The sequence below is a fragment of the Aquarana catesbeiana genome, linkage group LG10 (assembly GCF_042186555.1).
Source record: "Aquarana catesbeiana isolate 2022-GZ linkage group LG10, ASM4218655v1, whole genome shotgun sequence".
Taxonomy (NCBI): domain Eukaryota; kingdom Metazoa; phylum Chordata; class Amphibia; order Anura; family Ranidae; genus Aquarana; species Aquarana catesbeiana.
The window spans coordinates 32,341,233-32,406,989 of record NC_133333.1 but is presented as its reverse complement, the minus strand read 5'-3'; the positions used below and the strand labels follow the sequence as shown (position 1 = coordinate 32,406,989).

General features: G+C 43.5%; 1 protein-coding gene across 1 annotated transcript; it reads left to right on the top strand.

The window, feature by feature from the left end:
* Positions 1-8,673: 8,673 nt before the first annotated feature.
* On the top strand, positions 8,674-34,876 carry LOC141110548 (uncharacterized). The gene is made up of 5 exons (XM_073601946.1): positions 8,674-8,836; positions 13,723-13,842; positions 18,454-18,606; positions 31,074-31,229; positions 34,662-34,876. The coding sequence occupies exons 1-5, from the start codon at positions 8,788-8,790 to the stop codon at positions 34,796-34,798; spliced, it is 615 nt and encodes a 204-aa protein (XP_073458047.1). The 5' UTR covers positions 8,674-8,787; the 3' UTR covers positions 34,799-34,876.
* The last annotated feature ends 30,881 nt before the right edge of the window (positions 34,877-65,757 follow it).

The window sequence follows — 65,757 nt, the reverse complement described above, 5'->3', positions numbered from 1 at the left end:
AGGTTGCATGGAGTGCAAAGGTGAGAGAAAACAAGGTCAAAGATATTGCCTTCAGAGTGAGTAGGAGCATGTATCCAATGCTTCAGGTCAAAGGAGGAGGTTAGGCTGAGAAGTTTGGAAAGGGCAGGAGTGTTAGTATTAATAGCGATGTTGAAGTCCCCGAGAATGATTGTGGGGATTTCAGAGGAAAGAAAGTAGGGTAGCCAGGCAGAGAAGTCTTCAAGAAAGGTTGATACTGGTACAAGGGGCCTGTAGATCATGGCTATCCTTAGAGAAATTGGAGTGAAAAGACGAATACAGTGTGCTTCGAAAGAGGAGAGTGACAGAGAGGGAGGTGGCTGAAGTACCTAAAAGGTGCTATGTGGGGCTAGAAGGATTCCTCCTCCCTTACGTCCACTGGATCTGGGGGAGTGAGTCCAGAGAAGACCACCATGCGATAGGGCAGCAGAAGACGCAGTGTCAGATTCGTGGAGCCAGGTTTCGGTAATGGCGAGTAGGTTAAATGAGTTGGCGATAAGGAGGTCATGGAGAGAGGTGAGATTGTTGCAGTCAGAGCGGGAGTTCCAAAGGGCACAAGAGAAAGGGAGTCTGGTCTTGGGAAGAATAGAAATGGGAACTAAATTGTGTTGATTGTGGCAGCTGCCAGAGGGTGCAGGGTGATGGGTGCATGGGGTACAGTTAAATGATGGAGGCCCAGGGTTTGGGGATATATCTCCAGAGGTTAGGAGAATCAAGAGGGTGAGGGAGGTAATATGGGAGTGGGATTTATATGAAGGGACATGGCCCAGGGTCTTGGAGATTTTTAGTGTGTGTGGATTTAGAATTAGCAGGAGTTGGTGGGTGCAGTAATAAGGAGAGGACAGACGTGAGGGTGATATATATATGCTGTGGGGGGGGGAAGAGGGGTGAAGGAGAGATAGTTTTAGGATAGAGGACAGAGCTGTCAAAAGGAGTGGTTGAGAATGCATGTTACAAGGAGAAAGAGCTAAAGGGATAAACTAGGTCACCTGATGTCTGTGTGGTGTTTTTCAAAGTGTTTATCTTGTGTGCCTTCGCTTTGTGCATTCGCTGAAGTGCAGAGTCAGAAGTGCTTCCACTAATAGAAATCGCCACTTTGAGAAAGAGCCCAGTTGCAAATGTGTGCCCCCTGCAAATGGTTCCCCCAAGAGAAGCTTATATTTATACTGATAGGGGTGGGGTGTGGGTGGATTTCAATTATCACTCAGGAGGTAATAAAGCTTGGCTGGTTAACAGGGCAAAATTCCTAATTCAGAAACAGACTAGCAAGAGGGCACTAAAGTTAAATGGGCCATAATTTTGGGTAAGACAAGGGAGATAATAAAGCATTGTGGACAGGTCTACAGACGATATTGACCGATACATCAGAGAGAAAATATGCAGTACAAATCTGGGCCAAGTGGTACTACATATACAACAGACTAGTGGTGCGCCTGTTGGGCCTTTGAGGGGAACCTCCTTTAAGGCAAACTACTAGTGTAATCATGTCCATTACATATTAATGGGCCACTATTGTAAAAACAGTGTGCCAAGACTAAGGCTGGATTTGTGCACAGCTGACTATGGCCTGGGGAAGTTTGGCTGCCAATGTCAGCACATAGCCATTAATAAATCATGTTCCTGGATAATCAGCATCTGCCTTGACAAGGGAGGGGGGGGGGACACACAGGAGTTTAGTAGAATGACCGTTAAGTTGATGGCAGTAATAAGAGAACAGGAAATATAATGTTTACAATCACAGTATAAAGATATTGCATCAGGTAATCTAAGTTAGTACTATTAGGGGGTGATAATGTTTGCAGAGTAGTTGGTCCAAGGGGTCCAAAGTTTTAGCATTTTAGAAACTGAGAGGTGTGCTTTTGCATACATAAATTCCAACTGAAAGTGTTGATCAAGCGTGTCGTGTAGTTGCTGACTAGAAGGAAGAACATTGCTTTTCTATTTGCGTGCTATCAAAAGCCATGCTGCAATGAAGATATGTGTAACAATGGAGTGATATGGAGTGGGCCACGCCATAAGGTCTAGCCCTAGTAAGGCTTGTTGCGGAGAGAGCGTGTTGTTGAGTCCTGTGATTCTTCCAATAAGGGCTTGCACCGTACTCCAAAAAGGGAGAAGTAAAGGGAAGGACCACCAGATGTGAGTAATGGATCCTAAGGCACCACACCCTCTCCAAACGGTGGCTGAGTGTTTGGAATAGATACGGACTAGTTTTGTTGGTGTTAGGTACCAATGGTGTTAGGCACCTGAAGAATTTAAGTGGGGCTTTAGCAGCGTAGTGCAAAGTTTTGAGATCAGAAGAGAAGTTGAGGATTTGCTCCCACTTAGCCATTGAGGGTAGTTTGGTGTAGCTTTGTTCGAAATTGAGCGCTTTGTAGATGTATGAGATCCCTTTATAGGGGTATGAGGTTTTTTCAAAAGATCTGAAAATGTCAGCTGTGAGGGTGTTGTCTGACCATGTGACTGTTCTTAGAGCGTGGCGTATTCAGAGGTATTTGTAGAACTCACGATTGGGGATCTGGAACTGCGAGTGAAGGTTTTGGAATGTGCGCAAGGCACCCTTATCATATAAGTCACCAATAGTTGATATTCCAGCAGTCAACCATGTAGAAGTAGATAAATCAGCACATATGAGTTCTAGAGAGGAGATAGGAAGGAACTTCAGAGTCTGCGATGTGAGCCCTCTGGTATGTTGGCTACAAGATTTCCAGACTTTAATTGTGGCATTTACTGAGTCGAGAGAGATGGTGTGGGTTGTATTGAAGCCAGATTGCAGCAAGAAGTGGTCTGGTGGGGTATTCTAGGGAAACCTCTTCGATGTGGACCCATAATGGGCGTTCCGATAGCGACCACCAGTGTTTAGTTTGACTAAGGAGAGTGGCTTTGTAGTACTTCTTAACATCTGGTACACCCAATCTAGCTTTGGATGTTGCTGTGCTGATGATTTTTTTTTTTTTTATTGGGATATTTATTATAGCAAAAAGTTCAAAAAAAAAAGTTTTCTTCAAAATTGTCTTTTCTTTTGTTTATAGCGAAAAAAATTAAAATTGCAGCAGTGACCAAATACCACCAAAAGAAAGCTCTATTTGTGGGGGAAAAAAAGGACGTAAATTTTGTTTGGGTACAACGTTGCATGACCACGCAATTGTCAGTTAAAGCGACACAGTGCCATATCGCAAAAAATGGCCTGGTCAGGAAGGAGGTAAATCCTTCTGGGGCTGAAGTGGTTAATGGAACCAAACCAACAGTCAAAGTTTTACAGAGCACACCATGCTCCTAGCTGTTTTGTTGCAAACATTTTTCTATTTCAAATATTAAAAGTATTTTGGACTCCTTTATGAATTTGGTCTGGTGCTCCTTCTGTTGGTTACGAAAAGTCCAATGTTACGAGTGACGTTACTGGGTACCCAGACTAGACTTGTTTTCTAGAGAGCTGCTTAATCAGAGCCATTGATATCTCCAAATGACTGTTTTTACCTTAACCGCTCTGCAAGAATAAGCATTAGGTCCCAGCACCTTCTGGATGTATCCCATTAGAAGCTTCATACTTTTGAGGTTTTTATTACTGTCTATCTGTCCGGTTGGCCATTGGTACAAGCACTAAAAGTCAGTCAAAATCCAACATCTGTAGTTGTCACTAGAACAGAAAGTGAGAACAAATCTTGCAATGTGGACACTCGCTGCAGTGACAATTGTCTTATGCCACGTACACATGATCGGAATTTCCGACAGGAAATGTTCGATGTGAGCTCGTTGTCGGAAAGTCCTACCGTGTGTAAGCTCTATTGAACATTTGCTGTCAGAATTTCCGCACACAAATGTTTGAGAGCAGGTTCTCAAATTTTCGGAGAACAAAACTTGTTGTTGGAAAGTCCGATCGTGTGTACACAAGTCCGTCGCACAAATGTTCACATATGCTCTGAATCATGCAGAAGGCTATTGAACTGGCTATTGAACTTCCTTTTTCTCGGAACGTCATACGTGTTGTACGTCACCGCGTTCTTGACGCTCGGAATTTCCGACAACATTTGTGTGACCGTGTGTATGCAAGACAGGTTTGAGCCAACATCCTTCGGAATAAAATCCACGATTTTGTTGAAGGAAAATTCGATCGTGTGTACAGGGCATAAGAGTAGATTCATTTCACTTTGGAGACGCTTCATTTTCTGTTTTGTCAACGGGATAGGAAATGAGGGGAAAGCTCTCAAATGGGACACACAATACCAACTCTATGCAAAACGTAAAAAAAAAAATTGGGGTTTTAGATATACTTAATTGAAATGTCCATGAGTCAAGCTGGATACACTGATAAAAAAAAATCAGATTCCTTCAATCTTATTGTACTACATGGCCAGAAGATTCTCACAATGAGGTTATTATATACTGGGTTATTAATAAATGGTTTATTAAAAGATATTTTACTACAATAAAAAAGATATTTTACTACAATAAAAAAGATATTTTACTACAATAATTAAGAAACCGCAGAAAACATTAGCAGTGTAACAATTTTAATGAGCAAGGCTAGACCCAAGTTCATTACAGATAAAGAGCACTGGTTACTACAAAATATCAGATACCGCATTGGGTACATTAGCTACTTTTTTCTTTCAAATGATGCCACAGAGTACTGCAAACAAAAGGCATCTCCAAGAACAGATGATTAGTAACAAGTGAATATTCCGCCTTGATCTCCCCAGACTTAAAAAAAAAGAGAGACTGTAATAACATAAAATTAAAAATAAACATAAAAAAAAAAAAAAAACAAAAACAACAATACCACCCCTGTAGGCTCGCAAAAAAAAAAAAAAACATTTTAGTTGAAAATAATAGAGCAATCATCAAAAAATACACTTGGCATAAGCCTTTTTTAATGGAAGCCTTTCAACAAATAATGGATGCGTGAGTTTGAGCAAGCAAGAACATATACCCATGTACAGCTAGCATACAGTCATCCATTGCTATGGGCAGCTGTATGCTGCATCTGTCTCTCTCAGGTGTGGAAATTTACAATTTAAGTCAGATGCCTGAAAGTTTTGGTGTGCATAATGTAATTTCCTTATGGACATAAAATGATTCTAAAGGCTGATGGTTTTTTACCTTCGTGTATTCTATGCATTAAGGTAAAAAAGCCTTCAGTGTGCAGCAACACTTACCTGAATCTGATCTCGATCCAGTGATGTGCACAAGAGCAGCGTCTCTCTCGGGTCTATCCCTCCTCATAAGCTGAGACACAGTAGTGGGAGCCGCTGCGCCTCCCGCTGCTGTCAATCACAGCCAGTGAGGAGGGAGGAGGGGTGTCGGTGGGGCAGAGCCATGCTTTGTGGATCCATAAGAGTTTACTCAGAAGTGAGCATTTACAAGTGCCACCAGAGCAAGCAGCTTGCTCTGGGTACAATCAACGGGGGGGGGGATGAGCCAGGAGTGCTGGCGGGAGAACCAAGAAGATGAGGATTGGGGCTGCTCTGTGCAAAAACCATTGCATATGACATTTTTGTTATTAAAAAAAAAGAAATAAAAGCTGAACCTTTTAGTATCACTTTAAAGTCCAGTCTGGGTGGCAACCATGGTTCCTTTCATAGATACAGTGAAATGAGTAAGCATAACACCTATTGACAGAAAGTGTGCTACTCATAGGATTACGAGGGGAAAAAAATGGGAGGAAAAAACAAAAAGATTCTAACTCATGCAACCTTGAAGGTATTGATAGGCCACATGCACATTCCATTAGCTAACGCATGTTGCCAGAATTCAAACCAAATCAGCTTTCTAGATAAAGTTCTTAATAAACTGAAAGCCTTCACACATGGATTGATAGTGTTAGGTGGAGGCTTCAACTTGCCACTAGACTTAAATTGGACTTTTCAAATAGAAAGTTCTCTTTGTCTTATAAAACCTTAAACACATCAAGAAACAAGTCCAATCCTTACATCTCATTAATAATTGAAACCTCCACTCTAATGACAGGGCTATAACTTCTATTCTTTTCACCACAATAAGTACAAAAGTTCTGAATACTTTTTTCTTCTCCTAAGGTCTATTAAGTCTTATAAATGCTTCAATTCACCCAAAAACATTTTCTGTTCATATTATTGCATCAATGCTTTTAACCCCGAGAAGACAACATGCCAAATATTAGAACTGGAGACTCGTTATTGCTCTCCTCAGAGGGAAAAATACACTGAACTGACACAACTTCACCGAAACTTACTTGACATTCTGGAAATCCAAACTAGGCAGACAGTCTTCTAAGGTATTTTACAAAGTAACAAAAGCAGCAAATATCTAGCAAGGGACTCAAAATAAAACATTGCTAAAATCAAATATACTGGAGATCAAAAATCCCCAAGGTTACCTCATTACAGCCCCAAAAATTACACAATTATTTGTGGATTGCTGAAATAGTGATCAATAAATTGCTACAACATACCCTTTTTTTTATTAGACCTTCGTGAAGCAGGCATTACACCTGACAGAGAGGTGAGGGAGACCTCTATAAAGACCCTTTTCATTGTTAATTTCATGAAGAATATTGGGGGCATTACTGTCAGAAACCATGAAATCAGACTGAGACAGAAGTACAGTTAAGTCACACTTGCTTAATAATAAAAGTAAAATGAACAAACGTAGTCAAAACATAGCCAAAGTTCCGTAACCGGAATGGATAGTCAGTCAAGCCAGAAGTCAGGGTTCAAAGTAGTGGAACAGCAGCAGGATTTGGAGCCAGAAGGGATGTCAGCAAAGCCAGTCTTTAAACAGGACCGCAGGAGATTTTCTTGTGATGTGACCAAGGCGAAGGCAGAGCTCCTCTGGACTGGACTTAAGTAAGCAGGACTGACTTGCAGGATCATCAACAGCTGAGTAACTGTGGAGAGAGATGGAAGCTGGCAATTAGCCAACAGCTGAGCGGCCAGCTCAGAAAAGGAAGGGCTGAGCCCAGCCTTGACAATTACTCTGCCTATGGACATGGAAAAGACCTTTGACAGGGTTGTCTGGAATTTGCTAAACTGCAAGATTTGCCTTCTAGGTCTTCTACAATACATACTCTAAACCTTCTACCAGAATGAAAACAAATTACTTCCTGTTTTAGGAATTTGCTATTATTTTTTGGACATGATGAGGTTTCCCTCGGCCCCTCCTTGTTTTCATTTTAAATATTGAACCTTTCATTAGAACTATCAACTCTACCAGTATTAGAGTTGTTAGAGTGGGCTTTAATGACTACCATGTAGTCTTCCCAGATGACTTGATTTTCTATATAAAACAACCTTTAACCACTGCCCCTAATCTTCTAAGGTTATTTGAAGAATATGGCTGCCTTTCCAATTTCAAAATCAATTTTCTAAGCCAGAGGTCCTGAACATAACAAACCAACTGGCAACACCAGATACCCTTATATTCTTCCCCTTTCCCTTCAAGTGGACATCCTCCAATTTACAATATATAGGTGCAAATATCAAAACCAAACTTTACAATTTGGTGGCAGCTAACTTTATACCATTACTTCAATGTACTGTATTGCCCAAGATCTCAAAAAATTGGACATTACACATTTCGTATGCTTTGGTAGGATGGCAACAATTAAAATTAATGTCTTTCTCTGTTATTCTTTATCTAATGCAAATGCTCCTATCAGCCTACCTTCCTCATCTCCAAAAAGAGCCCAATCTATTATCAGTTGGGTGGCATGGAAGACAGTGAAGACCAAGCCACCTCTTACTTGTCTTACCAAACTATACCACTTGATCTTTGCCTATGTGATACTCCTCTTTTCCTTTTCATGCATCCTTTTGCATGCATGTCTCATGAAGTGTTGATGTATGTTAAATAAAAATGTAATTTATTAAAATAAAAAATAAATAAATAGGAATGGAATGTCAGACTAAAACCGGATGAAAGAGTCCTAGATCATTTTAATTGTTGGTAACAACATAAGAACAGCAACAACATAAGTTATTGAGTAGCAATGGTCTCCACTGGTTCTAATACAGATTTGTGAAGTCACTGTCCACCCAGGTTTTATCCTGGGTTGAGCTCTGATGTTGCCCCTAAAATATGTTGACTGTATTTTGTATGACTTTTTTTTTTTTACCAAAAACTAAAATTAACTTGAACTTTGATCCAATTTTGGTCTGGTGATCCTTTCTGTATTTATATATTTTGATTTACCGTTTGGTCCCCATCTAGGGAAGTCTTTCTGTGTGGTATCTACCTTGCCAGAAGGTTGGAGTTTGTCTGACATTTTTCACCATCTGACTACACTTGCAAGTCTAAAAGTTCCCAGCTCATCTTTGAGTACATTTTTCTAGATTTACAGTAGCTACCCATGGCATCCATACTTTAGTATATTAAGCGTTCCTGTCTGAAAATAGGGCGTAAATCTTTTTATGTATCATTGATTGGGTGATCTTGTTTTTGCTCTTGCTGAGGCAAGAATATGGGTTTCTTTCCATGCCTTGGCTATTTTGTTTTTGGCTGCCATGATTCCTTTTAATTGGAATCTATTTACAAATTATTTCATAAGATTTTGCACAGGTGTTTAAATATTTTGGATAATTGGTTGAGTAAACAAGGCTATAAAATGTAATTTAAAGACTACTAAAAGGAGGAGGAACTGTTTGCTCCTTGGCATAGTATGACACTCAAAAAAGTATAAAGATCTATCCTTTCAGCTTAACCAATCACTCAAAGCTAGTCTCAGACAAGTGACTACAAGACAGGACTAGCAACTCAACTATCAGCCTTCAAACCTGAATCGGGGCTTCCGTAACCATGAATAAAATCTTCATCCTTTTGATCTTGAGCTGTTTGGTAATTACAGGTAAGAAATACTTAAAATTGTATTTTATTATGTATTTTGTGCCAACATACTACCCTGTTTCCCAGAAAATAAGACCTAGCGTGATTGTCGGTGATGGCTGCAATATAAGCCCTACCCCCAAATAAGCCCCAGTTAAAGTCCTTGTAGGTCTTATTTTCAGGGTAGGGCTTATTTTTGGGTAAACAGGGTAGGGCTTATTCGGGGGGTAGGGCTTATATTGCAGCCATCACCGACAATCACGATAGGTCCTATTTTCAGGGAAACAGGGTAAGCAGAGTATCCTTTCACATAAGAGCTTGTCTTTTGTAGGAAAACTTAAGTTTAGGCCCTCCACTTACTCATATGCTCTCTAAAGGCAGACAGTTATAGTACATGTAGACCCTAACAATTTACTTCTCTTATTTGCTCCTACATTGCCTGTTAAAGTGGAACCAAACTCTCTCAATCAACATTAACTATTTTAATCCGTATGCTTCTAGCATTCATAAATATATAGAAAGGTCATTTATACTTACTTGTTTTAAACTTTTTCATTTTTCATTTCTTCAGTTGCTTCCTGGTTTCTGGCCGAGGCCAAAATATTGTCATACATCCCAAGAGCCTCTTTTTCCTTCATCTGGAAGAGGGGCTTTCTCAGCTGAGCACACCCTCCTGTCTGCATGCCTGACCTAAGAGCATATGGATTCCAAGAAGTAAATGCTAAATGAATCATCTGCCCTTACTCAAGATGGCAGCTGCTAGAAATAATTGGGGGATGTTTTTCAAAGTGATTTCTCAACAAACTAAAGCATGGAGACATGGATGAATGGGCAAGCTTGCTTTGAATATTAAATAGCGTTTTCAGTTTGTGGTGCTCAGACAGTTAGGTTCCACTTTAAATATACTAAAGTCTCAGTTTTTTTCCACATTATACTAACCTATTCTGTGCAGTGGTTTTGTACAGAACAGCCCCGATCCTCCTCTTCTCGGGTCCCTCACTGGCACTTCTGGCCCCTCCCCCCTACTGAGTGCCCCCATTGCAAGCAGCTTGCTATGGGGGCACCTGGGCCGAGCCGCTGCTCTGCCTGTCCATTCAGAAGAAACAAAGCCACGGTTCAGCCCTGCCCCCTCTCTCTCTCTCTCCTCATTGGCTCATTGACTTTGATTCACAACAGCGGGAGCCAATGGCACTGTGCCAATGAAGAGGAAGAGTCCCGGGCAGCCGAGTCTCTTGTGCAACATCGCTGGATATAAATGGGGCTCAGGTAGGTATTAGGGGGGCTGTTGCACACAGAAAGTTAGAATGCATTACGCTAAAAAAAATCTGCCTTTACAACCACTTTAAAGTATAACTTAGCTTTTGGATAGAGTTGGAGAGGGAGTAGAAAACTTGTCTGTTTTTATTGCTTTCTGTGCCCCCCGTTAGGGAGATTCCCCCTCTCTATTTGTCCTGTTTACCATTATCATTGAAAGTGAATGTAAAAGAAAATCACAAATTTTGGGTTGTTCCCCAGAAAAGTGATAGAGGCAAACTCTTCCAATGGGGACACTAGTTCTGGTGACCTGGGAGGGCCCCAGAAAATTCCCTTAATTTGCAGGGATTTCCTCTCACTTCCTCCCTCCTCTCCCTAGTGGGAAAAAAAAAATCTGATGGGTTATAACCCTCCCTTACTCTATCCAAAATGAAAAAACAAAAAAAACAAAAATTGTTTCATACTTACCGTAATTACAGGGACCCTACATTAACAACCAACGTAACTGGGGACAGTACACTGATCCCCTGTGTAATAGGGGACCATCACTCACTGTAACTGGGGACACTTCACTAGACCAAGCTAACTGGTGGTACTACATTAACCACCAATATTTTGGGGACCCTACATTGACCACCAATATTATAGGGGCCCTACATTGACCACCAATGTACCTGGGGGCAGTACACTGACCCCCAGTATAATAGGGGAACATCACTAGCTGTAACTGGGGATACTCCACTAGACCAATGCAAATGGTGGTACTAAACTAACCACCAATGTAACTGGGGGACAATACTGACCCCAAAAGTGATAGGTGCACTACACTAACTGTAAGCAACAGCAATATTACAGGGACCCTACATTAACCACCAATGTAACTTGGGACAGTACACTGACCCCCAGTGTAATAGGGTACCGTCACTCACTGTAGCTAGGGATCTTTCACTAGAGCAATGTAACTAGTGGTAGAAAACTCACTGCCAATGTAACTGGGGGGACGATATTGAACCGTAAAGTAGTAGGGACACTACACTAACTGTAAGCAGGGGTACTACAGTGACCATCAATGCATCTGGGGGTACTAACCTGACAATCAATGTACCGGGGCACTACATTGACCACCGATATTATGGGGACCCTGCATTGACCACTGATGTTATGGGGACCCTACATTGACCACTAATATTATGGGGACCCTACATTGACCACCAATGTAACTGGGGACAGTACACTGACTCCCAATGTAATAGGGGACCGTCACTCACTGTAACTGGGGACACTTCACTAGACCAATGTAACTGTAAACTGACCACCAATGTTACTGGGGGGACTATATTGATAGGGGCACTACACTAACTGTAAGGAGAGGTACTACACTGACCATCAATACAATTCGAGGTACTAAACTGACTACCAATTTAACTGGGGCACTATATTGATCACCAATATTACAGGGACACTACATTGACCACCATTGTAACTAGGACACTTCACTGACCCCCAGTGTAATTCGGAAACTGCACTGACTGCAACAGGGTACCCTTCACTGTACTAATGTAACTGGTGGCACTAAACTGACCTCTAATGTAACTGGAGGGGCTACCCTGACTCCCCCCAAAGTAATGGGGCAGTACCCTAACCATAGGTGTGTGCAGCCTATTGCATTAGGGTGTGCATTAAAAAGCTCCAACACACATGCGTGTGTGTGTGTGTGTGTGTGTATATGTAACACAGTTTACTAAGCTTCAGTTATATATCAACACAATGAGTGATCGGTACTGCTCAATCACTGTGTTCATTCAGAAAAGTTTAGGGTGTGCCTAGGCACATCCAGCACACCCTGTGCACACGCCTATGACCCTAACTGTAATTGAGGGCACTACACTGACCATCAATGTAATTGGGGGTACTAAACTAAACCCAGAGGCGGCTCTAGACTTTGTGAGGCCTTAGGCAAAACTTAGACATGAGGCCCCACTGTATTAAGAGGGTACAGTATAGGGGAGTGGACAGTACAGGGGGTAGGTAAGTGGGCATAATAAAGATATATTTTCCTCAAGAAGAAAGAAAGAAAGAAAGAAAGAAAGAAAGAAAGAAAGAAAGAAAGAAAGAAAGAAAGAAAGAAAGAAAGAAAGAGAGGGGGTGGGGAAAGAAAGAAAGAAAGAAAGAAAGAAAGAAAGAAAGAAAGAAAGAAAGAAAGAAAGAAAGAAAGAAAGAAAGAAAGAAAGAAAGAAAGAAAGAAAGAGGGGGGATGGGGAAAGAAAGAAAGAGGGGGGAAGGGGAAAGAAAGAAAGAAAGAAAGAAAGAAAGAAAGAAAGAAAGAAAGAAAGAAAGAAAGAAAGAAAGAAAGAAAGAAAGAAAGAAAGAAAGGGGGATGGGGAAAGAAAGAAAGAAAGAAAGAAAGAAAGAAAGAAAGAAAGAAAGAAAGAAAGAAAGAAAGAAAGAAAGAAAGAAAGAAAGAAAGAAAGAAAGAAAGAAAGAAAGAAAGAAAGGGGATTAGGAAAGAAAGAAAGAAAGAAAGAAAGAAAGAAAGAAAGAAAGAAAGAAAGGGGGATGGGGAAAGAAAGAAAGAAAGAAAGAAAGAAAGAAAGAAAAGAAAGAAAGAAAGAAAGAAAGAAAGAAAGAAAGGAAGGAAGAAAGAAAGAAAGAAAGAAAGAAAGAAAGAAAGAAAGAAAGAAAGAAAGAAAGAAAGAAAGAAAGAAAGAAAGAAAGAGGGGATGGGGAAAGAAAGAAAGAAAGAAAGAAAGAAAGAAAGAAAGAAAGAAAGAAAGAAAGAAAGAAAGAAAGAAAGAAAGAAAGAAAGAAAGAAAGAAAGAAAGAGGGGGATGGGGAAAAATGAAGGAAAGAGAAAGAAAGAGACAAAAAGAATGGAAAGAAAGAAAGAGAAGGGGGTGGAGACGGAAGGGAAGGAAGAGCATCCCCTACATCAGTGTACTCACTGGGAGGCAGGAGGGACTGGATGGATGGATGGATGGATGGATCAGACTCCCCTTGTCCTTTTGCTTTTCCTGGGCTTCAGCTTGAATCTTCCCGCCCACACATCCCCTTCTGTGAGGCAGAACAGAGAACACTGGCGAGGAGAGTGGGCGGGGCAGACACTGGAGGAGAGGGCGGGAGGAGGAGGGGCAGAAGCTCTCTCTCCTCTTCTGTTTGGCTGTGCGGCAGAAGGGGGAGGGGGGAGATCTGTCAGAGCTCTACTGAGCGGCTCTCCCTCCCTGCCTGTGATCCGGAGATGTATGTGAGCTCCGATCACAGGTCTCACTTGCCGCCTGTTATCTCTCCCTGTAGCAGAGCGAGGGGACTCGGGACGAAGATCTCTGCTGCTGAATGAGGCGGCTCTCTAATTAGGTAAACAATCCAGCTGTGCGAGGCCCCTATGACTGCGAGGCCTGAGGCCACCGCCTATTTTGCCTAATTAGAGAGCCGCCTCTGACTAAACCAATGTAACTGGGGCACTACACTGACCAATAACATTACAGCAACACTTATCAGCAATGCAACTGGGGGAATTTGATTGAACATCAATAAATTGGAGTCACTACATTGACCATTTGTTATACATGTAAATAATGGCATTTCTGTTCCTGCTAATTATTTCATATGATTACATTTGGGTTGTTAATCCCTATGTCTTACCTTTTCCTATTTCAGGCCAGCTGACCACCACATGCAATCGGTGCTGGAATATTGGCTCAACCGAATGCTGTGACAAAGACAAGCTTCAATGTGATGGATCAGGTTGTATGACCTCGTCGGAGCACTGCCATATCAGTAAGTGGGATTGTGTCTTCTCAGCCGTGGCTCTAGAACCAGTAGAAGTCATGGACACATCTTCCCTTGTTTAAAGGGTGAAATGTATTTAAAGGAAAACTATGATGGCAGTTGGTCAATTTAGAATTTCTAGAACGTTTTCAAATATATAAATGTACATTCTATTCCATTCTATTACATTTTTTTTAAATTAATTTTATAACATTTATTTTAGCAAAAAAGGGTGCTTTCATGGTGTTTCCATGACAACCAACCATACTAGCCAAGGGGCGAACAAGAAGAAATGAAATAGCCTCCTCCATCCATGCTGTTTACATACCTTGGACTGTCTACTTTCCAAAAAGGGGTGATCTGGGGGGTATTTGTACTGTTCTGGCATTTTAGGGGCTCATGAAATGAGGCCATCAGTACATCAGAATCGATTGCTTTTCAAATACACCGTACATCCCATAGTTTTTAGACTTTATAACTTTCCTACAGACTAAATAATAAACACTAAATTGGGTTATTTTCACCAAAGAAATGGAGCAGAATACATTTTGGCATAAATTTATGAAGAAAAATTATTTATTTTCAAAAGTTTATAACAGAATTTTTGGGTCTTTTTAAATGTATTTGTTAAAAAAAAAAAAAAAAAAAAAAGCTTCAGCCCCGGAAGATTTGGCTGCTGAATGACCGGGCCATTTTTTTGTGATTCGGCACTGCGTCAATTTAACTGATAGGTGTGCGGTCCTGCGGCGCTGTACCCAAACAGAATTGACATCCTTTTTTTACCACAAATAGAGCTTTCTTTTGGTGGTATTTGATCACCTCTGCGTTTTTTATTTTTTGCGCTATTAACAAAAAAGTGCGACAATTTTGAAAAAAAAAACACAATATTTTGTACTTTTTGCTATAATAAAGATCCCCATTTTTTTTTAAAAAGCTATTTTTTTCCTCAGTTTAGGCCAATATGTATTCTTCTACATATTTTTGGTAAAAAAAATTGCAATAAGCGTATATTGATTGGTTTGCGCAAAACTTTTAGCGTCTACAAAATAGGGGGTAGATTTATAGCATTTTTATTATTATTTTTTTACTAGTAATGGCGATGATCTGCGAATTTTATCGGGACTGCGACATTATCAGACACTTTTGACACATTTTTGGAACCATTGTCATTTATACAGCGATCAGTACTATAAAAATGCACTGATTACTGTATAAATGACACTGGCAGGGAAGGGGTTAACACTAGGGGGCGATCAAGGGGTTAACTGTGTTCCCTAGTGTGTGTTCTAACTGAAGGGGGGAGGGGACTGTATAGGGGAGATAACAGATCACTGTTCATACTTTGTATGAACACACGATCTGTCTCTTCTCCCCTCAGATCCCTGGTTCTTGGTGTGTCACGAGTGATCGCGGGAGCCCGGCAATCATCGCGCCCGCCGGGCACTTGCATCGGCTCTGGGGGGCGAGCAGCGGGTGGCCACAGGGTGACGGCCATTCTGCCAAAGTAAAAGTGCAGCGGCTAGTCAGCAAGTGGTTAAATACCACCAAAACAGAGTAATTGTCATTCAAAGCGTGACAACGCTGAAAGCTGAAAATTGACCTGGGCAGAAAGAGGGTGAAAGTGTCTTATATTGAAGTGGTTAAGTACAGAAAAATGTTTGTTGATCCTGCCAGAATGTTAGTGTCTTTGTAACGCCCTGTGCACCGAACTGATATCTCAAACAATGGTTTCAACTATTCTAGCAAAAGCTCTGCTTTAAACTACGAAACACCACCTCTATCATAGGCGTGTGCAGCCCAAAGCTCAAACACACATGCTTGTGTGTGTATAGATAATATATATATATATGTGTATATATATATATATATATATATATATATATATATATATATACTGTATACACACATTTACGCACTTTTTTATGGCAGAGTTGGCACCAAGAAAGAGAAGTATGGTAGCACTTCACTAACCACTTCAGCCCCAGAAGGATTTGCCCCCTTAATGACCAGGCCATTTTTTGTGATACGGCACTGTATTACTTTAACTGACAATTGCACGGTCATGCAACGCTGTACCTGAATAAAATTTATGTCCTTTTTTTTCCCACAAATTGAGCTTTCTTTTGGTGGTATTTGATCACCTCTGCGGTTTTTATTTTTTGAGCTATAAACAAAAAAAGACCACCAGTCCTCAGGAGGGACGTACTGGAAATGGAGCGAGTACAAAGAAGGGCAACAAAGCTAATAAAGGGTCTGGAGGATCTTAGTTATGAGGAAAGGTTGTGAGCACTGAACTTATTCTCTCTGGAGAAGAGACGCTTGAGAGGGGATATGATTTCAATTTACAAATACTGTACTGGTGACCCCACAATAGGGATAAAACTTTTTCGCAGAAGAGAGTTTAATAAGACTCGTGGCCACTCATTACAATTAGAAGAAAAGAGGTTTAACCTTAAACTACGTAGAGGGTTCTTTACTGTAAGAGCGGCAAGGATGTGGAATTCCCTTCCACAGGCGGTGGTCTCAGTGGGGAGCATTGATAGCTTCAAGAAACTATTAGATAATCACCTGAATGACTGCAATATACAGAGATATGTAATGTAATACTGACACATAATCACACACATAGGTTGGACTTGATGGACTTGTGTCTTTTTTCAACCTCACCTACTATGTAACTATATGTAACTATGTAACTATATGACAATTTTGAAAAAAAAAATATATATATATTTTTTTACTTTCTGCTATAAAACGCATCCAAAAAACACAACCAAAAACAAATTTCTTCGTCAATTTAGGCCAGGGCTGGACTGGGACAAAAATTTGGCCCTGGACTTCCTCATGACTGGCCCACTTTAATTTTGAGTGTCCCCCACAGCGCCCCCCCTTACATCAGAGTGTCCCCAACAGCACCCCCCTTACATCAGAGTGTCCCCAACAGCGTCCCCCTTACATAAGAGTGTCCCCAACAGCGCCCCCCTTACATCAGAGTGTCCCCAACAGCGCCCCCCTTACATCAGAGTGTCCCCAATAGAGTCCCCCTTACATCAGAGTGTCCCCAACAGAATCCCCCTTACATCAGAGAGTCCCAATCAGCAGCCCACTTCACATCAGAGTCCCCACCAGCAGCCCACTTCACATCAGAGTCCCCATCAGAGAGTCCCCACCAGCAGCTCCCTTCACATCAGTGTGTCCCCATCAGAAGCCCTTCACATCAGAGAGCCCCCATCAGCAGCCCCCTTCACATGAGTGTGTCCTCCCTCTCCTCCCCCTCCCACATGTACTCACAGTTTTGAAGGAAGCTTCTCGTTCCTCTCTCCAGTCATGTGATAACAAGTAATAGGGGAGAGAGGAAGGAAAGTCTGCCGTTGGTCTATCTCCCCCTGCAGACTGGAGGGAGCATAAAGCCTAATGCTCTTTCCAGCATAAGACGGAAGCTGCTCCTCCTGACAGGAGTGAAATTGCGATCACTCACTGTCAGAGAGGAGCGGCTCCTGACTGGCCCACTGAGCCATCGGCCCACCGGGAATCTCCCGGTAGTCCCGATGGCCAGTACATGCCTGATTTAGGCCAATATGTATTCTTCTACATATTTTTGGTAAAAAAAATCCCAGTAAGCGTATATTGATTGGTTTGCACAAATGTTATAGCGTTTACAAATTACGGAATATATTTATGAACTTTTAATTTATTTTTAATTTTTTACTAGTAATAGCGGTGATCAGCGATTTTTTAGCGAGACTGTGACATTGTGGCAGACAAATCTGACCCTGAATGACACTTTTTGGGGACCAGTGACACCAATACAGCGATCAGTGCTAAAAAAAAATGCACTGATCACTGTATAAATGACATTGACATAAAGGGTGATCAAAGGGTTAAATATGTTCCCTGTTTGTGCTTTCTTACTGTGTGGGGGAAGTGCTGACAGGAACAACACAGAGATCGCTGTTTCTAATCACTAGGAACAGCAGATCTCCATGTTGTCCCCTGTCAGAACGGGGATCTGCCTTGTTACATAGGCAGATCCCCGTTCTTCCTCTCTGTGAAGCGATCGCGGGTGGCGCGCATGGGCTCCTCCTCCGTGCAGTGGGGCGCACGCGCCCACACTATCTATTGCATGAAACGATGTACAGGTACAGTACGTTGATTCGCACAATAGCGCCGCCCTGCCGTAGTATATATGTGGTGGGCGGTTTTTAAGTGGTTAATGGCAGAACTGGTCAGAGGGCGATATTTCCCATCTCCCCGCCGACACACAGAGCGATAATGCTAATGTGCACAGGGTGATTAGGGTGTACCCAGGCACACCTGGCACACCCCCCCTGCGCACGCCTATAACCTCTATGTAATGGAGATGCGTGGAGGGTAAGGTGTGTGTAGTCTAAATCAGGAGTAATCTGCTTAAGGTGACAATGAGGCTCCTCCATAGACACAGTACGCCGAAGGACAACAACTGTGTTACTGGCAGGACCAGAACCATCAGGTAAAAATTAAAAAATAAAAAAACAGAAAAAAAATATATATAAAGGCTGGTAAGCTGATATATACATTTTTTGTTTTCAGGTTTAAGTACATTTTAATGTTTATTTTCTTTCTTTTTTTTCCTTCCATCAGGCGGTGTGGACTATCATACAATAAAGAAAGGCTGTAAATATCCACAAATATGTGATCAATGCTTTTCTGTAACAACCAATGACAACTTTCTAGTCCGTGTGAGCAATAAATGTGGGGAAGGAGATGAAAGCAATGCAGAACTGAACTATGACAGTAAGTTAATGTATCCTGTTCTATGAAAATAATAAAAATTATATAATAGAAAAATGACTTTGACATACTTATCCAAACCAAACATGCCAATAAAGTCAGAGGGATAGTCAGAATTCCTGATTGGAAATTTTTGAAAGGTGTGCCAGACCTAACAACTGCTGTCAAGTGGTTATTTCAATACTGGTTCTAATATACTGTAGATCGGTGCAGTCCATCCAGGTTTTATCCTTGAGCCCTGATGAAGGGGGTTTGTGGCTACAAAACATGTTCTGTGTTTTTTATAACTTCTTTTTACCGACCATAAAAATTATTTTGGACTCTTTCGTCTGGTTTTAGTCTGGTGCTTTTTTTATGTAATTTTATGGTTTGAGCTAGTTTTGGATTCCTATCAGGGAAGCCTTGTTGTGCGGGAACTACCTCTCCAGAGCTATTGATCTTGTTTGAAATCTTCCTTCATCTGACTACACAGTCTAATGCCGCGTACACATGACTGGTCTTTCTGTGGGACCGAAGTCTGACGGTCTTTCCAATCATATCCGATCCGATCCGCCAGATGGATGGAAAATAGGACCACCAACCATTTGGATTTTGTGGACAGGATCGGATTAGATAATGGCGGATGTCAGTGGACATGTCGCCACTGACACCCTCCGCTCCATAGGAGTGGAAGAAGTGTCCGATCAGATCCACCTGAAAATCTGACAGGTTAACCTGATCGGGCAACCCGTTTGAAAGGGGCCTAACAGTTTCCCAGGGTCTCTTTGAATATGTTGTTTTCTTATCCTCTGTTGAACCCTGATGAAGGGGGCGTGTTGCCCCGAAATGACTTGGGTGTTACATTACTTTTTTTTTTTTACAAAGTGTTAAAATAATTTTGATCCTACTAATCCCTAATTGCGGCGCACATGTAAGATATTGTGGCAAACCTTGGAGTGAAAGCAATAATTCTAGGGACACTAGTTGGTTAACTCTAAACCATCCTTTTTCAACTGGGCATCCTGGTGTTATGGAAATGATTAAGAGCTCCAATCGAGCCCAAGGTTATATGCTGCTGTTTCTAATTGGAAAGTGTGGCTATGCATGCATATAAAAGTAAACACTCTGAGACACGCTCAGCACCATTACTTTTTACACTTCTAATTTATTCAAGGTGGTGCTAATGTTTTATACACAAAAATACGTCATTGCTATGTTAGTCTAATAGGTACATCTCATTGGTTAAGATAGAAAAGAAGATGGAGAATCTTCATAACGAGGTTTGGCTGTCCTTGGTTTTATCTTCAGTTCTGCGTTCTTCTGATGTGTGGGATGTAGGGGGTACCCGCCATTTTGAGAAAAATATAGGAACAGAGCAAACCTGTATACTTATATAATGAGTAAGGAGAAAAATATGTATGCACATAAGAAAATAGACATTTTCGGATTATTATTATTATTATTATTATCTACATCACATTCCTTCACAGTCCCCCCTAAAATGACTATTTTCTCTTTTCTGTCCCTAATACTAAAGGTCTTACTTTGGCCTGGCCCTTCTCCTCAGCAACTCTTTTAGGCTGTATATAGAATTGGGCAGCAACTGTTCACTTCCCTCCTCAATACAGCTGGAGAGGTGCAGTCAGACGCTATCTATCCCTATAACCCTATAGGATTGTGAGGTTATGGACAGGGAGTGACTGTAGAGGAGTGAAGGGTTTGTCATCTTCCATCATAAGGAGGTCCTCTTCTTCTTGGTGGAGAAATGTAGGTGTGCTATTGTCTACAGCCTTGCTCATTAACTTTTTACGAAAGGTAGAATACAGCATACAATCAGGGCTAAAAGAACCAGGATTATTAATACCGTTACCCGTATCTGGGCGAGAACCTTCTGCCACCCACTCATCCAGCTAAAGTATTGATCCCATGGGTCTGTGATACCTGAGTTCTTCAACTCCAATGACAGATCTTCTAATTTCTTTATAGCTAAAGTAACCTTACCATTTGGGCCAGTACTATCAGGAATGTATGTACAACAGGTTCCCGTTTTTTTCTATGATTTTACAAACACCTCCTTTCCCAGCTAGCACCATGTCTAAGGCCATCCGGTCCTGGAATGTCATGTAGGAAGTGGGGGCTAACTGGTCAGCAATTCCCTGGAGGGCATCTTTAGTGTAATTTACAAATCTCTGTTGGTTATAATATGTGTGTTTCAGGTCACCTAGAGGCTGGGTGACAGATGCACCCCGTTGGGATCAGGAGTGCACTACATGGTAGTGGACCCTACGGCTGACTGCTGCGGATTGAACCCTGGGAGGTTCAGGAAGCAGGTCTACTGGATCACTGACACAGATCCCACTGGGAGCTAGAGCATATATTCCCCAGGGCGCGGAGTCTAAGAGCCAGCAGGTGTTCACCAGAGCCTTTAATGGTAAGGATGGACTGCGCTGCAGTCTGGCTCCAGGTCGCGGCCCCCAGGGTCTCACAGCTCACGGTAGACTACAGGAGAAGAGGAAGGAGGCAGCAGGCTGGAACAACAAGGAAAGTAAGGGACAAGCCAAGGTCGGGGCCACAAGCAGACAAGGACAACAGAGTACACGCCAAGGTTCAGGGTCACAGGCAAACAGGGATGGTTGGGAACACGCCAAAGTCGGTAACAGGAATCAGATGTAGGAAACACAGCGAGTACACATAGAAGCTAATACACAATGGTTGATCAGCACTGCTGGCTTGTAGTGCACAGGTTAATATAGGGTTCCCTGATAGGGCCTGGGGTGGGGCCATGCTTAGAGGAGAGGTTACAAAAGCAGTCAGGTGAGGGTCAGCTGGTCTCTAGAGATGAACACATGGAGACAGCTATGCTGATCGACAAACTCTATTGCATAACCATGACATGTATTTAATCCAATCTACATTCTTGTTGACAGTTGTTATGGGGATCAAAGACTCAAAACCAGCTTTTACCTGGTCCCTGGCTTTAAACTCATCAGGGACCCCCCTTGTAACCCCTATGGCATCTTTGTACACATGAGGGTCAAAGCTTCCGGAGAGAGCTGCTCGCTTCCTCCTCTGACTGTGTGCTGGGTCAGTGTATGTATCAGGGGTATCTTCGGTTAGGATATGGGGGGGGGGCATAATGACCTTTGCAAGGGCACATTCACTGGTCCGGATTCCCTCTAGATCAAACAGAAAAAGGATATGCAGCACCCGAAAACACGCTCTCCTGCAGTGATAAGCATGCATTCAGGTGTTCTTCCTGGCCAACTTGACTGAGGTGGCTGTGGTCAACAAAACTTGGAATGGACCATCATATCTTGGCTCAAAGGTCTCCAGACAGTAGTTGGTGTGTTCCTGTATCTAATTCAGGATCTGGAATGGAAGAAAACACCTGGACATGCATTCAGGTTAATTCTCGTGATAATGTGGTTACATAATTAGTCAACACATCAGACTGCAACTGTTGTGGAAAGTAACAACCAAGTCTGGGAGCTGAACCAAACAAAATTTCATAAGGGGATAGGGCATGTTTCCCCTGGGGGTGTGTCTGACACTGAACAGGGCAATGGGCAAACTGTCTGGCCAACTCATGTTAGTCTCTTGGGCCATCTTTAACATCCTTTTTTTTTTTTTAGTGTCCCATTCATCCTTTCTACCTTCCCGCTACTTTGAGGGTGGTATGGGGTGTGTAGTGCCAACTGAATCCCCAGTGCTGCCCAAATCTCTTTAGTAAGGGTTGTTGTTAAGGCTGGGCCCTGATCTCTCAATATCACCTCTGGGACCCCAAATCTACATACTATCTCACTTAGTAGTTTCTTAGCTGTGGTCCTGGCAGTCATGACCACTTCCACTAGGGCGTTTTCGAATCTGCCACTTCTTGGCACTTGAGAATGATCAATTTGCATCCTCTGGAATGGGGTATAGGGCTTTTGCCAGGTGCTTCTTCTGTGTTTTTTTCTGTGCGTCCTGGCTTACATTTGGTGCAGATAATGCATTATCTGCAGAAGTTGTCCGTCAGTGGAGTAACTCTTGGTGCAACACTTGTTGATAAGAGAGTTCATAAAAGTCTTTGTCAAGTGGGCAGCTCCATGTGCCCATTGCACCACGGCTGGGTACATACTCCTGGGTAGACAAGGCTTCTTGTTGCACTGGAATAGTCCATTTCTGAGAGGAGTTTCCAGCTTTCCTTCTTATCCGGACTTGTTGTTTCCTGTAGTTCTTTTAGATAAACTCTGTCCACTGGGAGAGTCTGTAAGGTAAGCACAGGGTGGTCTTCTTCTACCACCCTGCTGTCCACTTCCCGTGGACCACCAGCTCTGTTTGGCAGCTGAATTGGCTAGATGATTGCCTCAAGCTTCCTTTGAGTTCAGTTTGTCGTGTGCTTTTACTCATAATAGTCACTTGGGTTGTGAGAAGCAAGGCATCAATCAAGTTTTCACAGGTGTTCCTGCAGCCGTCAGGAATCCTCTGTCCTAGATAACACCATAATTATGGGCAATGCTGAAAGCATATCTTGAGTCCATATGACTGTTGGCTCTTTTTCCCTCTGCCCATTTACATGCTGTAGTAAGTGCTTACAGCTCTGCCTCCTGTGCAGACATCACCGGTGGTAAGGCTTCAGCTTGTAGAACAGTGTTTTCAGTGGTGACCGCGTGTCCTGTGTGGTCATGGGGTGACAATTCAAGACTCTACTCCTCCTTTCCCCCCTCGAGAAGTGGAAGAAGGGTGGTAGGGTTCAGTGTTTGACAACTTAATAGAGTAATGCTGTCCAGTAGGAGGGAACACAGAAGTCTCAAGTGTCTGGTAGTGGACAAATGTTTCGGCTGGATCTTGGTTGAATATGGCAACAACGTCATGGGGAGCAAGCAGAACGAGGCTGTGCCCGAGGACCAAGTTCAAAGTTTTGTCAAGCAAGGCTTGTGTAGCAAAGCCAGCTCGCAGACACAATAGGCCTCCTCTTGCTACCGCATCCAGCCGACAGGAATAATATCCTATGGGGTGTAGGCTGATGCCGTGTGATTGGGTGAATACACCTACAGCATGTCCCAGACATTTGGATACAAAGAGCTTGAGCGTTTTGTCGTAGTCTGGGAGCCCTAGCGCCCGAGATGGCACACTTGAGGGCCTCAAACTTAGATATTTCTTCAGGAGACATCTGGAAGGGTCTGATTGCAGAGCATCAGTAGGAAGGCTTCTGGAATCCATGCTCTGCACTAGGAAATTAGTCCAAGGAAGGCATGAAGGGATTTCTGACCTTGTGGCAGTGAGATATCAGAGATTACTTGCACCCTGTCTTCAGTGGGGTGTCTTCTCCCATGGGACAAACAGTGTCCAAGCAAAATGACAGGTGTTGAGCACCACTGCAATTTGGGCTTTGAGGCTCTGCACCCCTGGTTGGCAAGATAGCACAACAGGCTTTCTGAGGTGACTTCAACTGGGGGTAAGTCAGTTGCACAAAGGAGAAGGTCATCAACATGTTGGAAGAGAATCACTTCCGGGTGTTCCTCTTGTCACGTGTCAAGGATGATAGCCATAGCTTTTGCAAACTGGCTTGGAAAGTTCTGTGCCCCTTGTGGCACAACTGTTTAGGTATGTTGCCATTTCTTTCCATGGATGAATGCAAAAAGGTACCATCAGGAGGGGTGAGGGTGGACACTGAAGAAAGCGTTTGTAAGGTCCACCACTGTGAGGTACTTTGCAGTCAAAGGCATCCACAGAAGGTACCTGGTTCTCTTTTAGGATTCTCTTCTTGGGGTTATTGTGGTTTCCGGGGCAATGATGCGCCCTCTTTTAGCTTGACTGAAACTGGTGGCACCTTTAAGTGACCGTTGTCTTCTGGTCCTGTGGACCTTAGGCACGCAGGGATTCTGTCAAGTACTTCCTGCAGTATTGAGCTTGAAGTTTTTGCTTCATGAAGTGTCGTCAGGAGAGGCAGAGAACACAAAGCAGATGAGTCTTCTAAAGATAGGGGAGTATGTAACTTCATCCCCCCTTTAGGCGTGTCCTGATTGAGGCCTGTAGTCCAGACAACACATCAGCTCCTAGCAGATTCAAGGGACATGTAGAGGACACCACAAATCTGGCAAGCAAATCAGGAAATCACTTGGAGTGGCTCAACAAATGGACTGGAGCGGGGCACCCCATCCACTCCCACGCAGGAAACGTGTGTGTCTCTTTTCATAGTGGGAGAAACTCAGATCATCAAAGGCCTGTACGAGTCTAGCATGATACTTCTTCAGACTCCCCTTTATCTTGGGTAATATCTTGGATTGTGGTGGTCTGATCCGTCAACTTCTTCTTTGCCCAGTCGTGGAGTTGCGCACAGAACTCCACGCCTGAGGTGTAGGAAGTGGCACTTGTCAGGCAGGCATCATTGAAGGCCGTCTGCATGACCAGCCAAAAGACATGTCCTGCTTTGATTTGGCATAGGCTGATCAAGTCTCTCCAGGCAGCTGAGTAAGTTTCTTGTATCTGCACTATCCTGTGGTAGAAGGGAATTGGCTGCTTCTCTGGGTCAGGCAGACTTGTCACTAAGGCCGCTGCTTGTGATGGAGTAAAAGCGACATACATCACTGGTGCCCCTTCTGGTAACCGAGACTGTTGTTGGGGCGGGGGCTGGCAAGGGGCACTGTTCTTTACGGTTGCCAGCATGTGTTTGAGATCCTCTCGGAACTGAGAGTCTGGAGCCGGATTGGGGGTTAAATCAGTGGGTGGCCTTGCTGCCTACTGTTGGGCTTCCCACTCAGATGCTTCTTCATCATTAACATATCCGGCCTGGGAATGTGATGCTCCCGTATTGGGGAAGACAGATGTGTGGTATGAACCATCCTGATTTAAAACAGGGAGGGCTGGGTACAGGCTGTTTAAGCTTACTGGGTGTACCAAGATGGCCGTCGGCAGGAAGTGCACTGGGCTGGGTAGAAAGTGAAGGCATGGGTGCACTAATATGGCCGCCGGGCTGAGTTGTCACAGTGGGTTGTGCTTGGGTGGTGAGAAAGGAGTGGTTGTTAGACGGAGGGCAGTGCTGTCCCTCCCCTCCTTTTGTTTCAAATTCCAACATAGCGTGGTAATTTCACATACTGTATCATCAACTCTGTGATACACATACATAATACAATCGCCATCTTTCTTAACTTCCTTTATCCAATTTTCTTTATCACACAGGATTTTTCTCCCTGTTTCTTTAGCAACATAACTTTCGCCACTTCGTTCAACTTTGTTAACTATTTCAACATCTTCTTCTCTCCTCTTCACAATATCACATTCTTCACAATTTCACATTCTTCACAATATCACATTCTTTTCTCTCTCTGTTTCTCAGCTAACGGCTTGAGAGGAGAATACGTACAACTAAGAGGTTAATATTCTTCCCACTGCTCCTTATCAACAAATTCCTTGGGTGGGGGCACATAAGGCTGCGCTCCTAGCTGCTACTGTCTGCTATAACCTTGTAATGTATGGTTAATCTCAGAACAAGAACAAACACGTCAGGGGTAGTGGGGAGCAACAGCCCACGACCCAACAGATCCCCCGGGCAGCCCCCCCCTGACCTTAACCAGTCCCCAACCCCTCTCGTGTATAGCAAACAGTAAACCACAAATACACTCACGACAGGACATTACACCTGCCACTCTTCGAACTGCAAAATTTCAGCAGGCTAAGATAACCTCAGAGGCAGACAACTCCTCTTAAACCCAGTTAATAGTCGTCATTACAGTTACTCCCAGAGGCCGACAGCTCGTCTGGGGGTGAGACATCTGTAACACTTTCAGACTGCGGGGGGCTCCAGCAGCTGAGATAACCCTCAAAGGTCCGACCAACCTTGAGTAACCCGTCCTATAACCGTCTGCTACAACCTCATCCCAGAGGCCGACAGCTCATTTGGGGATGAGAACACACATACACTCATGTAGCACTTTTAGACTGCTGAGTTTCGTAGCCCAAAGAATGGCAGACAGTGAACAAATACAGACAGCAGAAACCCATCGGCAGGTTCGTTAAAACAGCCTCAGGCGAGGAAATACCTGCCTCTAAAACAGTCTCAGCATACCGACAGAATCCAGCGGTCAACCGAAAGATAAGAATGTCGTACAGTGGTAAGAATCAACTTACCGTACTGTTAGGGCTGCGCAAACCCCCCTCTTATCTTTCAATTAACGCCCAAATCCTTATCGGGGTATGGCTTCGACTGTAGCCTGAGAGGTCCCGGGTTTCGGCACCAGCTGTTATGGAAATGATTAAGAGCTCAAATCGAGCCCAAGGTTATCTGCTGCTGTTTCTAATTAGAAAGTGTGGCTATGCATGCATATAAAAGTAAACACTCTGAGACACGCTCAGCACCGTTACTTTTTACACTTCTAATTTATTCAATGTTTTATACACAAAAATACGTCATTGCTATATTAGTCTAATAGGTACATCTCATTGGTTAAGATACAAAAGAAGATGAAGAATCTTCATAACGAGGTTTGGCTGTCCTTGGTTTTATCTTCAGTTCCGCGTTCTTCTGATGTGTGGGATGTAGGGGGTACCCGCCATTTTGAGAAAAATATAGGAACAGAGCAAACCTGTATACTTATAAAATGAGTAAGGAGAAAAATATGTATGCACATAAGAAAATAGACATTTTCAGATTATTATTATTATTATTATCTACATCACATTCCTTCACACTGGGGTGCCTTGAGGTTTCTTCAAGGGTGCCTTGGCTAAATGCCTTAAAACTGCCCAAAAATTGTATACAAGCTGACATGTGGATGAAGCCTGCCTTTTAGTTACACAAAGCCACAGGTTTTCATTGTGCACCATTACAACCTTCTAGCTGTCGGCGTCCTAATGACCAATGGCATCATCCGTTGATATGGAAGATGTCAGTCTTCTGCACAGCATCCTTGTATCCCCCTCTCCTGCCCCTCTCTATTAGCTGAGTGATGGAGAAAAACCAAGGGAGAAGAGAAACATTGGAATACTAGTCAGTACCAGTTTGCGAAGGTGTATTTGCTTTGCATTCATAAATCACCTGTAATGTTGGGTGTCCTACTTGGTGTGGCTGTTGCTGCATTATGTAGAACTATTAGGATGGTTTTTACATTTTAGAATAGAGTGCCTCGAGACTGCCCATAAAGGGTGCCTTGAGATTGTCCATAATTTGTAAAGGGTTCCTTGACTAAAAAAAGGTTAATAAAACTGCTCTAAACTGATAACCTATAAAGAATTTTTAAGCCTCGCCTTTCAAATTTTGGGTACCAGAGTTTTTTTTGCGATGTGCACAATTGCCCAGCCAGGACAGAGGCTTTTGGAGGCCTGCAAGGTGGCCTCTTCCCCACTGACTATGCGCCCTGGCATTTAAGGGAACATTACTCTTTGGGAGGTGTTCTTGTTTTTGATTCAAGTTCATGTCTCCACAAAATGCACAGACTCTGGGAATCTAGGCCCGGGATCCATGTTTAGGGCCTAGATACCCGATTACCAACAATGACTGCTTCAGACCGTGAGACTCAAAACAGATATTAATATCATCAGCTCAAAGTAAACTGATTCTGCGGTATCCTGATATAATCTGTTTAAGGTGTTATGTGTCAAGTGTATTTCTCCCATTGTTAACCGAGTCACCTATTGTGTCTGTCAGTCTGCTAGTATTGTATGCACTCCATCTAGGCTGATTTAAGTGACTAGTTAATTAGCTCAAGTTAATGATATCACGGTCAGCTATTAGTTGCTAGAGGTGGATTAGCATATAGTATATGTTGGTTGTTCCATAGTTATGCTAATTATATTCCTGTATTCAGTTTCCTTTGCATACAATGATGTGATCAGGCTCACCTGACCTGGTGCACTATAAATTCTGTATGAGTTTTCAATAAACAGTTCCAGTTCTCATACAAGCTTTGGTCTGCTAGTCTTGTATGCTCAGCTATAATAACTGGTTCCAGACTGGAGAATGCTATATCTTGACGGAAGCACGCAAGCTGGGTGCTGAATGTTTCCATCACAGTATCTACTTACTTGAAACAACCCAACTTTTATATACAGTATTAACAAAAAATAGCTTAGAATACTGTGTTTGCACTAAAATTCATTTTAGTGGATTTTTTTCCTGAAAATGTGGTTGACAACTGGGCAGATATCATGCATCTACCATTATTTTATTCCCCAGGATCTTGCCTTTCAGATTTTTTTTTTGGGGGGGGGGGGGGTATAGTAATTCCTATATGTCACATGATGTGCAGGGCCGCTAGGCCAACAATTCCTTATGGTGGTGACATAATCTACTGGCTCTCTTTGCTCTAGGTGTTGTTGGAGGGGAAGACAGTCTCCTCCCCCTCTCTTCAAGCAAAAAAGCACCTTATACCTGGGGGGGGGGGGGGGGGGCAGTGGGGGTATCTGCATTTAAAAGATAGAGCTTAATCTTTGTCACTAACACTTAAGGTATAACCAGGGCTTTTTTTTCTCAGAGAATAGGTGCAGTCACCGAGTCACCTCTTGTGTCCACCTCCGAGCGCCATTCCTTGGTTCCACCACCTACCACCATTCCTTGGTTCCACTCCCTAGGCACCTCCGAGCACCATTACTTGGTTCCACTCCCTACTCACCTCCGAGCACCATTCCTTGGTTCTACTCCCTGCCCACCTCCGAGCACCATTCCTTGGTTCCACTCCCTACCCACCTCCGAGCACCATTCCTTGGTTCCACTCCCTACCTACCTCCGAGCACCATTCCTTGGTTCCACCCCCTACCCACCTCTGAGCACCATTCCTTGGTTACAGTCCCTACCCACCTCTGAGCACCATTCCTTGGTTTCACCCCCTACCCACCTCCGAGCACCATTCTCCGAGCACCATTCCTTGGTTCCACCCCTTACCCACCTCCGAGCACCATTCCTTGGTTCCACTCCCTACCCACCTCCGAGCACCATTCTTTGGTTCCACCCCTTACCCACCTCCGAGCCCCATTCCTTGGTTCCACTCCCTACCCACCTCTGGGCACCATTCTTTGGTTCCACTCTCTACCCACCTCTGAGAACTATTCCTTGGTTCCACTCTCTACCCACCTCTGAGCATCGTTCTTTGGTTCCACCCCCTACCCACATCCCAGTAATGGATACAGAACCAAGTATCAATTTGTGGGGCTAAGTAATTTGTATGTAATTTGTTAATGATAGGACATAAAATAGATCCCCTGTAGCCAGCAACAATGGAGCACCCCCAGCAACAATAGACTCTGAACAGCTAGCAACAATAGACCTCTCCCTCAACAGTAGATGTCTTCCAGAAACGATTGTCTCCTAGTAGCATAAGAGCCCCCCCCCAGCAACAATAGATCCCCCACCAGTGACAACTGACCTCCCCAGTAATAATAGACTCTCCCTTGTACAAATAGATCCCCTCCAGCAACAATAGATCCCCCAGCAGCCAGCATCAATAGACCTTCCAGTAAACCCCAGCACCCCTTGCCATTACATACATTCAGAGCTAGAGGTGCCGGAACTGCGTTCCCCCGCGTTCCTGCTGAAAAAAAGCCCTGGGTATAACTAAAGGGAAACTTTTTTTTTAGTTTTGGATAGAGTAGAGATGAATTAGAATGCTTCTCGGTTTTTATTGTTGTCTGTGCCCCCTATTGGTGAGATTCACCCTCTCTATTTGTCTTGTTTACCATTATCATTGAAAGTGAAAGAAAATCCAAAATTTTGGGTTGTCCCCAGAAAAGGAAAAGAGGGGAAATCTTCGGATGGTGACACTAGTTCTGGTGACCTGGGGGGGCCCAGGGAATTCCCTTAATTCATAGGGATTTCCTCTCACTTCATGCTTGGCTATGGGACAGGAAGAGATGGGAAATCTCTGCAATGGAACACAGGTGGCAAAAAAAAAGTCTGGCATGGGTTATAACCCTCCCATGCTCTATCCAAAATGAAAAAAAAAAAAAAAGTTTTGCCTATAGTTCTACTTTAACTCTTAATGGAACTCTGCCATAAGAAAATATTGAAGGCATTGCTGAACTTTCCTTTTAAGAATGCTTGGTCCCTGGCTGGAGATTTCCTCCGCTGTGTTCTGAGATTACAACCCAGAAAAAGTACAAGAAGATTCTGACTCTTTTCTGGAACCCATTTATAACACTTTTCTCACGACAGGGTCACTTTATATGTAACACACTTAAATTAGTCATCAACCAAATACTTACGGGTCTTTAAGGCATATAAAACATCCATTGAATGTCAGAAACATTAGTGCAAGCTGAATGAAATGTCACCATATGTTTTCTAATAGATGAATTCTTGTATCATCAGCTCCATCTAGTGGTCAATATGCGGTATAGTTTTCTGAAATAATTCAATAAGAATTCATACCACATTCTTGCCACTAGTTGGATCTGATGATATAGGGATTATTCTATTAAAAAAACATAAAGTGAAATTTTGTTCTGCTTGCAAATGTTTTTTTTAAATAGGCTCGTTAATTATGAATAGTTAATTATTTTCCATTTTTTTTCTCCTCTAGCCAACATTTGTGACCTTCAGTTAAAACCAAACAAATATCAGTGTCCAAGCTGCTTCATAGATGGCAGCACCGATGTCTGCCTGAGCACAGGATTTGTGGACTGCCTTGGATTTGAAACAGAATGTGTGGATTATGGTGGACGTTTTATTTTTTCTGGTAAGTACCTATTCCTACTATCAATGTTTGCTAAAAGTCATATTAAACCCTCAGTTTTATGCATCCTATGCAGCTTCTTTATCTTTTAATCCTGATATACACTGTATTGTCAAAAGTATTGGGACACCTACCTTTACACACACATGAACTTTAATGACATCCCAGTCTTATGCCCCGTACACACGGTCGGACTTTGTTCGGACATTCCGACAACGAAATCCTAGGATTTTTTCCTACGGATGTTGGCTCAAACTTGTCTTGCATACACACGGTCACACAAAGTTGTCGGAAAATCCGATCGTTCTGAACGTGGTGACGTAAAACACGTACGTCGGGACTATAAACGGGGCAGTGGCCAATAGCTTTCATCTCTTTATTTATTCTGAGCATGCGTGGCACTTTGTCCATCGGATTTGTGTACACACGATCGGAATTTCCGACAACGGATTTTGTTGTCGGAAAATTTTATATCCTGCTCTCCAACTTTGTGTGTCGGAAAATCCGATGGAAAATGTGTGATGGAGCCTACACACGGTCAGAATTTCCGACAACAAGGTCCTATCACACATTTTCCATCGGAAAATCCGACCGTGTGTACAGGGCATTAGTCTGTAGGGTTCAATATTGAGTTGGCCCACCCTTTGCGGCCATAACAGCTTAAACTCTTCTGGGAAGACCTTCCACAAGGTTTAGGAGTGTGTCTATGGGAATGTTTGACCATTCTTCCAGAAGCACATTTGTGGGGTCAGACACTGATGTTGGACGAGAAGGCCTGGCTCGCAGTCTCTGAGCTAATTCATCCCAAAGGTGTTCTATCGGGTTGGGGTCAGGAGTCTGTATAGGCCAGTCAAGTTCCTCCCCCCCAAACTCGCTCATCCATGTCTTTATGGACCTTGCTTTGTACACTGGTGTGCAGTCATGTTGGAACAGGAAAGGGATGAGGGGCAGGGGTGAGTCCTTATGGGTTGTGGTGGTCCATTAGTCCTGGATGATACCCCTTGTTGCACACCGAATAGGGCAGCCTGTTGAAGAGTAGAAGGACTCTGTGTGTAAAGAAAAGGAGAGAGGAGCAGCGCCGATCTGAGTGTAGCAGTAAAACAATCAGCTTTTAATGACAGGTAATGCACTTACTAGAAGGCAGGTAAGTGTAGGCACAGCAGTGTTTGACAGTCAAGTGGGGAGCAGAGGTCGGTGATATCAGCTGGGAAGCGCGGTGTCATCATGCCCAATGGCGCCGTTGATTTCCAGGGTCTCGGGCTGGATGGTGGAGGTGCAGGAGGAAGCTGTCACTGGTCTTCTGATGTTTATCTGGCACGGAATTTGCGCAACAATTTTTCAAACGTGTTTTTTTTCTGAAAACGGTTTCATGATTTAAAAAATAACAAAACAGTAAAGTTAGCCCAATTTTTTTATATAATGTGAAAGATGATGTTACGCCGAGTAAATAGATACCCAACATGTCACACTTTAAAATTGCGCACACTCATGGAATGACGCCAAACTTCAGTACTTAAAAATCTCCATAGGTGTCGCTTTAAATTTTTTTACAGGTTACATGTATAGAGTTACAGAGGAGGTCTAGTGCTAGAATTGTTGCTCACGCTTTAACGCACGTGGTGATATCTCACATACGTAGTTTTAATGGCGTTTATGTATGTGGGCGGGACTAACGTGTGCGTTTGCTTCCGGGGACAGGGGCATTTTAAATTTTTTAATTAATTTTTTTTTTATTTTACTTTTTTTTTTGGTCCTCTTTATGGAGAGATGCGGAATCAATAAGACCCCCCATCTCTCCTCCAGGCTGGAAAATATGAGATCGGGAAAAAAATCCACGATCTCATGCTTACCAGCTGCAATCGCGGCTTTGTTTACATCCGCGGCCGGTCGTGACGTCATAACGTCGCTCCCGTGCCTCCAACGGTCATAGAGATGACTGGTGACCGTCTGGTCACCGGAAATCTCCATGGTCGTCATCCGTCGGCAGTCGATTCTTTCTTCGGGTCCCAGATGGCACGAGAGAGCCCGGAGAAGCACGGCATGGCGACAGGAGGGGGGGATGTCCCCTCCCGTCGCCTGTAAGATCAATCAAGTGGCGGAACTGCCACTATGATCGTTCTTATGGTGCACAGAATCGCTGGCTGAAAACGAGGGTATCTGAATGATGCCTGTAGCTGCACCCATCATTCAGATATTCCCACTGAAAGTCCAGAATGTCATATGATGTCCTTGGGCGGGAAGTGGTTAAAGTCAAAATTACTTTTTTTTTTTTGGTAAATGAGAGATCTGGGATCTCTCAATAAAGAGGACCTGTCTGCTTATTTCTATTACAATGGATGTTTAAATTCTTGTAATAGGAATAAAAGTGATCAAAAAAAATTAAGGGACAGTGTAAAAATAAAAAATAAAGCTAAATAAATAAGAAAAAAAAAATGTAAAGCACTCCATCGCTCCGAGCTCTCGCGCAGAAGCGAACACTTGCGTAAGTCACGCCAGCATATGTAAACAGTGTTTAAACCACACATGTGAGGTATCGCCAGGATTGGTAGAGCGAGAGCAATAATAATTCTAGCCCTAGACCTCCTCTGGAACTCTAAACAGGTAACCAGAAAAAAAATTTAAAACGTTGCCTATGGACATTTTTAAGTACCGTAGTTTGTCGCCAATCCACAAGTGTGCGCAATTTTAAAGCGTGACATGTTAGGTATCTGTTTACTCAGCGTAACATCATCTTTCACATTTTACAAAAAAAAGTGGGCTAACTTTACTTTTATTTTTTAAATTAATTAAAATTGATTTTTTTCCCAAAAAAAATGCGTTTAAAAGACTGCTGTGCAAATTCAGTGTGACATAAAATATTGCAACGACCACCATTTTATTTTCTAGGGTCTCTGCTTTAAAAATAAATAAATAAATATATATATATATAGATAGATAGATATTATTTTCTAGCAAAAAAAATATACAGATTCTTACTTCTTACTAATTCTTAATTGCTGCTCACTATCAAACTAATTTTTTTCACTTTTTTTTTTCTTTTGCTTTGCTACATATTTCCCAGGACATTGCCCAAACCCCCCCCCCCACCCAAAAAAAAAATCTTTTTTATGTTATTTGTCCCATTTTATTTGTTCCAAAAATCTTCCATAAATCTTCCTCCAAAAATCTTCTACACCTTTTTCTAGTTTTCTTGCTGAATTTAATCACATACAGTAATCTCAATGGTTGACAAAAGAGACCAACATAAAAAAAATAAGGAATATATTATCACTAATTGTAAATAATAAAAATTGTAATAATACATTTTTTTCTGGCAAATTATAAACAAAAAGATTGCTGTTTGAGTAGTGTTATGCCGAGACAAGTAGTTTTATTTATACTTTAGGTATTATGGAAAATAAAGCTTTATTTCAATATCTGAAATTTGACTTGCAGATGGAATAGCAAGGGATGTGTCAGTTAAAGGATGTGTTACCAAGGTTTTTTGTGCCTATGGGTTTACAGCAATACCTGGAGGCAAGGAATTGGATAGGAAACGTTTTCTTTGTACACCTGCACTACCAAAAGTATAGAATGTGGTACATCACCATACATACGCTTTGCATAAGAACGCTGTCAATTAAATCCATCACTGAAAAGGAAATGGTCAATGTGCTTAATAAATATTAACAAAATCTTGGACTCTTTGTGTCATTTTTTTTCACATGTTTTTGCTCAGTATTGTACACTATATTACCAAAAGTATTGTGACGCCTGCCTTTACACGCACATGAACTTTAATGGTATCCCAGTCTTAGTCTGTAGGGTTCAATATTGAGTTGGCCCACCCTTTGCAGCTATAACAGCTTCAACTCTTCTGGGAAGGCTGTCCACAAGGTTCAGCATAGCTCACAACTGTCCCTGATTTTGAGGGACTGTCCCTGATTTGGAGCAATGTCCCTCTGTCCCTCATTCCTCCTCATTTGTCCCTCATTTTGGTCTGATCTATATAAATGTATATAAAATTCACTTTTTATCTATCAAAAAGTGTTTTCCAGCACTAAACCTTTCATCTGTTTCCTAAATTGCTGCATTTGTAAATTCCAAAAGCCAATATAAAGGAATAGTAGTGGTAATTGGGTGGCACAGTGGTGTAGTGGGTAGCACTCTTGACTAGCAGTAAAAAGGGTCGCTGGTTTGAATGCCAACCACGACACTACCTGCCTGGAGTTTGCATGTTCTCCCTGTGCCTGCGCGGGTTTCCTCCCACACTCCAAAGACATGCTGGGAGGTTAATTGGCTTCTGTCCAAAATTGACCCCAGTATATGAATGTGAGTTGGAGACCTTGGATTGTGGGCTCCTTGAGGGTAGGGACCGATGTCAGTGTGCGATGTATGTGTGGAGCGCTATATGGGTACCTTAAATAAATAATAATACAATAAATGAGCATCTTAATGAGATACAATGTTCATGGATAGGGACAATTGTAGACATGCACCCACACTCACACTAGATGGACTGGTGTCTTTATTCAAGCTTGCTAACTATGTAAAAAAGCACTTATGGGTTTAACCAATCTTGTTTTATTTGTAAAATTCTCCTTTAAGGGGGTGTGGCCAGGGGTGTGTCCTATGCCTGGATACTTTGGCTGACAGGTGTCCCTCATTCCCATCTCAAAAAGTTGGGAGGTATGGTTTAGCAGTGTGTCTATGGGAATGTTTGACCATTCTTCCAGAAGCTCATTTGTGAGGTCAGACGCTAATGATGGACGAGAAGGCCTGGCTCACAGTCTGCACTCTAATTCATCCCAAAGGAGCCGGCCACAATAGTGGCTTATGTATGACAGTCACCGGGGTTATGGAGGACTGGCAATCATGCAGTAGAGTGGTGTGCATCTGAAGGAGGCTGTGCGGGTTGGAAATAGTTTGAGGTTATGGCAACATTTGGTCCGCAGGCCATGGGTTAAGCATGCCTGCCATAAGAATCATATGGACATAAAGGGCTTGATTTACTAAAGGAAAATAGATTGTGCACTTTGCAAAGTGCAGTTGCTCCAGAGCTTAGTAAATGGGGTAAAGCTTCCCTATGCAAAGAATACCCGATCACATGCAAGGAAAAAAAACCTGCATTTTTTGTTTGCACGTGATTGGATAATGGAAGCCAACAGAGCTTCTGCTCATTTACTAAGCTCTGGAGCAACTCTTTGCAAAGTGCACATTCTCTTTGTCTTTAGTAAATCAACCCCACAGTATCCAAGAGTGATGAAAAACCATAGCATTGATTCTCGATACATCGTGGCTTTGATTGTTCCCCAGGATAGTCGCAGTTAATTCAAAAATGTATCAGTGGAAATACTGGGGACGGAGTGAATCCATTTTCTGAGGCCAACTACTGGCTGAGACTAAACCACAGGTGTCCTATTAAAGTTGCAAACATTTGAACTGGCTCGCTGTTCAGGATTAGGATGCTGTAAAAGGCTATTTAGAGTACGGGTCTCAAACTGGCGGCCCTCCAGCTGTTGCGAAACTACAAGTGCCATCATGTCTCTGCCTTTGGGTTGCCACTTTTTCATCAAGCCAAACCCGAACACTTTAGTGGCGCGCACAGGAATTTATTTTTTGCAGTTTACACTATAGGATCGTAAAAATACCTGGGACACCTTTGGGTGCCCCAATAAGAGTAGTATTGCTGCGCATGTAGCGTCCTGTGATGAACAATGGGTGTGGCCAGATTGTGTCACTAATGGAAGAAGCTTAAGGAGCGTAGTTAAATCAAACAAGGTCGGTCTGTCCCCCAGTACAGTCGTCTCCCCCAGGTCAGTCTGTACCCCAGTACATTCCCCCAGGTCAGTCTGTCCCCCAGTATAATCCCTCCTTGATCAGTCTGTCCCCCAGTACATCCCCCCCGGTCCATCTGTACCCCAGTACATTCCCCCAGGTCAGTCTGTCCTCCAGTATAATCCCTCCTTGATCAGTCTGTCCCCCAGTACATCCCCCCCGGTCCATCTGTACCCCAGTACATTCCCCCAGGTCAGTCTGTCCTCCCAGTATAATCCCTCCTTTGTCAGTCTGTCCCCAGTACATCTCCCCCAGTCCATCTGTCCCCCAGTATAACCCCCCAGGTCAGTCTGTCCCCCAGTATAACCCCCCAGGTCTGTCTGTCCCTCAGTATCACCCCCAGGTCAGTCTGTCCCCCAGTATAACCCCCCAGGTCTGTCTGTCCCTCAGTATAACCCCCAGGTCAGTCTGTCCCCCAGTATAATCCCCCCCGGGCCAGTCTGTACCCCAGTATAATCCCTCAGGCCAGTAAAAAAACGGGAAGCCGATAGGAGGGGAGAGGGAGATAGGAGGACTGGTGCTGCAGGGCTGCCACTGATATGTTCGGGTTTCAGGGGGACTGAAACTCGAACACAAGGTCTTAAACCCGGACTGTCCGGGTGAATCCCGGACAGGTGGCAACCCCACTCTGCCTGTGGGAGTCATGCTTGTAACTGTCAGCCTTGCAATGCCTCATGGGACTTGTACTTTCGCAACAGCTGGAGGGCCACCAGTTTGAGACCCCTGATTTAGAGGATTCAACCAATTCATCTGAGCTAAATTTTTTATTATAGAGGTGATGTAGGATCTAACTTGCTTAACGACTTCAGCCCCAGAAGACTTTTTACAATTTGGCACTGCACCACTTTAACTGACAATTGCGCGGTTGTGCACTGCTGTACCCAAACTAAATTTGGGTCCTTTTTTTCCCACAAATAGAGCTTTCTTTTGGCGGTACAATGGGGCAAAAAAGTATTTAGTCAGTCACCAATTGTAAATGAAGGGTTAGTGTGTGGGTGTGGCGCTGTCCTAATTCATAGAAATGCTTTGTAAGTCGTGTGTAGTCAAATCTCATATGTAAAGTCAGATATAAAATATAAACCAGAATCGCATATAACAAATTCAGCGAAAAAAATATAAACCAAAAATAAAACAGCAAAGTGCCCCCCTTTTGTGGTGTGTGGGTGTAGCACTGTCCTAGTTTATAGGAATACTTGTGTAACCAAATCCCATATGTAAAGTTGCATAAGAAAAATGTGAACAAAATCGCATATAACAAATAAACCAAAATAAACAGCAAAAGTGACCCCCTTTTGGTAGGGGGGGGGGGGAATAACAACTTTAACTAAAATATTCCATCCACATACAGTGATTAGTGTAAAAGTCTTTAGCACACATAAAATTGCTGGATAATTGCATAGGTTAAATCATGACTGGTGCTCAGTGCAGCTTAAGTGAAAATCTTGACATCTTTGTGAATCAAGGCAGGTATTTATATTAATATTAATCTTGGTGACCAGGTGCTCGTGTCTTGTGATCATGCGGCCACTCACCAGCTTCTTTAAGCCCTGCGGGGGTAGTGCGCAGTCACAGTATATGCCACAGTGCGGCAATCCACAGGCTGTTTCTGGGTCACGGTGACGTTTTAGGCATAAGAGAAGAAAGAGGAGATTCCATAGCGTAAAACCATAAACACTCTTTATTGAACGCAGATGACAGAATAGTACTCACATTTGAGCAGTTTATAATAGGCAACCAAATGTCATCAAAACAGGAGAGCGTCAGATTCAAATTGGTGATCCTCTGGGAGATGATGCAAAAGCGTCAAAATAGGCCACGCCCTACGCGTTTCGTCATAGGGACGTCAACTGGAGCGTGCCAGCGACAGCCCCAAAACATTACTGCTCTAGAGATCTGCATGGAGGAATGGGCCAACATACCAGCAACAGTGTGTGACAACCTTGTGAAGACTTACAGAAAACGTTTGACCTCTGTCATTGCCAACAAAGGATCTATAACAAAGTATTGAGATGAACTTTTGATATTGACCAAATACTTAGTTTCCACCATAATTTGCAAATAAATTCTTTCAAAAATGTGATTGTCTGGATTTGTTTCCACATTTTGTCTCTCATAGTTGAGGTATACCTATGATGACAATTACAGGCCTCTCTCATCTTTTAAAGTAGGAGAACTTGCACAATTGGTGGCTGACTAAATACTTTTTTGCCCCACTGTATTTGATCACCTCTGCGTTTTTTATTTTTTGCACTATAAACAAAAAAAGAGAGACGATTGTGGAAAGAAAAAACAATATTTTTTACTTTTTGCTATTATTAATATCCCCAAAAATGTTTTTAAAAAACAAATTTCTTCATCAGTTTAGGCCAATATATTTTCTTCTGCATATTTTTGGCAAAAAAAATCACAATACGCGTATATTGATTGGTTTGCGCAAAAGTTATAGTGTCTACAAACTATGGTAAAGATTTATGTCATTTTTATTATTATTTTTTTTTCTACTAGTAATGGCGGTTTTAGCAGTACTGTGACATTGCGGCGGACAGATCAGATACTTTTGACACATGTTTGGGACCGTTGACATTTATACAGCGATCATTGCTATAAAAATGTACTGATTACTGTGTAAATGTCACTCTCAGGTAAAGGGCTAACACTAGGGGCGATCAAGGGGTTAAATGTGCTCCCTCAGTGTGTGTTCTAACTGTACAGGGATAGGACTGACAAGGAGAGGAGACATATCACTGTTCCTACTTACTAGGAACAAATGACGTCTCCTCTCCTCTGACCGCCCAGGGATTTGTGTGTTTACACACATAAATCCCAGTGCTGGCTCTCGTGCCCGCGATCGTAGGTGGCCCGCCATGCAGCAGGCGCACGTGCCTCAAGTGGCTCTTAAAGGGAACAATGTACCTATACGTTGTTTTGCACAGCTGTGCCATTCTGCCAAAGTATATCGGCGTCGGCAAGTAGTTAAAGTCCATTTGAGATAGATTTTTCATTATAAGGTTGATGTAAGATCTTATTTGCTTAAAACGTTCTTATTATTCACCATCTGGAATACATACACTTTATATAGCAGCAGTACAGCACTTTTTACAGCAGTTTGGTAAGGATGCTGGGCTCCAAGTCTGAATGGACACAGGAGCTGTGACTCGGCTTGGGTGCCCCCATAGCAAGCTGTCGGATGGCTGAGATACTGAGATACTTGTGGACATCACTGGACAGAGAGGGACTTTAGATAAGTGTTAAACGGGCTGAGGGGGGCTGCTGCACACAAAAGGCTTTTTATCTTAACGCATAGAATGCATTAAGATAAAAAAAACCTAAACCCACCAGTGGCTCATCGTCTAGGATGCCTGCTCATTTTGGCCCCTTTAGAAGAGGTGACCAAAATGGGGCACTGCAATAAGATGGGGGTAAGACTAAGAGCACACATTGCATGGACTATTTGATGGGTATACTCATATAGCAAGGTCCCAGGCTCCCTTCACTTTAATGAGAACCTCCAGGGCCATTGATAGCTGACATCTTTCTGTATATGGTGGTAACATGTTGCTAAAGCTGAAGATACTAGCTCACAGCATCATACTCCACATTATACCAAGCTAATCCCCCCCCCCCCTTTTCAAAGAAATCAACCGTTTATTGACCCATTGGACCGCTTATCCCCTCTCCCTTCTGAATAAACATCCTCAAAATGTCAGTACTTCCTATACTGTTGTATTTATTCGAGACGTTCCCAGTTGCGGTCCATATGTCACAGCTGAAAGCTCTCCAAAGGAAAAGTCTCCGTTTTATATGGAACAACGCCTCCCATCGCAGCTTCATTGGACCAATGTAACTGGTGGTACTAAAAAGACCACCAATGTAACTGGTTGTAGAAAACTGAGCAGTAATTAATGTACCTGGGGAGACTACACTGACCCCCAATGTAATGGTGATACAACACTAATGCCCCGTACACACGGTCGGACATTGATCGGACATTCCGACAACAAAATCCTAGGATTTTTTCCGATGCATGTTGGCTCAAACTTGTCTTGCATACACACGGTCACACAAAGTTGTCGGAAAATCTGATCATTCTGAACGCGGTGACGTAAAACACGTAGGTCGGGACTATAAACGGGGCCGTAGCCAATAGCTTTCTTCTCTTTATTTATTCTGAGCATGCGTGGCACTGTGCGTCGAATTTGTGTACACACGATCGGAGTTTAACCGATCGGATTTTGTTGTCGGAAAATTTTATAGCCTGCTCTCAAACTTTGTGTGTCGGAAAATCCGATGGAAAATGTGTGATGGAGCCTACACACGGTCAGAATATCCGACAACAAGGTCCTATCACACATTTTCTGTTGGAAAGTCCGACCGTGTGTACGGGGCATAACTGTAACTAGGGGCGCTACACTGCTCTTAATTGTGTGTACTAAACCAACTACAACATAATTGTTCCACTACACTGAAGAACAACATTACAGGAACACTGCATTGATCACCAATGTAACTGGGTGCACTTCACGCAGTGCTGGGACAAGGTCATCTGGTGCCCAGGGAGAAGATGAAAAACTGCGCCCCCCCGTGAAAAGCTACAGCGCCTACAGACGCTGGGTTCTATACTAATGCATCAGTGACAGTGCATTAACCCCCTTCCTGCTGCATATTACCAATACCATTGCTAATTAAGCAAACTCCTCTCAGGGACTGAAGACATGATACAAGAGATCAATGCAGTCTCACCAGTGCCCATCAAATGCAGCCTACCGCTGTGCCCATCAATGCCGCCTCACTATGCCCATAATTGAAGCCTCAATGTGCCCATAATCGCAGCCTCTGTGACCATAATCGCAGCCTCTCTGTGCCCATAGTTTCAGCCTCTCTCTTTGTGCCCATAATCGCAGCCTCTGTGCCCATAATCGCAGCCTCTGTGCCCATAATTGCAGCCTCTCTGTGACCATAATCGCAGCCTGTGTGACCATAATCGCAGCCTCTGTGACCATAATCGCAGCCTCTCTGTGCCCATAATCGCAGCCTCTGTGCCCATAATTGCAGCCTCTCTGCGACCATAATTGCAGCCTCTGTGACCATAATCACAGCCTCTGTGACCATAATTGCAGCCTCTCTGTGCCCATAATTGCAGCCTCTCTGTGACCATAATCGCAGCCTGTGTGACCATAATTGCAGCCTGTGTGACCATAATTGCAGCCTCTCTGTGACCATATCGCAGCCTCTGTGACCATAATCGCAGCCTCTGTAACCATAATCGCAGCCTCTGTGCCCAAAATTGCAGCCTCTCTGTGCCCATAATCGCAGCCTCTGTGCCCATAATTGCAGCCTCTCTGTGACCATAATCGCAGCCTCTCTCCCTGTGACCATAATCGCAACCTCTCTCTCTGTGACCATAATCGCAGCCTGTGTGACCATAATCGCAGCCTCTCTCTCTGTGAACATATTTTCAGCCTCACTTTGCCTATGAATGCAGACTCACCATAGCCTGCTCTGGATGGATCACACAGCCGACATCTCCTGCAGCGCTGTATGTCACACAGCTGGGTCTGTGTGTGTGTTCGGCGGCATGACAAGGTCCCGCCCCCCTAGACTGGCTCGTGTGATAGGCGGAACACTGATTCAATCTGCTACCACATGAGCCAGTCTAGGGGGGCGGGTCCTTTTTATAGCGCCGCCGAACACACACACAGACCCAGCTGTGTGAAACACAGAGCTCCCGGCGCTGTGTGTCAAACAAGAGGGGGAGGTGGGAGGGGAGCGCTGCAGCCACAGATCAAAGCGGTCTGTAGCGTGGCTTCTACTGCGCCCCCCTTCCTCCAGTAAATGGTCCCGCCCAGGGCATCCACCCCTTCTGCCCACCCCTTGCACCGGCCCTGACTTCACGGACCCCCAGTGTATTAGGGGAACTGCATTGACTGTAACTACAGACACTTCACTGGACCAATGTAACTTGTGATACTAAATTGACTACCAGCATAAACTAGTGGTACTAAACTGACCACCAATGTACCGGGGGGGATTATGCCAACCATCAATATAATTGGGGGCAATAAACTGACCACTAATGTAAGTGAAGCACTGCACTGATCAATAATATTACAGGGACACTTCATTGACCACCAATGTAACTGGGGGGACTTAAATGAACATCAAAAAAATTGGAAGCACCACACTGACCATTCCCTGTGTCTTAACTTTTCCTATTTCTGTGTGTGTGTGTGTGTGTGTGTGTGTGTGTGTGTGTGTGTGTGTGTGGGGGGGGGGGGGGGGTAAGATGTATTTAAAAGTAAAAATATGAGGGTATCTGGTGAATTTAATTAGACTTTCTAGAATTTTTTTCAAGTCTATAAAATGCCCATTGTATTTCAAATTCGGTCTTTTTTTGTTTAGCAAAAAAATAAAAACCGCAGAGGTGATCAAATACCACCAAAAGAAAGCTCTATTTGTGGGAAGAAAATTATAAAAACTTAGCTTGTATATAGTATAGCATGACCGTACAATTGTCATTCAAAGTGTGACAGCGCTGAAATCTGGCCTGGGCAGGAAGAGGAGGGGGGGAAGTGCCCGGTATTGAAGTGGTTAAAGGTCATGTGCGTGTAGAAGCAGGTGTCCCAATACTTTTGGTAATATAGTGTATGTATATATTGTGAGGGGGTTAGCTCGGCAGCGGGTGTGTGTGACCCCCTGGATGGGTTCACTACACAAAAATTAGGCACAGCAAACAGTGAAGGTGAAAAAAACAAAGGTGCGGTTTATTTACAATGGTCCAAAAACAGCAAAACAAAAAGAAACATGAAAATAAATCCTTGCCAACTTGGCCACTTACTACACACAGGTTTCCCTGGCTATCAGCTAGGTGCAGCCTTGTGCTGTCCCCAGCACCTATCTCCCTGTTAGAGAGGCTTGCCACACAGGCGTTGTCTCACCGCACAGACAGATTTCACGCTCCCCAGTCTAAACAGGTACAAAACTGGTTCCAGGATCGAGCAACTCCCTTTGCATGCTGGGAGTATTTGTAGAGGCCCTAATGAGCCAACTTAAAGTACTAAACAATCGTTTTTTGATTTTTTTTTTTAAATAACAAACATGTCATACTTACCTCCACTGTGCAGCTCGTTTTGCACAGAGTGGCCCCGAACATTCATTTCTCTTGCGGCTCCTCCCCACATTAGATAAGGAGAGGTGCTCTCCCCGGGGGGGTTACCTTGCAGGCGCACTCCCAAGTCCAGCATTAGGTGTCAATAGAGGCCGAATGCAGGACTTGGCTCCGCCCCCCGGAGCCTGCGTCATTGGATTTGATTGACAGGATCGGGAGCCAATGGCTGCGCTGCTATCAATCTATCCAATCAAGAGCCAGGAACCCGTGGAGAGAGAGGGACGGCGGGGACGCGCCCACGGAAATTTGGGGCTCTGGTAAGTAAAACGGGGGGGGGGGGAGGCTGGTGACTGCAAGGTGTTTTTTCACCTTAATGCACAGGATGAATGAACAAGTGTTTACAACCCCTTTAATTCAGCTGGGCTCATTACCTCTACCCATGCAGGACTCTCAGCACTTCCCCCTAGTGGTACAATGCGGAATAGAGCCTGAATCTGGGACACACATATTTGCCATCCTGGATGCAACGAGGCGATTTTACCTGCCTGCTGTCACTATATATATATATATATATATATATATATATATATATATATATATATATATATATATATATATATATATACACATACATTATATATATATATGTGTGTGTGTGTATAATACACACACATACATGGACACACAAACACATTTGTTTTGGGGTTTAAATACACTATAATGGTTATTTTCTTTTTTTTTTTTTTTTCTTCCATCAGGTACTGAGGAATATCCTACAATACAGAAAGGCTGTTCTGTGCCACTATTATGCGGTAAATGCTTTTCTGTAACAACCAAAGATAACTTCCTTGTCCGAGTGAGCGGTCAATGTGGGGAAGGAGATGGCAGCAATGAAAACCTAAACTATAAGGGTGAGTTTTTGCATCCATATCTGTGAAAATGAAAAAAAATAAAAAAATGTTATAATATAATAGTTACTTTGTGGCATAATTGCCCAAACCAAATATGCAGATAAAGTCAGAGGGATAGTCAAAATTTCTAAATGGAAAATTGTCTCCCAGTGCTGTCAAGCAAAGCCAGCCAATTAACCTTTACAATCACTTTGTGGTCTATTTATAAAACACTCCTCCAGAAACATTCATACAAGCTAAACAAAATTTCATCACAGTTTGTAATAGATACATTCCTGTATCATCAGCTCCATCTAGTGGCCAATATGAAGTATACAGGTAGCTTTCTGAAATGACGCAATATGAACTTACAGCACATTCTGTCCACTAGATGGCGCTGACGATGCAAGAATTACCATGTGATGATATTTTGTTCCGCTTGCATGAATGTTTTAGACCCTTTATTATGAATAGTTTATTGATTATTTTCAATTTTTTTCCCTCTAGACATTTGTGACACTCAGTTACAGCCAAACAACTATCAGTGTCCGAGCTGCTTCAGCATTGGTTCCCCCTCAGGTTGCGAAAGCACAGGATATGTGGACTGCCTTGGATCAGAAAAGGAATGTTTTGATTATGGTGCATTTCTTAGGCTGTCTGGTAAGTATCTATTCCTATCGATGTTTACTTAAAGTCATATTAAATCCTCAGTTTTTATGCACTTTCAGGAGCTGATATAACCATTTACTGAATGTGCAGCTTCTTTACCTTTTAATCCTTGCCTATGTCGCAGTCTAAGTTGGTGCCATGAACACTCCCCCAGGTTTCCTATTTGGGATTGACTCATTTCACTTGTAGGAACTAGAGTTGTGTCTCCCTATACTGTGTGCATCAATAAAAACACACAGCTATATAGCCTAAGATGGAAAGGCACTCCCTCCTCCTTTCCCCTCCATTCTCCACACAAAACGATTGGTTCTAGACTGCACTGTCGATAGTTAATTCTTGCCAGTCAAGACTGGAATTTAAAGGAAGCAGCACTTAGAAAACAGTAGCCAGTATCACTGAGAGAACAGTAGCCAGCAGCACAGAGAGAACAGTAGCCAGCAGCACTGAGAAAACCACAGCCAGCAGCACAGAGAGAACAGTAACCAGCTGTACTGAGAGAACAGCAGCCAGAAGCACTGAGAGAATAGTAGCTAGCAGCACTGAGACAACAATAGCCAGCAGTACAGAGAGAACAGCAGCAAGCAGCACAGAAAGAACAGAAGTCAGTATCACTGAGAGAACAGTAGCCAGCAGCACTGAGAGAACAGTAGCCAGCAGCACTGAGAGAACAGTAGCCAGCAGCACAGAGAGAATATAACCAGCTGTACAGAGAGAACAGCAGCCAATAGCACTGAGAGAACAGTAGTCAGTATCACTGAGAGAACAGTAGCCAGCAGCATCGAGAGAACAGTAGCCAGCAGCACCGAGAGAACAGTAGCCAGCAGCACAGAGAGAACAGTAGCCAGTATCACTGAGAGAACAGTAGCCAGTAGCACTGAGAGAACAGTAGCCAGCAGCACTGATTGAACAGTAGCCAGCAGCACAGAGAGAACCACAGCCAGCAGCACAGAGAGAATAGTAACGAGCTATACAGAGAGAACAGCAGCCAGAAGCACAGAGAGAACAGTAGCCAGTATCACTGAGAGAACATTAGCCAGCAGCACTGAGAGAACAGTAGCCAGCAGCACTGAGAGAACAGTAGCCAGCAGCACAGAGAGAACAGTAGCCAGCAGCACAGAGAGAACAGCAGCCAGCAGCACCGAGAGAACAGTAGCCAGCAGCACTGAGAGAATAGTAGCTAGCAGCACCGAGAGAACAATAGCCAGCAGCACTGAGAGAATCGCAGCCAGCAGCACAGAGAAAATAGTAACCAGCAGTACAGAGATAACAGCAGCCAGAAGCTCAGAAAGAACAGTAGTCAGTATCACTGAGAGAACAGCAGCCAGAAGCACCTGAGAGAACAGTAGCCAGCAGCACTGAAATAACAGTAGCCAGCAGCACCGGGAGAACAGTAACCAGTATCACTGAGAGAACAATAGCCAGTAGCACTGAGAGAACAGTAGCCAGGAGCACTGAGAGAACAGTAGCCAGCAGCACAGAGAGAACAGTAGCCAGCAGCACAGAGAGAACAGCAGCCAGCAGCACCGAGAGAACAGTAGCCAGCAGCACTGAAAGAATAGTAGCTAGCAGCACCGAGAGAACAATAGCCAGCAGCACTGAGAGAACCGCAGCCAGAAGCACAGAGAATATAGTAACCAGCAGTACAGAGATAACAGCAGCCAGAAGCTCAGAAAGAACAGTAGTCAGTATCACTGAGAGAACAGCAGCCAGAAGCACCTGAGAGAACAGTAGCCAGCAGCACTGAAATAACAGTAGCCAGCAGCACCGAGAGAACAGTAGCCAGCAGCATTGAACTGTCATTGCTCTCTATGTCCATTGGGGTATGCATCCTCTCTATTCTTCTTGACGACCACTGTCCTTGAAACAGAAAGTGATGGGAAATACAAAATCTTGTCAAAAACTCTGTGTTCCTATTTATTGTTCACTTTTTTGTAAATGATTAGGGGTAATATGTACCTTGTACTCATTCACACGGGGATGTAGTATCTGGGTGCTCCCTGACTGTTAAAGGTGTTCCAGATTCCAGGGTTGTAGGAAAGAGTCCCTTGTCCTCATGAACATAAATGAACATGGAAACAAGGTACATTGCCAGGGGGGTACCTCATGTTGGGGGCATGGTGCCTGTTGTGGTTCTTGAGGACACTTACCTGTCCTGGAATCTAGCAATGTCGGCACCCCAGCAGATGTTTCCATAGGCTCTTGGGTGCTGCCGCCTCCATTGCCTGTAAGGGAAACAGGCAGTGAAGCCTTTTTGGCTTCACAGCCGGTTCCCCACTGCGCATGCAAGAAGAACTCTGCGCTTTGTAATTGGCCCGACGGCGTGGGAAGGAGGAGGGGTGCCGAACTTCCGAGTGATCTTGCTACATCAAACCCAGGTATACGTTCCCTCCCCAAAAGGTGCCAAATATGGCACCAGATGGGGTAGGAGGCAGATAAGCGGAGCTTCCCCTTTTGGGTGGAGCTCCGCTTTAAGATCTTCTGCACCTTTTTCTAGTTTTCCTTCTGAATTTAGTCGCAAATTTCCAAACACAGACAAAAGAGACAAAGAAAATAGGAAATGTGTTATTACAAATTATAAATGATAAACATTATAGTAATCATTTTTTTGTAAATCATAAAGGTTGCCATCTGAGTAGTATTACTACTCAAGATTATACATACTTTAGGTATTATGGAAAATAAAACTTTATTTCAATATTTGAAATTTGATTTGCAGATGGAAAACCAATCAATATGTCAATTAAAGGATGCTTGACCACCGGTGGTTGTGACATTGGATATGCAGGTGTACCTGGAAGCAAGGAACTGCAGAGAGATCATATGAGTTGTACACCTGCAATAAAAAAAGACTAGAATGTGGTATATCACTATACAAGAAATGCACATTAGAACCTGCATCAATAAATCATTAAAAAAAGCTTTTCCATAAAATATTTGTCAATTAAATCTAGCCATCACTAAAAAGTAAAAGGTCAATGTGCTTAATAAATCTTAAAAAAACTTGAACTCTTTTTAAGTGTCACTTCATTTTTCACGTTTATGCTCAATATTGCACATGGTGCACCTCAGTGAAGGTAAAAAAACTCAGACCTTGGAGATTAAAAAGTATGTAAAGCCAAAACATGTGACCTGAAATGAAACTTGAAATGATAAGCAAGAGGAAGATTTCAATCCCTCTGGTCCTCAGGAATAGGGGTGCAGGCTCACTGATCCAGCGGTAATAGAATCTATAAACATGGAGAACACTATACTCCCAACCCGACCGAAGTGTAAATGTGGATGCTAGACGGCCTCAACCAGCAACCGTGCAAACCACCCCTGACACATTTTGTGCCACCCGCTGGGGCTTAGTGATAGATTCTTCTATCACTAAGCCCCAGTGGGTGGGATGAAATGCATCAACGGGTGTCGTTTGTGGAGCAGCTCTGGCTGAGGCCATCTAGCATCCATATTAACAATCCAGTTGGGTTGGGAGTGCACGTTTTTCAATTTTTATAAAGCCAAAACATGTTGTTTTAGCTTTGGATGGAGTGGAGAATAATTAGAACTCCTGCGAGGTTTTAATTACCCAAAGCATAACTTAACAGAAGGAACACCATAAAGGAGTCAAAAACAACTCTAGGCCTCTGTCATATGAGGGGGGGTCCCTGATGCTTCTCCATAAAACAATCTATGGTGGATTGTTTTTGCAGGTGTCTGAAAGGCCACTGTTGCCTCCTTCCTGAATGCCTGTTTTTTTTTTTCCAACCTATGCATTAAGTTAAAAAACCTTCTGTGCTGCAGGATCCCCCTATACTTACCTGAGCTCAATCATGATCGTGGTGTGCATGGGAGCAGTTCTCTCTGTTGTCACCCTCCTAACTGGGCAGATTGGTAGCAGTGGGAGCTATTAGCATAGTTACATAGTTAGTCTGGTTGAAAAAACGAGAGAACAAAATGAGAGAACAAATCTTCCAATGTGGATACTTGCTGCACTGTCTACTGTCTAAGGGTAGATTCAGCTAATTTTGGAAAAGTTTCACATTTTCTGTCGTGTCAATGGGACAGGTAATGAAGGGAAAGCACTCAAATGGGGCACACATTACCTATTGCATTAAAAACAAAAACAAAAAAAAAACACAATGCACTGATAAAGAATGTGATTCCTCAAACCTGATGTAGCACACTATAGTTTAGGCAGGGAGCTCCTCGGAAATTTACTTGCCAGTAGTTATCCTGGTTGATTGATAGAAATCTATTGATTTCTCCCTAAGTTTGGCCTTGTTGCACTTTTCTCTTTTACCACTAGGTGGTTGGGTACTTGGTGGTACTAGATATGAGAAGGGCAAACCAAGGTCAGGTTATGGGGTATGTGGGATATCTCAGCCAATGGGCAGGGATTTTCTTGGACCCCTTGGCCTGCTGAGAGAGCGTCTATATTCGGGTGGAGTCAGGTGATCTATGTTCTGTGCCACCTGGACGGCTGTCTGGGTGGACGTGTGTTGTATTGCCCGGGCTGCTAGGCCAGAGATTGGGCCTATCCTGGGCACATCTGGCTGCTAGGCTGTCTGAGGGCCTATCCAGAAGCAAGAGAGCAGTGCAGGGTTGGGACTGCGGCTTGCAGTCCAACCAGAAGTGACGGTTCTGCCAGCCGGAGAACCTGTCATGGTCAAAGGTAGAGGGGAAGCTGTCGCCAGTAAGGGACTATCCGCCTTATTACCAGGGACCACAGTGAGTAACTGAAGCAAGTAACGGAGCAGCATTCTCACCAACCGGGGACAGTGAAGAATTGGGAAACTTCAGTGGGAACCAAACCAGGGACCCAGCCAGTGGAGGTGACGCTTGCAGAGCAGCCTTGAGTGTCAAGCCAGGGACCAAGCGGGCCAGCGTGGATGAAGCTTGAGAGGTATCTAGAGTGCCAAGCTAGGGACCCAGCAGAGAAGCAGGGGTGACGCATGAGGAAGATACCACTGTGAAGATTGAAGGAGCTCAAGGGATTGAGTGACAGTGAATCAGTGGGTCTAGTGAGAGACCGGGAGCTCAGTGTATAGAAGAGCTGCAAAGAGAAGTTGTAGTGAAGCTGCTTTGTGTTAGGAACTGTTAAAAACTGTTTCCATACCAGACAGCATTCCTGCACGTGTAGAAGTGGCTTCTTGCTGGAAGCATTCCCTGCACGGCTGTTTCCTATTAAAGTCTCAGAGTCTGCTAATTGAATTTGCAACTACGTAAGGGTGTCCTGGCCCTAACCTTCTTTCCCCCAAAAATATAAAAGGGACTGTTAAGAGAAATAAAACCTCTTTTACATCCAAGAAGTGTCTGGCGCCCAATGACTTTCATCATCCTTGCACCCACTATGCCTCACAACCCACTACATACAGAAGGATGTCAGCTATCTCTGGCCCTAGAGGTCTATATTAGAAGGAGGCCGTAGACCTTGCTACACTTGTTATCCAGTTGCAGACTCTGGTTGTGCTAGACACACCCCCAAAAATGTCATCAGTGTACACAGTTGAGAAGAATGGGTGTAGATCACGTTGGACTGACTCTATCAGTCAGTGTTGTAGATTGGTAGGGTGAGGGCAGAGGGAAAGAATTTGTTTCCAGAGGTCCCCGCCCAGTTTGGAAAAAGGTTCGGGCTTGGGCTGCTACCTCGGTGTGCATCCTTTCGGTCGACTCCGCGTGTAATGTAGAAGAAATGAGGATAAAGAAGCACCTGGTGATCAAAGAGATAAGTAATTTGTAGTTTATTTGAAGTTTCAGCAATAAAAAGAGGCCAACGTGTTTCGGGGGACTAAAGACACCCCCTTCATCAGGGCTGTTTGGAAACGTGTAATAAAAAACAAGGATAAAAGCAAATATATATATAACTACTTGAAATTAAAGGGTCACAATCAGAAACAATTGCTTACTGAATGCTATGCACAAGTATTGTGTAAAAAAAGCTATACCTACATATACATACAAAAATAATTAACCATTATACTGAGGATATAATTTCATGTACATTATAGAAGTAGTTGTCAATTGTACTGTCATAATCGTATGTGAAAAAAAAAAAAAACACGTAAAGCTTTATATATATCTGCACATATATTTTTGTTAGGAAAAAACTTTTCAAATTAAAAATTAAAAAAGGATTAAAACGTATTTAAAAAACTTTTAGATGCATGATATGATCCATGTGCCAAAGGCACCCTCCAACAGGATCACCCCACAACTATTTTTGCTAGCAGGTTAGTGCTGAGATCTGCTTGTAAAGAATGTTATAACCAACACACATATATATCATGCATCTAAAAGTATCTATATCAATCTTATAGCGATATTGCAGCATGCACTTTTTCAGTTCTATTTTATTCCAATTCCTATCTCATATATATGATGTTTTTATATTTTAAATACTTTTTAATCCAGTTTAAATTTTTAATTTGAAAAGTTTTTTCCTTACTAAAAAAAAATGTGCAGATATACAGTATGTAAAGCTTTACATTTTTTTTTGTTTTTTTTCACATACAATTTGTACAATTATACAAAATATTTTTAACCGCTATACTGAGGATATAATTGGATGTACATTAATTCAGTATAATGGTTAAATATTTTTGTATGTATATGTAGGTATAGCTGTTTTTACACAATACTTGTGCATAGCATTCAGTAAGCGATTGTTTCTGATTGTGACCCTTTAATTTCAAGTATTCACACATATGTGCTTTTATCCTTGTTTTTTATTACACTTTTCCAAACAGCCCTGATGAAGGGGGAGTCTTTAGTCCCCCGAAACGCGTTGGCCTCTTTTTATTGCTGAAACTTCAAATAAAATACAAATTACTTACCTCTTTGATCACCGGGTGCTCCATTATCCTCATTTCTTCTACATCAGTGTACACAGGGCGTATCTAGTACATCCAGTCCTTCTGCCCTGCTGCCTGGATCCCCTGTGTGTACATGGCAATTCAGCTCTGATTAATCGCTGAATTACTATATATAAATATTACTGAATATTCAGTTTAACCCTGTCCACACTGCAGAAGGATAATACAACAGCAGCAAAGGAAGATTTTCTGCCGCAATTATGAGCAACGGTCCAGGTTTCATGTATATCTTTATATTTCTTGCTTTTTTGTTTATTTGATTGTTAATTGTGTACTATAAAGAATAAAATGAGTGCAGTGCAATAAAACAAGATAAGTCCATAAACAAATATAAAGGAACTACAAGTCCCAGAGTGGAAGATGAAGACACCTCATGGGAAGAAAAATTCCAATCCACGGAATGTTCTGAGTTCCACCAGCAAGTCAATACTCTTACCAGATATGGTGGACCCCGAGCTAACAGAAAGTCAAACATGCTTATATCCACAGTGGGATAGAGATGATTCGCCGGCGCAGAAGTGGTACCAGATCATCAAGGACGAGTATCCGGATAAAATAAACACGTTCTAAGTGCTCTGTGTAAAGTTCATTTATTAAGATGATCCACAAGTAAAACTCTTGTAACAATGACATTAAATAACGCTACATATAGCGATCATAAAGCCAGTATACCAAAGATGGCAGCGGGTGATGTCCGCAAGATAGCTCCTCCCCCGTACGCGTTACGTTCTACGGGAGTTCGTCAGCAAGGGCGGGGCTATCACATCACCCGGATGTTTAAATAGACACCTGGTCTCCATGGAGAGTACGGAGGACTGGAAATCCAAGAACTGAAAGTCCAAGAACCGGAAGTCCCAGTCATCCCCAGCGATCTCAATATCCTATGGGGACACAGGCTGGCAAAATAAAACATATATAGGAAATATAAAAATTCCTATATGCAAAGGCTGTAAGGGGGTGAAGGTTGCCAAATGCAAAACTCCACCTTAACTATAACAACCTAAAGCAATAATTAAAAATACAAAATGGACGAATAAAAGCCGCGGCCATCTCTTCACATTAAGAACACATAAATATAACAAAGCACATATAAAATACTTAAAAAACACCTAAACTCTTATCTATTTGTCTGATTTAAAGCAGTTCAAGTCAAACTCGATGTTTAACCCTCCCGAGACCAAAACCTGTGTTTCTTCGATCCAGAGGGATTCCTGCTGACTTAATTGGCGTATGAAATTTCCTCCCCGCCAGTGTTTATTTACCCTCTCCAATCCCCAAAATCTAAGACATTTGGGATCCCTATTGTGAAAATTTCTAAAATGTTTAGAAACAGTATGTGTTCTCAAGCCTTTTTTGATGTTGTTAACGTGTCCAGCAATGCAAATACCCAGGGGTCTAGAAGTCCTGCCCACATACTGGAGTCCACAATCGCACTCCAGCATGTACACAACCCCCATTGTGTTACATGTAATAAGGTTTTTTATAGGGTATGTTCTGTTGGTAGCAAAGGAAACAAAATCCTTACGTCTTTGCAAATTATGCTTACATTGGACATTTTCCACAAGCGTAAAAGTCAGACAAAAAGAGAATAATCTATTATCCTTGGTCATGGGGGGGGGTCTACAACACTTGGGGCTAGAACCTCTCTGAGAGTTGGAGCCCGTCTGTAGATAAATCTCGGGCGTGGAGATAACCCAATTGTGTGACCATAGCAAATTAATTTTCGCTATTTTCACACCACAATGTCCCCGCCAAACAGGAGGCTGGTTAGTGAGACCTGTTTCCGATTGGCAAAAGTGCCAGGCGATCCTATTGGATGCCTAGCGCTCTGGAAGAGGAGACATGCTGGAGCCAGAGCCGCCGCTGACATCACACCACAGCAGCCCGTACAGAACCAGGGAGGAGGAAAGGAGAGCACACCACCACTGCCACTAAGTGCCGGACCTCCTGCGGGAGGGAAGTGGGGTAATTGCCGCAATCCCCGCGCCGGGGGTGGGGGGATAAGTGCTGTGATCCCCATGCCAGGAATGGGGGCGGTATAAGGGGGTGGGGGGTGCTGTCAGTGCTGCAAGCCCTGCGCCGGGGGCTCTATATACACTTATCTGGGATACTGGGCTGTATATCCTATATGTGCTGACCTATATACCCTACCTGTGATGTTGGGCAGTATACCCTATCTGTGCTGACCTATATACACCTATCTGTGATGCTGGGCTGTATACCATATCTGTGCTGACCTATATACCCTATCTGTGATGCTGGGCTGTACAACCTATCTGTGCTGACCTATATACCCTATCTGCGATGCTGACCTATATACCCTATCTGTGATGCTGACCTATATACCCTATCTGTGATGCTGGGCTATATACTCCTGACACTATGGGTGGAATACAGGGAAGTGGGTGGTTTCTATAAGGGGTGGGGCTTATGAGAATTGGGATGGGTCAAAAAGGAAGGGCGGGGTCTGGTGCCCCCAATTCGAAAACTTCACCAGCCGCCACTGATGTTCCATAACCCTGTAAAGCAACTTAAAGCCCACTGCACATTTAAAAAGCACAAAAACAGCTTTAATCTCACTCTACCTATACATTACAAAGCATTAGGCCATAATGGTGAAATTTTTCTGTATTTTGATTGGTGAAATTACATTTCTCAATCTCACTCATCCCTGTTTGAGGAATAAGGCTACCCGTGTGGGAGATGGACATTGGGAAATATGATACAGTGTGAATGAGCAAAGGGCATGTTCAGCTTTAGAAATTCTGTAATTTTGTAATTCTGTAAGTCTGTAATTTTTAGTTTATTAGCACTTGTATACAAAAGGAACATTGGCTTGGCAATCTGAGTTAGAGCAGAAGGTGTGCAATGAACTAATTTTGAAATATCCAAAGATCTCATGACAAGTCAATAAACAGTAACGTTCTTTGGCAGTAGATCTGTAGAAGCCCTGGGCAAAATCTAATCCCGTAAGAAAATGCCAGAAGGTATACGATATGCAGCAAAGTGAATTTTGAGATGATGCAAAGTTTTCTTTCCTTCCTTGTGCTTCTGCAAAAATAGTGAAGTCTGAAATTATTGTTTACCTTTGTAAACAATGGAAAGGAACCAACATCAGGGATGAGAGGTTCAGCAGACTAAAATTGAGACATTTGTTTGCAGCTTGGCACGTTGAGAGCAAGTGTTAATTTCCAAAGAACATTGTGACTTTAAACATCAACGCGGGTCCAAGTTTCTAGGAGGTTTGTTCAACAGGCTTCATTAATCACCAGAAAAGTTGCATACAGGTGACAGAAACTGTCCTTGTCATGGGTCAGACAACTGGCCAAACAGGCAAAAAAGTAGGGAAATAAATATTAAGGGGTGTAGTATTCGATGAAAATGTATATCATTGCTCTTTGGACATTATATGAAACATGGCTTCTCTCTAGGAGCACACTGCAAAAGGACATTTAGACATCTAGCCAACTTCAAAGAGGGCTAGGCCTTAGATAAATGCATGAGTTCATTAACTCTTGACTAGTAGGACACCTGCTCCAAACCTCGACAGTATGGCTTACTGAAGGGGGAGGGATGGGATGGACATTCTCAATACCAGGACCACTGCAGGGATTTCCTGCCCAGATCTGGATAAAATGACAGCTTACCTTCTGGGCTGAGAGATTATGTGGACAGCTGATGTGGTGATCAAGAAGTCAACTGTAAGCCTGGGACAGGAATGCACTTTTATAACCTTTTGTTTAAGATATCTTCACTGACTTGGATGTCACCTGTTGAAATGTTTACAGAGTGATAAGTCCCACAATGCCTGGTTGACCTCTATGTATTCAGGAGGTCCAGGTGCTCTGGTAAGAGTACATCTTTTTTGGGTGTCGCTGTCGGCTTTCATGGTGGAGGGAAGAATTTCACTTAATTGGATTGGTTGAGAATCACTCATATTTTTCACCTAAACATTAAAGGATTAATTCACTTTGGACACTTGCACCAGTATTTGAATATATTCAACTATATGGACACTAAGAATTATAATTGAATTCATTTTTGTTTTTTGCACATATATGGACATTTGATGATTTTTTGAGTGCGACACGTTGTATCGATTATAATGTTGGGTGAAATATTATCCTTGTGCTTCTGCAAAAATAGTGAAGTCTGAAATTATTGTTTACCTTTGTAAGCAATGGAAGTCGGTTGTAGACCAGACGTTCGAGGAGTTTGGAGAAGAAGGGGAGCAAGGAGATGGGGCGTAGGTTGTTAAGATTGGATGGGTCCAGTGAGGGCTTTTTAAGTATGGGTCTGACAAGTGCATGTTTTAGAGAGTTGGGGAAGATGCCAGAAGAGAGGGAGAGATTGAAGATGTGGGTTAGAGAGTGTAGCATAGGGCCAGAGGGTGAACGTAGCATTTGTGAGGGAACAGGATCCAGAGGGCAGATGGTAAGGTGGACATTAGCAAGTAGTTTAGCAACTTTGTCTGTAGTGGTAGGGTTGAAGTGTAAAGCGTGAAGGGTATCAGAACAGTAGAGATCTCTGTGCGAATTGTATCAATCTTCTGTTTGAAGTGATTGGCGATCTCCTGGGCAGTGAGTGAGTTGGTGGGTGGAGGCAGTGGAGGACGAAGTAGAGAATTGAAGGTGGAGAAGAGTTCATGGGGACAGGATGATAAGTTGCTAATGAGAGTGGTAAAATAGGTCTGCTTGGCAGAGAGGAGGCTGGAATTGTATTTTTGGAGGGAAGATTTATATTGGTTGAAATCCATGATCTTACGCCACAGACGCTCAAGAGCACGACTACGTTTTTTCAGACTTCTAGTATCATCTGTTTGCCAAGGTTGAAGGGGCTTGATTCTGTGTGTAGTGAGGGGGGCCAGTGAGTCCAGTGAGGCTAAAAGTGAAGCGTTGTAGACAGAACTGGCAAGGTTGGTGCAGGATAGGGGTGAGATTTTGTTGTAGAGGTTGTCGATAGCAGAGTAGAGAAGAGAAGGGTTGAGATGACATAGGTTTCTGCGGGTAACTTTAAGGCGGTTGGAGGGAGAGGAGGTGAAGGAGAAGGAGAGAGTGAAACTAATAAGGTGGTGATCAGAGAGAGGGAATGGATAGTTAGAGAGGTTGCATGGACTGCAAAGGTGAGAGAAAACAAGGTCAAGGATATTGCCTTCAGAGTGAGTAGGAGCATGTATCCACTGCTTCAGGTCAAAGGAGGAGGTTAGACTGAGAAGTTTGGAAGGGGCAGGAGTGTTAGTATTAATAGGGATGTTGAAGTCCCCGAGAATGATTGTGGGGATTTCAGAGGAAAAAAAGTAGGGTAGCCAGGCAGAGAAGTCATCAAGAAAGGTTGATACTGGTCCAGGGAGCCTGTAGATCAAGGCTATCCTTAGAGAAATTGGAGTGAAAAGACAAATACAGTGTGCTTTGAAAGAGGAGAGTGACAGAGAGGGAGGTGGCTGAAGTACCTGAAATGTGGGGCTAGAAGGATTCCGACACCTCCTCCCTTTACGTCCACTGGATCTGGGGGAGTGAGTCCAGAGAAGACCACCATGGGATAGGGCAGCAGAAGACTTAGTGTCAGATTTGTGGATCCAGGTTTCGGGAATAGCGAGCAGGTTAAATGAGTTGGAGATAAAGAGGTCATGGAGAGAGGTGAGTTTGTTGCAGACAGAGCGGGAGTTCCAAAGGGCACAAGAGAAAGGGAGTCTGGTCTTGGGAAGAATAGAAATGGGAACTAAATTGTGTTGATTGTGGCTGCTGCTAGAGGGTGCAGGGTGATGGGTGCATGGGGTACAGGTAAATGATGGAGGCCCAGGGTTTGGGGATATGTCTCCAGAGGTTAGGAGAAGCAAGAGGGTGAGGGAGGTAATATGGGAGAGGGATTTATATGAAGGGACATGGCCCAGGGTCTTGGAGATTTTTAGTGTGTGTGGATTTAGAATTAGCAGGAGTTGATGGGTGCAGTAATAAGGAGAGGACAGAAGTGAAGGTGATATATATATGCTGTGGGGGGGGAGAAGAGGGGTGAAGGAGAGATAGTTTTAGGATAGAGGACAGAGCTGTCAAAAGGAGTGGTAGAGAATGCATGTTACAAGGAGAAAGAGCTAAAGGGGTAAACTAGGTCACCTGATGTCTGTGTGGTGTTGTCTTGTGTTCCTTCGCTTTGTGCATTCACTGAAGTGCAGAGTCAGAAGTGCTTCCACTTATAGAAATCGCCACTTTGAGAAAGAGCCCAGTTGCAAATGTGTGCCCCCTGCAAATGCTTCCCCAAGAGAAGCTTATATTTATACTGAGAGGGGTGGGGTGTGGGTGGATTTCAATTATCACTCAGGAGGTAATAAAGCTTGGCTGGTTAACAGGGCAAAATTCCTAATTCAGAAACAGACTAGCAAGAGGGCACTAAAGTTAAACGGGCCATAATTTTGGGTAAGACAAGGGAGATAATAAAGCATTGTAATATGGACAGGTCTACAGACGATATTGACCAATACATCAGAGAGAAAATATGCAGTACAAATCTGGGCCAAGTGATACTACATATACAACAGACTAGTGGTGCGCCTGCTGGGTCTTTGAGGGGAACCTCCTTCAAGGCAAACTACTAGTGTAATCATGTCCATTACATATTAATGGGCCACTATTGTAAAAACAGTGTGCCAACATAGCCATTAATAATTCGTGTTCCTGGATAATCAGCATCTGCCTTGACAAGTTTCATAGTGATTGAATTAAATTGAATGGGCTACATTTATAGTTATAAGTGTTGGGGTATGTTCCTGACACTTATTAGAGCTGAAGAGCCTACTTAGCTAAGTAGTGAAAAGTCTTCATCAATTCAGAACAAGTCCAGTTAAGTGTGACTAACTACTACTATGTTCTGTGTGGTCCCTTCTTCTCCCTCATAATGTCCCCTTTGTCTTTCCCCACATTTTCAGTCCACTACGTAACTTGGCCGTCACCTCCGGTTCCCGCCTCCATTCAACTGCATCATAAGACTCAATAGAAAAAAGGGTAAAGACCGCCCACATCATATATAAAGTCTAGTTTAAATGCTTTATTTAAAAAGTACTGCACATATTAAAAACCCATGCACATGAAAAATAAACAAGCTGGCATACAGATCCAAACATCTCTGGGTTGACGCTACAGCGTGATGACGTCAGCAGTTGGCTGACTTTCTTTAGTTAGAGGGTCATGTTCATCTGGTAAACATATACCTTATCACTTCAGGTGAAGGTAATGTTCACCAAACCTACCTTGAACCAAATGCAGGTTTAATTAGCTCCCTATCCAAAAAAGAAATTGATTTCAAAATTGTAAACGGCCTTCTGATTACTTTTAACATCTTCTAACATCACCTTTTACTATTTTTTTTCTGAATTAAGTCACATATGTCCAAAGACTGACAAAAGAAACAAAGAAAATAGGGCATGAGTTATCACAAATTTTAAATGATAAAAATGATAGTAAGTGTAGCACTGTCACGTACCTGGTAGGTTGTGAGCCTGAAGTGCAGGAAAAGACCTCCCTTACAGCTCCCACTCCCGTTCCCCTGGAATGGAGACAGAGGGCCAGGAGTGAAGAGTGGTATGGGTGCCTGGCAGGATCAACAGTTGCTGAAAGTCCAGTAGTGGTGGCACCCTCTGGAGTCAGTAGTCTGAGGAGTAGACTGAGGACAGAGACTGGAATGCAGGACTGGAACCAGGAACAACAGCAGGTAATAGCAGACTGGAAGATGGACTGGAACAACAGCAGAAGATAGCCTGGAACACTGGACTGGAACACAGCAGAAGATAGCCTGGAACGCTGGGCTGGAACACAGCAGAAGGTAGCCTGGAATGCTGGACTGGAACCAGGAACAACAGCAGGTAATAGACTGGAACGCTGGACTGGTACACAGCAGAAGATAGCCTGGAACACTGGACTGGAACCAGGAACAACAGCAGGTAATAGACTGGAACGCTGGACTGGAACACAGCAGAAGATAGCCTGGAACGCTGGGCTGGAACCAGGAACAACAGCAGGTAATAGACTGGAACGCTGGACTGGTACACAGCAGAAGATAGCCTGGAACGCTGGGCTGGAACACAGCAGAAGGTAGCCTGGAACGCTGGACTGGAACCAGGAACAACAGCAGGTAATAGCAGACTGGAAGCTGATGAACACAGCGGAGGGTCAACAAGCCGGTGGTCAGTAACGTTCGGACAGCAGAGGTACCAGGGGTAATGCAGAGGGATGGTCAGGCAAGCCAAGAGGGTCTGGTGCAGGCAGATAGCAGGATCGTCAAACAGGAAGCCGGGTCAGATAACAGGAAACACAGATCAGATCAGGTAACACTCACAGAACGCTGTAGAGCAGACAGCGGGGATGGAGTGTGACAGGCAGGTTTAAATAGCCCGCCTGACACCAGCGGGAGTGCGTGCGTGCGTGCCCGTGCGTGACCGCACCCGTGAACGCGCCGCATGCGCAATGGGACCCGTGGCCGGGTTCCCGTGCGCCTGGGACGGCGGTTACTGGCAGGATCTTCGTGACATTGCCCCCCCCCCTCCGGCTGCCCCTTTGAAAAAATTTCTCTGGATGAGCTGTTTTAAAGGCTTGTAACAGGTCTTCAGCATGAATATTATCCTCTGGTTCCCAAGAATTCTCCTCTGGGCCAAACCCCTTCCACTTTATTAAGAATTGATTTTGGTTACCTCTTTTCCTGTGGTCCATGATAGCCTCCACCTCAAATTCCTCTTCCCCATCTACCAGGATTGGATCAGGAGGATCCGTACTTCGACCTGGAAATGGGTTAGTAATAGATGGTTTAAGCAAGGACACGTGAAAAACTGGATGTACCTTTAGTGAATCCGGGAGTTCAAGTTCATATGCAACTTCATTAATTCTCCGTTTAACAAGGAATGGTCCAAGAAATTTGGGACCCAATTTCTTGGAAGGGCAGGCCAACCTGAGGTTTATGGTGGACAACCATACCTGATCCCCAGGTGCCAGTAAGAGCTCACCTCACCTCTTTTTATCGAAGGTTGCTTTGTTGTACTCCTGGGTTCTGGTCATGGTGTCCTGTAAAACTTGGTTGTTAGAGGTAAAGAAATCCAATTTCTCCTGGACTGCGGGTACCGTGCATTCTGGAAGAGAGTTTGGTAAAAATGAGGGGTGGAAACCATAATTCGCAAAAAACTGAGTTTGCTTGATAGCAGAATGAATAGAATTGTTATAAGTGAGTTCGGCCAATGGTAAAACAGCAATCCAATTATCTTGGGCAAAGGAAGAAAAACAGCGCAAATATTGTTCAAGGGTCTGGTTTGTTCTTTCTGTTTGCCCATTAGTCTGGGGGTGATAAGCCGATGAAAATGAGAGTTCAATGTCCAAGGTTTTACACAAAGCCCTCCAGAATCGAGAGGTAAATTGTACCCCTCGATCTGAAACGATGTTAACTGGTACCCCATGGAGCCTGACGACCTCTTTAATGAATGCTTGTGCTGTTTCTGTAGCTGAAGGGGTACCCTTCATTGGGACAAAGTGCGCCATCTTCGACAACCGGTCCACTATGACAAAGATTGAAGTGAAGCCCCCGGCCGGGGGTAGTTCTACAATAAAATCTATTGAGAGCATTTTCCAGGGTCTATCTGGGACAGGCAAGGGTTTTAGTAGACCCCATGCCTTTGTTTTGTGCCCTTTGTTCCTAAGGCAGGTGGTACAGGACTCTACAAACTCTTTGCAATCTTTGCGCAGCTGAGGCCACCAGAAGGTGCGCTGAACCAAATCAGTGGTCTTAGCCACACCGAAATGCCCAGCCAGCGCATGATCGTGGCAGAGCTCTAGTACTGGAACTCGTAGTGTTTCAGGTATAAAGATCCTACTCTCATGCCACAATAACCCATCCTTAACCTGTAGCTCTGTCTTAATGGAAGATTCTATTTCTGCGGAGGACTGTTTAATCTGGGAAAGCAGGTTTCCCTGAAGTAGAAGAAAGTTCCCTGGAGACAAAATGGTGTCTGGAGGGGAAATCTCTTGAGGTTTGTGAAACATCCTAGACAGGGTGTCAGGTTTGGTATTCTTGGAGCCAGGACGGTAAGTGACATGGAAGGAGAACCTGGAGAAAAAGAGAGCCCACCTGGCCTGACGTGGTTTCAACCTCTTTGCAGACCTCAAATACTCCAGGTTCTTATGATCTGTAAAGATTAAAACTGGATGAGCGCACCCTCCAACAGATAGCGCCACTCCTCCAATGCTGACTTGATTGCCAACAACTCTCTGTCACCTACATCATAATTTCTCTCTGCCGTGGATAATTTACGAGAAAAGAAAGCCACAGGATGCAGCAGGGCTTTGGTTCCCTGTCTTTGGGATAATACTGCTCCTACAGCAATTTCAGATGCATCCACTTCTAGAATAAATGGCAGAGAGGAATCTGGATGCTTCAGTACAGAGGCGGAGGTAAAAAGGCCCTTGAGAGTCTCAAAAGCCTTTTGAGCCTCGGCCGACCAATGGAAGCGTGTACCCTGTTTGGTAAGCTGTGTGATGGGTGCAATGATGGCTGAGAACCCCTTAATAAATTTGCGGTAAAAATTAGCGAATCCAACGAATCGCTGGATTCCTTTCTTATCAGTCGGGACTGGCCAATCTAGAACAGCCGTGACCTTCTGGGGGTCCATTTTAATGCCCTTACTGGAGATGACTAACCCTAAAAATGGAATACTTTCCTGTTCGAATTCACATTTTTCAGCCTTTGCATATAGACCGTGTTGTCGAAGTCGGCCCAATACACTTCTGACGTGCCTGCGATGGGATTCAAGGGAACAAGAGAAAATCAATATGTCGTCTAAATAGACGATGACAAACAGGTCTAGAAAGTCACGTAACACATCATTAATAAAGTATTGAAATGTGGCAGGGGCATTACACAGGCCGAAAGGCATCACAAGGTACTCAAAATGTCCATAACGGGTACGAAAAGCAGTCTTCCATTCGTCTCCATCCCTGATACGAACTAAATTGTAGGCCCCACGGAGATCAAGTTTGGTGAATATGGTAGCCGTTCCCAGTCTCTGAAACAACTCTGGTACTAAGGGGAGAGGGTACCGATTCTTCACAGTAATTTTGTTTAGTTCGCGGTAATCCACACACGGCCTGAGGGTTTTATCTTTTTTCTGCACGAAGAAGATGCCTGCACCTGCGGGGGACGTGGATGGACGAATGAAGCCTCTTTTGAGGTTTTCGTCAATGTATTCCTTCAATGCCCCTTGCTCCACCTCAGTCAGGGGAAATATTCTTCCAAAAGGAATTTCAGCACCAGGAAGTAACTCAATGGGACAGTCATAGGCCCGGTGAGGGGGTGACACCTCTGCCCTCTGTTTACTAAATACGTCCAGGAAATCATGATAGGCGGAAGGAATGGATTGAAGTAGACTAGGATCTGTATCTAGGCATAACAGAGTAGAGTTCTCCTGGATGTTCTGGGTTCTGCAAAACTGTTGGCAGTACGGAGAGGGAAAGGTCACCTCACCCATGATCCAATTTATGTCCGGATTATGGGCCTGTAACCATGGCATGCCGAGTATTATGGGGAACAGGGGTGAAGCGATAATGTCCAGGCGCAGCTGTTCCTGATGGACGTTGGAAACGAAAACGGGTATTGGCATAGTCTCTTGGGTGACAGGTCCAGACTTGATAGCGGTCCCATCAGCTAGATGGATAGAAAGTCCATGGGCTTTAGGTGACAAGGGTATTTGGTGTTGGATGGCAAAACGAGAATCCATGAAACAGCTGCAAGCTCCTGAGTCAATAATGGTGGTGATTTGTAGATCCTTCCCTGGAAGCTGTAGCAGAAGAGGAAGAGCAAGGTGAGTGGTATTTTTAACCAGAGATGTCACATAGTCAGTAGATAGGGATAAACACTTACGGAGTTTGAGGGGACAGTTCCTGACATAGTGCCTGGGTTCCCCACAATACAGGCACAAGTTATTTGCTCGACGACGTTGTCGTTCCTCTGGGGTGAGTGAAGGCCGCAGGACTCCTAATTGCATTGGCTCAGGTAAGTTAAGCGTGGAGGTAGGTGGTGTTGATGATGGGTGATGGGGAACCTTAGGGGTAACCCAAGTTGGACGAGAAGACCCCATAGCTTTCTCAGACCTGCGCTCTCGTAGGCGTCGATCGATCTGGATAGCTAGATCGATTAAAGCATTTAAAGTCTGTGGTGTACCCACCCTGGCCAGTTCATCCTTCAGAGGATCAGAAAGTCCCAACCGAAATTGATAACGGAGGGCCGCATCGTTCCAGTTAGTATCCGCACTCCACTTCCTGAATTCAGCCACATAATCCTCTGCTGCTCTGCAACCTTGTTGAAGGGTGTGTAGAGCCGCCTCTGCAGTTACAGATAGCTGGGGGTCATCTTATAACTGGCCTAGTGCGTCAAAGAAAGTGGAGAGGTTGGTCAGAGATATGTCCTTTTGCTCTAAGAGGCGATGGGCCCAGGTTTGGGGGTCACCAGAGAGTAGAGAAATTACGTAGCCCACCTTTGTAGCCTCCAGGGAAAAGGTACGTGGCTGAAGAGCAAAAAATAGTTCGCAGGAGTTGCGGAAGGCTCTGAACTTATGGCGATTTCCAAAGAAAATTTCAGGTGTAGGAACCTTAGGTTCCGGAGGGAGCATCACCACCGTTGAGGAAGGCCCAACTGAAGGAGCAGGAGCAGAGGAAGCTCCCTGGGTCCCAATGGGGTTAGACAGGGTTAACACTCGTTCCTCCAGTCTGGTGTATCCTTGCTGCAGATTTTTGACTGCTTCAGTCAATCCTGCCAGGTGTGCACAGAGTTCCTCCATGGGAGACGTTCCCTGCTCAGGCTCAGACATGGCTGTCTGCTAGGCATGTGCATTCCGTTTCGTTCCGAATCGAAATTCGGACAAATTTTTCATTATTCGGAAATTCGGATGCATCCGAATTTCCGAATGACAAAAGTAAAGAATTTAAACGAATCCGAAAAAAACCGAACGAATTCGAATCGAATTCGAAAACATATTCGAATCGAATTCGAAAACATATTCGAATCGAATTCGAAAACATATTCGAATCGAATTCGAAAACATATTCGAATCGAATTCGAAAACATAATCAAATTAAAAAAAAATAGAAAACGTTTTTCTAAAAAAAACAATAAGGTAGAATATAAAATAATAAAGCAATAGAATATGTATATATATATATATATATATATAT

Excerpts from the sequence above, each read along its gene's own strand:
- LOC141110548 (XM_073601946.1), top strand. The coding sequence starts at position 8,788 with ATGAATAAAATCTTCATCCTTTTGATCTTGAGCTGTTTGGTAATTACA. Across the intron at positions 8,837-13,722 it reads GAGCTGTTTGGTAATTACAG|GCCAGCTGACCACCACATGC; the intron begins GTAAGAAATACT and ends TTCCTATTTCAG. Across the intron at positions 18,607-31,073 it reads TGCAGAACTGAACTATGACA|CCAACATTTGTGACCTTCAG; the intron begins GTAAGTTAATGT and ends TTTCTCCTCTAG.